The sequence below is a fragment of the Urocitellus parryii genome, chromosome 7, assembly GCF_045843805.1.
Source record: "Urocitellus parryii isolate mUroPar1 chromosome 7, mUroPar1.hap1, whole genome shotgun sequence".
Classification (NCBI taxonomy): domain Eukaryota; kingdom Metazoa; phylum Chordata; class Mammalia; order Rodentia; family Sciuridae; genus Urocitellus; species Urocitellus parryii.
In genome coordinates this window covers 100631109-100703197 of record NC_135537.1, presented here as the reverse complement: position 1 = coordinate 100703197, position 72089 = coordinate 100631109, and positions in this window count along the sequence as shown.

Genomic DNA, 72089 nt, shown 5'->3' with positions numbered 1-72089 from the left:
CTAACTTATGTTTATTTAATTTGAAAAAACCTGACAGGTGGCAACTTGTAATATACCGAGTCAAACTTATACATTCTAATAAGTGGGAATACATATTAAATTTAAAAGATATACTAGTAACAAATGAGAAAATGTAAATGATCTCTTGGTAATTTTATGTTTTATGTATAAATTCTACTTTAATATTGTGTTTTCCAAACTATAAAGTTGACTAAAATAATTCTTTTTTCCTTTTAAAATATGGTTTCTATAAATTTTAGGTGACACATTATAACTTTGTGAATAAGCATTTTCTATATAGTCTACTACTTGACATTAGAGAACAGAGGTGTGGTACACAGAATAACAGCTTCCCCTAAGTCCTAACCAAGGACCTTGAATAAAAAGGAACTATGCAGGTATAATAAACATTGAGGACTGAGAGATAAGTTATTATTCTACAATTATATGCAGGGTTAGAAATCTAATCATATGGGTTCTTAAAAGAAAAAGGACATAAATTAAGAACTATCTGAGAGGCTTGATGTGAACACTTGATTTGTGATTGCTGAGTGAAAACAGAGGAAGAGGGCACTCAATTTATAAACAGAACAGAACCAGGCATGGAAGTCCTGTTACAACAAGGAACAAAATTCTGCAAACAACCAAAGGGCTAGGAAGCAGTGTTTATACTAGAGGCTCCAGAAAGGACAGCTTAATTTTGTCATAAAAGATCTTATGAGCTTCTGAGTATCAGAAGTATAAAATAATATTTTAAGTGTTGTTTGAAGCTGTTAGGTATGTGATAATTTGTTACAACAGCAATAGAAAGCTAACATAAGGGATGATTTGTTAAAAGATCTTTTTAGCAATGTTCAGATATTACTATCCAATATCAGTACTGAATAATGAACTTGCAATCTAGTTATATTTTTTCAAATCAGGTTTTAAAAATTTAGCAGCCTCAAATATTCAGGTGTTAATGATTTAACCAAAATAAGGAGCAAAAGGAGAAGGAAAATATAAAGGGAGAAGAGGAAAGAGAAGAAAGAAAAAGGAACAAAAGAAAAGAATGTTTTCTTAAATTCAGACATGAATACAATGCTATCCAAACTCCAAAAGTAATTATTGTATGAAGTTTAACATATGGATTCTCAGTTTTTCCAGGACTGTTTGTTGAATAGGATATCTTTTCTCCAATATAAATTTTTGGCACTTTTGTGTAATATATAAAATAACTGTATTCATGTGGGTTTGTCTCTGTGTCCTATATTCTGTACCATTGGTCTACAAATCTATTTTGGAGCCAATACCATACTGTTTTTGTTACTGTTGCTCTGTAGTATAGATTAAGATCTTGTATAGTGATGCCACCTGCTTCACTCCTCTTGCTAAGGATTGCTTTAGCTATTCTGGGTCTCTTGTTTTTCCAAATGAATTTCATGACTGCTATTTCTATTTCAGAGAAGAATGTCATTGGGATTTTGATCAGAATTGCATTAAATGCTTTTGGTAATATGGTCATTTTGACAATACTAATTCTGCCTATTCAAGTACAAGAGAGATCTTTCCATCTTCTAATGATTTCTTTCTTTAGCTTTCTGTAGTTTTCATTGTAGAGGTCTTTCACTTCTGTCATTGATTCCAAATTTTTGAGGGTATTATAAATGGGTAATTTTCCTAGTTTCCATTTTAGAGGATTTGTCACTGATACACAGAAATGCCTTTGATTTATGGGTGTTGATTTTTATATGCTGCTACTTTGCTGAATTCATTTATTAGTTCTACAAGTTTTCTGGTGGAATTTTTTGTGTCTTGCAGATATAGAATCATCTCACTGGAAAATATTTATAGTCTGAGTTCTTCTATTCCTCTCTGGTCCCCTTTAATTTCTTTCATCTAAATGCTCTGGCTAGAGTTTTAAGAACTATGTTAAATAGAAGTGGTAAAAGACGGCATCCCTTTCTTGTTCCAGTTTTTAGAGGGAAGGATTTCAATTTTAGAGGTTCAATTATTTTTAAACCTCAAACTTTAATTCAGTTCCATTCCCCCTCAAAGTAATTGCATTATCATTGTACTTATAATATCTTCCTTGTCTGAAGTTTAAGAAGGTTTTGCATACACCCAACTAAATACTTAAATACTCTTCTCACTTAACCTGGGATGTTTTTCACCTAAAATTATCATAATAATCATCATCTTGTCTTGCCTATCCTATCACATTGTCTAAATGTTATAGGCAAAGTCTACGTTTGAATTTTTTGGTGCCTTCAATTGCAATTTATTTCAGGTGGAAAAAAGAAAAAAAATGGAATCAACTGTGTAAATGCAAACACACATATTTAATTAACCTGTGAAGTGTGTGTTATTTCCAGTATGGTATGTCCATCTTCTTAAAAGATAGCATAGCTCATTCATTAATCAACAGCAAAATGTCCTTTATGTATACAGAGTATCCAAACATCAACAGGTGAACCAATTCCATAATAACTGATAATTATTGTGCTTCTTATCCTTTTACTTATCTTTAATAATAAAAACCATAAAAATTACATAGCTTAAAATCACAAATTCCCACTTTCACTCTTGCCTTCTCTCTTGCTCTTCAAAACTGGCAAATCTTGAAACAGGAATTGGGGCAAGGGGGTTGAATTGGACTGTGATCAGTGATAACATTCCCAAATTCCTGTTGCTTAATTGGAAAAATGACAGAGAGGAAGATAGAAAAGTGAATGAAGGAAGAAGGAAGAGAAAAAGATTGTTTAATATAAGATTAGGACAGAATATGAAAACAATTTTGTTTCAAATCTGTCAATCATGATTTTACAGATAGAGACATATGTAACTCAATCCACTTTTCCTAGAAATTTCTGATTTTAACACTGAAATTTCACATATTTAAAATTACTTCAGTGCCAGCAAATCAGGATGGTAGTTCTCATGCACAAAGATTCCTCATGAACAAACATCCCGTAGCAGCCAATTCATGCTGCCATGATAATTCAATTGTTGTTTCTGATGTTTGCTGATGATATAAAGGGGCAAACCAATGAAGCTGTGTAATATAAAGGAAGAGGATGTTTCTCCCATCACCTACCTTGGACTTCTTGTGTGTGCAAGTGATTCTGCTTAGCCTGTACTTTGTTCTCTCAGAGTGACTATAACAAATTAACAAACAAAGAGTAATTTAATCTAAATGCAGTCAACTAAAAACTCAATTTTATTTTTCACTATTAAAAAGGAAATAAAATATATCAATTGTAACTGTAAACCCTATCAATTATATATTTTAAAAATATTTTAAAATATTATTTTTTGTCTCTGTATTTATCAAGCATGAACACTCATTAAGGATATAGACTAAGAACAACTAAATAATGTGAAAATAATGGTGCTGTTCAATGTGCCCATGTTTGATTTGTGAAGTTAGAGGAGGGCTACTATAGTCATTTAGTGTCTATTGTAAATGTTGATATTCCAAATGATGGAGGTGGAAAGTGCAGAAGAGCTGCAGGAAATATTGCAGAAAATGCTACAATATGTCCATAAAAAGCAGAGGATATATTGAAGATCCATTGCACAAGACAATTAATGTGGATGCTTAAAATATTATTAAAATTCCTTTAATAATAAGGAACAAAGCCATTTTCAATTGCTTATTAGACCATAATGTGTTATGTTACATTAAAAAAAAAAAGCATGACTTAACATCACTGGTGAAACTAAATTTGTTAATCATATCCTCTTATAAAGGGGTTATCCTGGATTACCCAGGCAGGCCCAAAGTAATTTAAAAACCCGTAAAGTAAAGAGTAGGAGTCAGTGACCGATTTGAAGCTGTTTCTGTTTGATTGAATCTGAAGGGAGGAGCTGTAAGCAAGGAAGGTAGGAGGTCTCTAGGAGCTGAAAGAGAGTGCTGAAAAAAGAAAGGGATCTTCCCTTAATGCAGCCAGAAGGAATGCAGTCCTGAGGACGCCTTGATTTTAAGCCACTGAGATACATTTTGTATTGGGGTCTTCAGAGGTATGAAATAATAAATTTGTGTTGGTTTAAAATTATAGTAAACTGTTAAACCAGCATTAGGAAATTGTTCCCTATTAGTATAAGAAGAAAGAGGATATATGATGACCAGAGCAATACTTTGGTTTCAAAGAATAAAGTCCAGTGTTAACCATTATCATGTAAACGGGTGCCAGGGAACTACACTAAGTAGATCCTATGAATTTCTATCTCTGATATTTAAGTAGAACATCATAAGAAACATCACTCATAAACTAATTAAATAAGAGGAAGAAAGCAGAGATAGAGTACTCACTGTTCTCTTTCAGACTTCATTAACCTTAGGATTAATCAGCTGTTTAGAAGTTCAGTTCATCACATTAAGAGTATGAGCTGATACTGATGCACTCACAAGAGACAGATCTTCATTTCCCATAGGTCCAAAAAAGGCTGCAGGATTTGTTAAAAAACATGAATTTTTTTTATCAATTATGTGTTTATATTATATTATTTATATTAGGATAAAAACATAAAATAGAATTTTAAACACATTTTTAAAAATGGATAATGCAAGATATATATTGAAGAGAGGCCAAAATATGTGCCTTGATTAATACCATAGACATTTAAAGGGCAGCAATATTGCTGGAGGCTCAGCACAGAAAGGCAAGACACCAGAGGAAAATAGTCCTGAGAGTATATTGTACCTTGATTAGATTTATTTTAATGTCAGTCAAAGGAAGGTAAGATCCCTTCCACAACTTTTATTTTTCCACAAATGGGCAATGAGATGGGATTTAAATATAAATGGTTTATTTGGGAGATGACAGGGGAAGGAAGAAAGAAATTGAAAAAAAAAAAAGAAGAGAGAAGAATTCCAACAAAGAATGTTTTTCGAGTAGATTACTGCTAGCAAATGTCTGGATTTCAGGTCTGCTAGGGAATTCTAGAAAATATTTTGACTATGCCTCAAGAGTTTCCTCACTCTCAGATAGAGGATGCTACGTGATTTATCAAACTTCTCATTCTATAAAGAATGGAATAATTTTCCCCAACAAATCAGGCTTGCACTGCTTACAGGCTGAGCAAATTCTTAAAGCTCTGGCTTTATCTTGTGATCACACTAAGAATCCATAAGGCAGAGTCTATATCAGTGTCATGTAGATATGGCCCAGAATGGTTCCATTGACTTCCACTGCTGTGTATTTATGCATCCACTCATATTCATCCTTCAATGCCACTGGTCCTTCAAAATGAGTGGGGTCATAGTTTCTTAGAAGGAAAAGAACTTTTGACAGGAAAATTAATGGGTTGAATGACAGCACTGATTTCTGAAGTGTTCAGGGTCCTTATTTAGGTGATGGCTACTGTTAGTGCAGGTCCTTTTCCAGAGGGCCAGCCAAGACTTCATTAGAGAGAATTTTGAACTCGTGTTTTCTGTGCCTTTGTGAGACTATATTTACTTCAATTGTTGATTCACAAATAACATTGGATAATGAAGCACCCATAGGTACCCCATGTACTATGTGGACATGAGTTCAATATCAGACACCTTATGAACATGTAGTAATTCTGTTGGCCATGGATTTGTGGGTGGTTAATATCAATACCTGAAGTATGCATCCATCTCCATAAGGACATGATGCTTCCCTCTAGGGTATAAGGTATCCAATTGAGTCAGTAACATTGTAACTTGCTCTCAGTAACAGCTTGGATTCCTAAAGCATTGGTAACATACTAATGGTCAGTATATGAACAGCAGATTAGCTCAGTGTTGCTGATTCAGACCTTATATCTTGCTTTCAGATTTGTTATGCTTTATATCTGGAATGTCCCTCAAAGTCTGGTGTGCTGAATTTCGCAAGGCTGCAACATTCAGAAATGACACTTTTGAAAATGATTGGATTATGATGACTATAACCTCATCAGTGAAGTAATCTATGTGATGGATTAATACTTTGAATTGATTTTATGAAAGTGGTGTAAACTGCAGAAGGTGGGGAGCTATCAGAGGAAGTGGGCCACTAAGGGAATACCTTCAATGCCACTGGTCCTTGTTCATGGCACCTTTGTCTTTCTCTTTCTCTGTCTCTGGGTGTGATGAACCTTTGCCACACCCTTCTACCATGATATTTCTGTTTTGGAGCCAGTTGATCATAGACTGAAATCTCAAAAACCATTAGTTAAAATAACCTTTCCTTTAAGTTTGTGTCAGGTATTTAGGTCACAGTAATAAAACAACTAACAAACACAGATTCCTTCATCCATGGATCTAAAATGATAGCACTAATGTGACAGAAAACAACAGTTGTTGTCCACTGGATAGTCATTCTTTCCTCTTGGTGGCTTAGTATCTTCTATGTGAAGATTCATTCTGGTGGGGAATTTACATAAGACACAAATACACACTTTGTACTCATTCTCAGGAGCCAACTGATGTGCCCCTTCTAAGACCACATGCTATTCAATATTCCAATTCTACTCAGTATGTCCCACAGTTACTTGTATATTTCTACATTTTCTTACTTTTCTTACTGTATAGTTACTGTAATATATGACCCTAGGCTCTTTTGGCAAAGAATTATAAGAATACCTACTATATATTTTCCCTGATATATCACAAAAAATAATGTGGAAAGGGATTAATCTCTTCCATTCCTCTCAGATACTAGGTGACTGAGAGCTGGCTTAGGCTTAAAAATTCAGTTCTGGATTCTGGCATTTTTCTGTATGGGTGGTTGAAATCCTGGATATTTGTTTTTGATATTTTTCAGTTATACAGGGTAATAACCTCATTGCTTGTCCATGTCAGAGTCCCCTTTTGACACTCCAATCTTTCTGTATATTATGGTAATTATGTTCACTTTATCTCTGGCAATCAAGTTCCACCATCAGCTTCAATTGCCCTGGAATTCTATGTCCCCTTATGATTTGGAGTGAAGTTTCATAGTACATATGCTGCTATCAATCCAATCTCTGGAAAAGGCCTCCTTAATATTGATAGTACCTTCATTGTTTTAGGTTTTCTGTGTTAGTTTTTCATTGCTGTGAAGAAAATACTTGACAAGAAAAACTTAGAGGAAGAAAATTACTTTTTGGTTCACAATATCAGAGATCTCAGTCCGTGGTTGGCTGACTTCATTGTAGAAACATCATGAGGCAATTGAGCAAATTACAGTAGAAGGGGATGGTGAAGAAGAGCTGCTCGGCTGATGGCAAATGGCAAGGGGAGAAAGAGAGAAAGAGAGAGAAGGCAGTAACAAGGTAGCGCTCCCATAGCCTTCAGAACCTATTTCCTAAGGGAAATACAATAATACATGATACATACCCTACCTGCATATAGTTAGCATCTAGTTGTCCCTTCAAATTGTTAATATATCAAGAGGTTTTATCCACCAATGAGGTTATAGACCTCAAGATCCAATCATTTTCTAAAAGCTGAACCACTTGAACTTTGCTGCATTCAGGACCATACTTTCATCACAGAAGTTTTTGGGGGAACATTTCAGAACCAAATCATAACATCCTCATTGGGAACAGTAATCTTGCAAGTCATATGGTCTTGCACAGTAAATTACAATATCAGATGACAAGAGTATGTCCAATATTATGTGACCAATTCCAGCACTGCCACTTTATTTGCAAAAGACAATAGTTGCTTTCAAGCTCTAAGAAGTTGTCACAATATATTATTCAAAACAACTCTAGATATTCTTATTAAGGTATTCAATTCAAAATTATGGAAACTTCTCCAAATGAAGTCATTATCCTACATAAAATTTGAGTTCTTCTCCCTTCCCCCAATTTAGCATTCTGAGGATTCATTCTCAAGCGTATTTTACAATTTCCTCTAGAAATGCTCCAGTATGTAGCAGATGCATTAGTCAGTTTTTGGTTACATATAACAAATTATAGGAGATGATCAAATTTAAAGAAAAAAAATGTGTATTTTTCAAGGTTCCAGTTCATGATTGGTTGGCCACATCTTTTGGGGCCTGTGGTCAGAGAGTACCTCATTGTGAAAACATATGGTAGAATAAAATTCATATCCTTCTTAGGAAGAAAAAGAGATTGAGAGGAAGATAACAGGGTTGCATGATTCCCTTTAAGGTCACACCTCCCATGACTAAAACACCTTCCACTAGCTCTGCTTCTCAAAGTTTCCAACAAGTCCTAATAGCACCATGGAGGGGTTTTTAAAGCATTCGATATCCAACTATATCAGTAGCCATGCTCTGAAATTTTTGTTGAATAATATTTATCCTCCCAAGGAGAAGTAGTAGTAGCTTTTTCTGACCCTGCTGAGACTCAAAGCTACTTATTAGTCTAGAAATAATGAGTGAAATTGGTGGGAGATGCTAAGAACATCAAGTATCATCTACAAGGCATATGTCTCAGCTGAAGTGTCTCTATAGTTTTTAGTAAGGCAAGGTGATTCTTTAGCAAAGGAAAAATGGAGTGTTTCTCTAGAAAATACCCTGGAGGTTCAAATTTCTCAAACTTATAGAATATCTTCTTTCTTTCTAGATCTCAGAACCTTGGCTTTATTATATATATATATATATATATATATATATATATATATATATATATATATATATATATTGTAATGTGAAAGGGATTAACATCACTCCACTTACCAAGAGCAATAGGTAATAACCTTGGTACTTTTGGACTGCTATATCAAAATACAATAGACTTTGTATCTTGGAGAAGTCCCAGATGAAAGTGCCATCAGATTTGGTGTCTGGTGAAACCCATTTTCTTGTAGGTAGTCTTCTTACTCTAACCTTATGTAGTGGAAGAGATGGGTGATTCTCATACCTCTTTTGTAAGGACAAACTCTATTAGTCCATTATTTGTTTAACAAAACACCTGAGACTGGATAATTTATTTAAAGAGATCATAAGCTTATTTTCTCACTGTTTCAGAAATTGGAAGGTGACAGCACATTTGGTATCTGGTGAGGGCTGTTTCTGCTTCTATCATAGTGTCACTTACTGCATCTGCATCTAGTAGAAGAAACAAATAGCTACCTTTTAACTTTTGTACAAGGGAGAGGTCTGCCTTCATAATTCAGTTGCCATTTAATACCCTCTCTTAATTCCTACCTCTTAATACTGTCACATTGGTGATTAAATTTCAACTTAGGAATATCAGGGAACCATATTCAAAAATATCAGCAATAATTTCATTCATGACAGCTTTTTCCACATGACCTAATCACCCCTCAAAGGTTCCAGATCTTATGGCAATCACCTTAGTGAGGATTTCAACATAAGGACATAGGCGACTCAAAAGCATTCAAATCATAGCAATCATTGCTGCCTTCTGTCCAGTGAATGAACAACTTCAGAATCTCATAAGGAATGCTTGACTCCATGAAAATTTACTAAGTACTAAATATCTTTAGTTTGGTATTCCTAGAGCTGTGTGCTGAGAAAATGGGTGTGAAGAAAAGTAGTTTCTTTGAATAAGGTAGGTGATCTCAAGAGTAAAAGGTCTATAACTAAGCCAATAAAATGTATAATATTGAGCATAATGTTACTGTGAATAACTGGATCTCAAACTTGCTGCTAAGCTGCAGAAGATATTGAAGAACATATCACAAATATGTTTGCAAACAGAGCAACAAAACTAGATATTTTCACTATTCATCATTAGTTCAAAGTTGCTTCTGAGCATACTCACTTCCCAGATTTTCTTATTCATTGGAATAAACTTGGCATGTACCCTTGCCTAAAACAGAAAGTTCGTAGTCAGTAGCTTATGGGCATTTTTCATAAGAAGCTATTGTATAAAGGTATATAAAAAAGTCATCAATAGCATAGTTTAGGGTCAAAGAAAGAAATGCTGGTTATTTATTGTATACAATTGAGAGTTTGTCTTTGTTAGTGTTAAATTTTTTGATTTGATAATCATGTGACATTAAATCATGCAGTTTTAGGATGTAGAATTTTATGGTAATAAGAAGGTATCTACAATAAAACTAATAGTAGAAATAGTAGATGACATGCAGAGTGGGTGGTGGTAATGAGTGTTGAGAAGCAGTTAAGAAATTAATATAGTCATCCATTCTCCCACTGTTCAGGCATTTTACTACAGATGATTTATAGCTTTGTAGGAAAGGTTTAAGAAAATAAACAGTTTGCACATGCATTTTATTTTCTCTATATTCATAATTCTTGATGATTGAGTACATAATGAGGTAAATTAGCCAGAAACAAACTATAATAATATAAAATTAGACTTAACAATATAATTTGGTTCTACGTCATAATTTTAGAACTGAAAACAATGGGAGATTATCCTAAATGAATATCTCATTTTATAACTTTAAGAGCTGAGTAACAGAAATATAATTTACACAAAATAACACATTTTCAGAGTAACAATTCTGTTTTCCTTCTTCCCAAATCATAAATGTTGTCTCTACCCCGCTCCATGGTGACAGATGCAATGGTAAAATCCAAGAAGAAAACAAAAAGTACATGCCATCTTGTACTGAACATATTATGTTCAGAAGGAAACAATAATGTGACATTCTAAATTTAAAGAATAAATAGCAGAATATGCTAGTCAATTTGCTAGTTGATATTTCTGTCAAGATTTTAATACAGACTGAAAATCTTAACAACTCTGATAAAATTTAAACATTAATTTGACAGAAGTTGAATGTTAGATAGCAATATAAAGTGGATTCAAGTGATACTATAAAAAATTAACAGAAATTTATGCCATATGAATTTGCAAACATAACTTATGAGTGTGGACAAAATAGCTGAGAGATGGTATAAATAAATGAAATATTTATCTCATGTGGTCAAAATCAAATAAAAATATTTAAAGTGTATTAACCAAGAACTAAACAAGAGAATTTTATGAAGAGAAGTTGATAACAATTAAAGAAATAAAAGTTGTTCATAAGGAAATTGGTGTAGGGCAGGGTCTATTGATTCTCTTTGTATGCTCTCCCATGTCATTTATTTTCAAGTTAGGTGATTCACAGTTTCTCTGATCTCTCATTTTCTCATCTTGTGGGTTAAAGAGAGATGAGGCTCTAAGGTTCCTGTCAATATTTTAATGGCTATGTTTTTATGGTAGTCTTTGGAACATGTGTAGAATTTCTCTTCTATGTATTCCCAGATACCAGGGACTGATTTAGCTGTCTGAATCAGATAGTTATAGGAACATATTTAATCCAAAGTATTCTCTAAGAGCTAGGCTTAGGTTTATGGTGGATATAAGTCCTTCTAGGTCTGTTTACTTTGTCATTATATTGCTAAGGTATGGGCTAAGGACAGGGTAGAAATCTAGGAGTTGCCTGCTTTCTAAACTGTATGATTTGACAAAAACTCATGGAAGAGAGGAAGTGACTTAAATCTACTGGGATTCCTTACACTGTAGAAGCAGATCAGCGCTGTGCTTAGAAGTATTCTCCTCAATGCTTGAAGTAAAATCTTTGTGGCAACAGCCCTGACTGTTTCCCACTATTCTCTGAAAGGAAGCTTGCTGGGTTTGTATGCATCAGAGCTATCACATCTTATCAGGTGTTGGGAATTAGTCACAAAAGTTCACTTTTTACGTCTCTCCAGAATTTTTCTGGTGCATTTATTTGTCCAAAAAGTATAGTAACTCTCAGCATTAATCTTCAAATCAATGCTTCATTCAAAGTTCTCTAAGTAGTAGGTTTATACTGTTTTCAAATCTATTTCCTAATTTCTTTACAGTGATTACTAAAAGTAAAGTGAAGGACCTTTTTTAATTTCTATAACCATTGCATGATCTATACCAAAGAAGTATCATACATGAGAAATACACAAATAATGACTTACTAAGATTTCATGGATATGCTAATTTCCCCCCTCTTTATCTTGTTAAATTTTCTAAAAAAATGTATGCCACTGCTATGGATTCCTGGGCAAACAGTTATTACTGTTTTGCAAAAATGATAAGCTGATAAACCATATAACTGGAAAGATAAACATAGCTTAGAATTTAAAATTTATATATCACTGACTGGACTTAAGGTAATGGTTGCAAGAAGAATTAAGTGTTCCTGGGCGAGGGATGTGGCTCAGTCATGGAACACATCCCTGGAATATGTGAGCAACTGGGTTTCATCCAGAGCATTGCTAATTAGGGGTTTCTTCACTGAACAACTGAATGACTAAAATGATTATTAGGGAAAAACACAAAATTAACCAAATGAATTTTCATTTTTTAAACAAGTTCATATTAAAATTTTCCTTCACTGATTTTGGAATAATATCCTCTTTATGAAATGTGTAATAAGATTTTTGCCTGAAACAAATTTCAAACAGAGGTCACTTTAAATAGAGAAATAATTTAAAGTAAATTTCCAAGTAAATTGGAATGAAGAAGTTTTAAAAGTAATTAATCTCTAGAATTCACTCCTTTAATTCTTTGTGTGATATAAAAAAGTTAGTATAGATGAAATAAATAAGAGCCTTCTTTTAAAATAGTATTCCTGATGGAAACTTAGGTTAATTCACAGCTAGGTGTTGTTGATAAAATAAAGTCATTACCCAAAGGTAGAATTAAGAAAGGAGGCATGATTTATTTTTTGATAGTATTTTAGAGACAGTGTAGTTTTGGAGAATTAAATCCTGGCATTTTGTGTACATAGAATTTTGCTAAGTGTGAAAAGAAGGAAAAAAAATCAAATGATCTATGGTCCAAGCCAAAGCATTGGCATTATCAAGTTAAACTTTCTATAGAAAAATAACGTCTTGGGCATAAGAAATTTCTTATTTGCCTTTCTATTCTCACTGACACCCCACAAATAAATGTTTCATTTGAATCCTAAATGTTTATCCCTAAAATACACATTATATATATATATATATATATATATATATATATATATATATACAGTTAAGTAATAAACACTCCAATTTGAAAGCAAAGGATTTTAGACATAATAAAAGAGACATATTTTAGTTATATAGATAAAATGTTTCAAATTAAAAGACAGAAAATGTTATATAGAGTAACCAACTATATGAACTAGAGGGGCTGTCCTACTATCAGACAAAATAGAAAATAAATATTACTAAAATAATAAAAAATGAAAGTTATAACAGAATGATAAATTTGCTATAAGTGTGTATACCCTTAAAAAATCAAATATGTATAAAAGAAAGTGTCTATGTGAATGAATGATACCTAGTCTAAACTCCAGTTTCTGCTGTTTTTTTCCATAGTGCTCTTTTACTATAGTTTGATCTTCTTCCTTGAACATGCAGCATGACTTTAATCTATACAGATGTAATATTGTTTAATAAAAACTTTACTTCTTAAGAAAAATCGTCACTAAGCATTTTTTAATCTAGAGAGTCAACTAAATTAGTCAACTAATTTCTATGATATATTGTACTTCTTAGCAAAATGATATTTAATGTTTATTGAGTGTGTATGTACTCTGTGATAAAAGCTCAATTGTCTTTCAAACGTGTATATCATACCTGTGTAGTTTAAATATAATTATCTCCATTTGTCATCGAAGCACATGAGTTTCATATAGGTTAAATGACACAATTGGTGTTCTATAGCTAGTTCATAGTGAAATCAGTATGTAGAACCAATGTTGAGATTGCACGCTATATTAATTTTCTGTGTTGCATAAATCACTTGTCATAAAATTAACAGTGAAAATAAGACCTATATGTTGTCTCATGGTTGTGTAGTTGAGAAGCTCAGATGGATCAACTGGGTGGGTTCTATGCTTGGAAATCAAGATTGTGGCATGGAACTGCAAGTACATTTTTAATCGAGTGGCTGTGGGAAGAAATCCATTACTAAGCTTACATGATTTTAGGAGAGTTTATTTCATTCTAGTTGTGGAGTGGAGATCCCTGTTTTCTTTCTGACTGTCATCTTCTGGGGGGCTTTTCTGCTCTTTCTGGCCACCAACATTCTTTCCCATTTAGTACTCTCAATCTTCAAAGGCTCTTACCCTTAAAATCTCTGACTTCCTCTCCTGGTAATATAAAAAAAAAAAACTTCGCTATTTTTAAGATATCATGCCATATTGCATTAGGCATGGTTGGAAAACTTTGCTTTCTTAAGGGGAATTGTAACACAATCAAGATGGATATTGTTCAATCATTCTCTGCCTTGGCACTAAGTTCCCTGCCAGCTTTAGTTATATTGCTTGATGATGGTTTCATCTTTTTCTGTCTTGGTTGGTACTTAGGAAGATACTGGGGAAACATGGGAGACAACTTGCCAGATAACTTCTTTAAACTGGAAATCTGAATCATGTCATGAGATCATATGAATAAAGAACATTAATCACCAGTTTGGAATTATGTAATGGTACCTAAGTGCCCACCATAATAAATATAGTATAAACCACATAAAGAAACATCATTGTGAAATTTCACAGCATTAGAAATATAAATAAGAAAGTTAACACACACACACACACACACACACACACACACACACAAATAACCAAATCAATAAATGGACAAAGGGTAAAAGAACTGAACAGATACTTCACAGCAGAAGTACAATTATATATAAAAAAGTCCAAATTTCTAGTAATTAGCAAAATGCAAATTAAACCACATTTAGATAATATCACATACCAGTTAGAATGGCAATTATCAAGGATATAAGCAAAGATAAATGTTGGTGAGGATGTGGGGGAAAAGGTTCTCTCATACATTGATAGTGGGTCTGCAAATTGGTATAACCACTCTGGAAAGCAGTATGCAGATTCCTTAGAAAACTTGAAATGGAACCCCAATTTGACTCCATTATCCCACTCCTCAGTATACATCTAAAGACTTAAAATCAGCATACTACAGTGACATAGGGATATAAATGTTTATAGCAACTCAATTCACAATAGCTAATATATGGAACCAACCTAGGAGCCAGCCAGTCAACAGATATATGGATAAATAAATGATATATATATATATATATGATATATATATTAATGCTAATATATATATATATATATATATATATATATATATATACATATATACATATATACTGAGTAATGCTATATTTAGCATTACTCTGCCATAAAGAAGACTGACTTTATGACCTTTGCCAGCAAATGAATAGATCTGGAATCTATCATACTAAGTAAGCCAGTTCCCAAACAATCAAAGGTCAAATGTTTTCACTGATTGTGGAAGCTAACCCACAATATGTGTGGTGGAGGGTATGGAGAAGAATAGAAGTTTAACAGATTAGACAATGGGGAATGGAGGGTAGGGAGAGGGGATAATCAAAGGAAAGACAATGAATTGAATCTGATGTAATATGAAAACATATGAAACAATGTGAAAACAACACACTGAATTCCACCATCATGTTCGTCCATAAGAATGGGACTCTAACTAGAATAAGATATATTCCATGATTGTATAATTATATTAAAGTATATAATTATATTAAATTAAAATTATATTAAAATTGTATAATTATAGAATTATATTAAAATTATATATGTGTATATATATATATATATGTATTTATATAAACATAAAGACATTTTGAAGGCAAATCCAGAGAAGGATGAAAAAAAAGTAATGAAGGAAGGATAAATGAAGAAAGAGAGTTAGGGAGTGAAGCCAACATTCCAGGAAAGATAACTGAAAATGATTGCTTCTGGTGAGGGGGAACTGGTGGTGGGAAATGAACTCTTGTTATTTCTAATGAGTCTTTATTCACTACCCGATAAAGAACAAAAACAAAAAAATAAACTACCATTTACATAATTTGCCTTGATAAAACAGTAAGAGTCCTATAAATACAAGAGCCCACATAGCACTGTGAGAGTATAAACTTTGGAATTAGAGTCCTAACTTGATGTTGGTCCAGAACTGGTGCCAGCATGGTGTATAAACTTACATAGGTCACTGAGGCTCTGCACAACTCAGCCGTGTTATCTGAAGATGGGGGTAATGAAACTGCTTATCTCAAAGAGTTCTGTTCAGGAAAAAAAATGATAATGTAATGTATTTTTCTTGGTAAAAAAGAGTTTATAAAACTAAAATGTAGTAGAAAAATACTTTTGAGTGTTGGACAAAGACATTGCTATCTTTCTTGTAATATAACATTGACATTTTTCTTAGATAATCCTTTAAAATATGTATTTAAAGATATGCAGCTATTTAATGAAATGTAATTTCTTTGATTATATTTAATTTGCCTTCACAATTTTTATTCATTCAACTTTTAAGTTTAAAATAACCATGATAAGTTCCTATTTATTCCTTCTATATTTGGCCATAATTTCCTTTACCTGGTCACATGTTTAACCTCTTTTTGACCAACTGATTTTTCATACTTTTTCTATTAACTCATAAACAACAATAGCAAAAAAGATGTTATTTTCCAAAAAAATTAGAAAATTTTTATCCAAAGTATATTATGAGAAATTCTTTTTTATTATTCATCATAAGGGAAAGATTCATTTTCCCATAATTTTTAATATATTTGAGTTAATCACTACTCAAATATTGCTATGGTTTTAAATGTTATTCTGAATAATTAATAGGAACTAAATTCTCTGATCCAAGAATTAAACTATCATGCAAAATAGCAATCTATCCAAAATAATTTATTTTAAATAGCTGGGATTACATACACATACACATTGTTGTGAAAGTGAAGTACTAAAATTCTTGACTACTTCTTAAGATAATAGAAATTTGATAACTACATCATACCTAAATAGTTAAAAATTACGTAAATTGACCAGTTTATTATCTGTTGTCAGTTTAAGAATGAATAAAGACTTCAAAGGAAAGGAGTTTGAAATGTTTTATACATTAATATAAGCTTTTCCTTTTTGTTAAAAAAAAAAGAATATATATATATATATATATATATATATATATATATACACATATATACAGTGCAAAATCATACATTACAGCTAGAGATACCATCATAAATTACTATTACAAATTGAGTGTTTTTCACAAATTCTTATTCTTATATGATTGTAAAATAAAATCACTTTATATTTGCTTATAGACAATGGATTTTATAATTAAATTTGACCAAAAACTGTATTTCTGTAGACCCAAAAAGGTTCATTTACTTTTTATTAGAATGTTCTCTTGATGCAGAAATTAAAGTTGAAGTCCTTGATCCCTAGGTACCATGACCTTTATACTGAATAATACAGGATAAATAATTTATAAAATAAAAATATGCTACTGAGAGAATATATTTTTCATGTCTGTAATATGCATTTATAAATTTTAAATGTACAAACAACATAACTACAGAAAAAAACAATAATTATAAGTGACATTTTCTATTTAGAACATGATAATAAATTGAGAATATATGCACTGTGATTAAGGAAATTTGTTAACACAGATTGATACTCAAGCTTTTTCTATCTATATAAAAAGACTAAGAATAAAAGTCTAGTTCTGCCATATGTGCACACAGGGTCTATTGTCTTCACCAAAATGCTGCAAAATAATGTAATTCTTTCGTATCAGAGGAATATCTGTTGTGGTATGAATATCTTTTGTCAGGAGGAAACTCAAAACAATTATTTTGGGTAGACCATGAACATGAGTCAAATATCTCTGTTGACCAAAAAAGTGAAAAACTAAGAAGAAAAGGAAAACAACAACAACTGTGTCCTTGAATTAAAAGTGAGGGATTCTGTAGTTTGGAACCACTATCCCCAAAGTATAGCTTCTATTACTTTTTACATTGATAGACTCTTGTATCTATTTTCCCCTCAAGACTGTTTGTTTACATCATCTACAGTAACTGTCAAGATAAATTGAAAATTCCAGAACATATGATATCTAAATACAATGGGCTCCATATTTATGCTATCTTCTTTAGCATATCATATGATAAACTTATTCACTCATGAATGGAATTCTTTACTGGTAAGGGCAGAAAAGTATAAAACTCAGTATATATATATATATATATATATATATATATATATATATATATTAACTTTGGCATTCTCTTAATTATATATTCATCAAACTACGTCAGATGGAATGTTTTCAGTTTTGTGTGATAACAGATAAATGCATGTATCCTTGGAAAAAATCCATGGATGTGGCATAGCTTTTAAATAATAAAGATTTAATTTTAACTAAAATATGTCTGTACTTAAATATTTAAACATTTTAAATACATAAATTGATTTGAAAGTATCAGCATTTCTATACATAGCAGTTAATATGACGGTCAAAGGTGACCTTTTAAAGGGCTATGAAATTTAATACTCTATTCATAGAAATTTGACATAATTGAACTTGGTATGGAACAAATCCTTAGAAATGGTTAGTTGAAATGTCTCTGCTATTAATAACTGTTACAAAATTAGATTATTAATGACCCAGTATCTTAATCCTTAAAGAGGAAGAAAATTGACAACCACATTAGGCCTCCATGTCTATAATAGCATGCATTTAATGGTTGAGATTATATAGTAGAATTTGGGGTCTTGGGTTTACATCTATATTAAATAATTGGTATCCTGTGTAAAAACAGTATAGTCATTTTTATATTTTCAAATCCATTTTATATTAGTCCTCTGTTCTGGTCTATTATTCATTCTATCTTTACCTGAATCCATTCTCCAAATTTTCTTAGAGATGTAAAAAAAAAAATTTGTTTTCCTTAGAGATGTAAAAAGTTAGTTCCTTGATGAAAAAGATGAGATATGTCAGTATCTAGCTCTCTGGCTAGTGCATAGTACATGTTTAAGGATTTTATTGCATGTAAAGAAAGAAGTGTGTTATGCCACAATAGAATAAAAGAGAAAGAATAAGCACTAGTTTTGAGAATGAACAATTTCCCCTCAGTGGCAAGCTTATATGAAACTGAGCTTTTTTTTTTTTTTGTAATATCACAATACAGATTTTTATGTATGCTGAATATATATAGTAATCTTCAATTTCAATTTCTTTTACTCTTACAGTATAAATGAAGATTTATGCCCATAGAGGATTTATAATCTGGTTGGAGATGAGATGAACCATAAACACTTGAAAAATTAAATGAAAGCAAAAAAATAATTACATAATAATCCTGGCTTAATGAGATTAATTATATAAAGTGTTTAACAGAGTGCCTAATACATGGTAAATACTTTGAAGTGCTTATTTTCTTCCGTTTTGACTAAACACTAAAAGTTCCATAAAATAATATTTACATGTAGAGATTTGTTTTGTTTTTAAATGATAATAAATGTGCTTGAGTTTCAGAGAGATTTCTATGAGCTGAGTGGGCTCAAATTTGAATATTGGTAGAATATGAAAAGAAAAGATGTTTGGGGAGGTTAGCAGGAGAAGGGAAAGGCAAACAGCAAGGCATGGACCTGGAAAAGTTCAGTTCTATCTGAAGATTCATTGCTTCAGTTGAAGCCCAGAGTGTGTGAGCAGGGATTATGAAAAGTGAAGCTAGAAAGAGTAGTCTGGGACAGATTGTGGATATCCTTATTCTGCTTGGAAGAGGCTGCCGAAATCTGAATGGGCACAAATAACCAAGCCTTCACAAAGCCTTGTAGATTCAAACAGCCACTCTTTATTTCCTAACTCTCACCGGCACTGCACACACCACACGGGAACACACTCCCTCCACCGGGCTCTGTCCAATCTCCCCAACACCCCCCCAAGAACTCACAGGAACTCCAAAGTAGCAGGCGCCCGAGGCAGCAAGCGCTGCCCCATTGCCCAACAGTAAAGGTCAAATATGCAATTCAATCAATCCAGCATCACAACAATTATATACAGCTTAACTCAAATCATCATCTCAATGGTTCGCTGGCATCACCTTTCATCCATTCCCTCTGGCAAATGCCAGGCATCATTCTGACTGGGCTGTGGCTCTCAACAGGCTGGACTTTATATGCCACATGAAATTTGTAGGTTTATACTTTATACATAGAGAATGAATGCTTTAAATATAGAAAAGTAGGCCCCTTGAAGAATGCTACTTTAAGGATGAATGTACATATCAAATGAATTTTATTGGTTTAAAATGTGTTTAGAACCCCTTTGGAGCAATAAACATCATACAGTATAGAAGATTTGCCATTTGCATGACATGCTTTCTGAGACTATTTCAAATCCTCAGATTTTAACATTGTAAGATTTTTGTACAAATCTTTACTTGCTCTGAATGTATTTCTATTGAGTCTTATGTTTCTTGTATATACTACTATTCTACATGTTAATATTCATTTCAACTTTAGTGAATGTTTTATTTTACTTTATGAATTATTTTTGATCAGGTTGGAGTATTTGGAGAATCAGTTCAATGATTTTTTTTTAATCTCAAACATTTGGTGGACTTGTTCACATTCATAGCTACAAGTTATTACCAAATTTGACAATCTGTTCCTTTTCAGGTTAAGAGCTATAATTTCCTTAGTCTTTACATTTCCCCTTCTTCCAATATTGTTATTAACAGTTTGGCTTTCTTTGGTGGTGATGAGGAAGACATTCTTTACGAAGAAACTTTGTGGGCTGGGGTTGTGGCCCACTGGTAGAGTGCTTGCCTAGCATGTGCAAGCACTGGGTTTGGTCCTCAGCACCACATAAAGATAAAGATAAATAAATAAAATAAAGATAATGTGTCTAACTACAACTAAAAAAAATATTTAACAAAAGAAACTCAGGGTTTTAAAAAATAACATTTTTTTTTATTAGTTGCTCAAGACAATACAATGATCTTGACATATCATACATTTGATTCAAGTAGGGTATGAAATCTCATTTTTCCACATGTACAAATTGCAGGAGCACATTGTTTATACATCCATGTGTATACATACAGCAAGCCTAGTGTCAGTTGTATTCTGCTACCCTCCCTATCCACCCTCTCCCCGCTCCTCCCCTCCCATCACCTCTCTCTACCCATTCTACTGTGACACTTATTTCTCTCTCTCTCTCTTTTTTCTTCCCTTCCCCCTCACACCTTCGTATATGTATTTTGTGTAACCATGAGGGTCTCCTTCCATCTTCCGTGCAATTCCCCTTCTTCCTCCCATTCCCTCCCACCTCTTTTCCTTGTTTTGTGGTAATCTTCTTCTCATGCTCTTCCTCCCTACACTGTTTTGAGTCACCTCCCTTATATCAGAGAAGACATTCGGCATTTGTTTTTTAGGGATTGTCTAACTTCGCTTAGCATAATCTGCTCTAATGCCATCCATTTTCCTGCAAATGCCATGATTTTGTTATTTTTTAGTGCTGAGTAATATTCCATTGTGTATAAATGCCACATTTTTTATCCATTCATCTGTTGAAGGGCATCAAGTTTGGTTCCACAATCTAGCTATGGTGAATTGTGCCACTATGAACATTGATGTAGCTGTGTCCCTGTAGTATGCTCTTAGGTACACTTGTACATTGCTGGTGGGACTGCAAATTGGTGCAGTCAATTTGGAGGGCAGTATGGAGATTCCTTGGAAAGCTGAGAATGGAACCACCGTTTGACCCAGCTATTCCCCTTCTCGAACTATACCAAAAAAATAACACTTTTTAGTAATTGCCTTTGAACTTTGAGATATAAATTAAAAACATTAGGCTAAACTCAAGCATTTTTAGTCTTTGAATTAGGCCTTAACCTCTCCATTGCCTTCACAAAGTATCTTCTGCATGGGTAACCATGAGCGTCATAGTCTGATATATTGAAAAAGTTTGTAGAATACTTCCCTTGATCGATATCTTCTTTTCTCACACTTCTTTGTGTGCCTGTATCTGTGTGTATGTGTAGATATGTATACCATATGCATCTGGTTTTGTGTTTTTTTCAGTGAACTTTCTAGCCCCTTGAGCAAACATCAGGAACATTTGTAAAGATTTAATATTTAAGAGAGTAAAATGTGCTGTGGTAACTGATTGGTTGGGAACCCAAGTGAACCTTTATGAGATTGTAGAAACCTACTGCTGGGTGGTTACTTATAAACTGAAATAAGGCAATGATATGGATATAATTAATTTAGTGGTTTGGGTAGTTGAGGGTTTTCTGTATGGAAAAACCAGTATTTGTTATCAGACATTTGGAGATGGCTTTGTGAAAGAATGCACCACTCTTTCCTATAGCATTTCAGAGGTAATATGTCATCTAAAAACTTCCTAATCTTTTTTTGAAAAGGAATGATAGACAAATAAATGTAAATAGTACAGGAATTTTTTTATGCTAGTTACAGAATAAATACCAGGTCAAAAGTTTTTGAAAAGAGCAACAATTCTATATTTGTCTCCAAAATTAAATAGATGTCCCATTGTATTTTATTTGTGTTTGTTTTTATATTCACTGCTTTTGCCTGTAACTGTTTCTATTGTAAGTACATATATCATATGTTATTTGTACTCATGGTGTATATGACATGTTACATCTACTGGACTGTGAATACTGTTTTATTTCTATTGTTAGTCTTTTAATCCAGTAACTGTGCCTAGTACAGAGTAGGTGCTCGATTAATATTTTGAGTTGAATGAATATGAATATTTGACTGTATCATTTGAATTATCATTTATTAGAAGACTGAACTATCTTATCTTAGCTTTTCTTGTGGACTGGTCATGTACCCTAACTAGATTGGAATGTGTTATGAGTAGGAACTTGATTTTGTCTTTCTTAAATTCTTCTTTATAACACTTTGGGCTGTAGTGGGTAATAGGTATTCTCAAACATGTGATTGAACTGAAATATGTTGGTAGTTTTTATTTACTTATCAGGAGATTCCTAAAAACACAGCCATTAATAAGAAATTTGGAAGAGATTCAAAATGCCAGTGTATATACTTGTCTGTCAGCTTGTGGGCTTATGTAAGAATCCATACTTTCATGGAGTAAAGAGTTGTGGTTCTGGGTCCTTGCTTTTGAGTGGCCTACATGCTGTATTTTGGCCTTCTACCTGTATTACAGATGATGTAAGTCAGTGTCTCTTCAAATGTGGTCTCAGATTAGAACATCACATAGGTACTTGCTAAAAATGCAGATTCTTCTGCCCCCTCCAGATCTGCTAAATCAGAAACTCTGAGGGTGGAGCCCAATCTGTGTTTTAATTTGTCCTCTAGGTAATTTTGAAGGTGAATTTTGATGTCACCATGTGATGTAACTATCTTTGAGACAGAGGGCTAAAGGCAATGCTTATGTGCTAGAGAAAACCCAACTAGCAGCCTAGATTAATGTGAATAAGAAGAGTTTCTCAGCAAATCATAGGGGTGAGTTAGCATGTGTGAACCCTTAGAACAGTGCCCAACATGTGGCAAATACTTACTTCAAAACTACGATTTTATTTCTTATGAGGTCGATTGCAGTTGCCCAGCATGCATTTGGTGTATAAGCCCATAACAATGATATGACTTTAATTCTTCATGTGGTTTCCTGCCAGGCTATGAATTCCTCAAAGGCATTGGTTGAATAAATACCTTTTCCCAAAACAATTGATATCATGCTTTCAGTTGTATTTCCTGTTTACTATATTTATTTACTGTAATCTAAGGGGAGCTCTTCTTTTAGTATTTTGACTAGAAAACAACATTGTTCTTTGGAAATTCTTCCTTGAGGCTGAAACATCCTTGGACACAAGAAGATTTCTTTAAACCTACACAGGCCCTTGAGGCGGCTGCCGGGAAAGTTATCTTATGAAGGTGCTGTTCAAAAGAATTAAAAAGCCCAAGAAAACAAGAAATATCTGGACCTTGTCATTTTGGCCAGAAATTTTTAGCAGAGCCTAGCCTTATTGCAAAACTTTGACACTTGCAGGCATGGTAGCACACACCTACCTGTAATCCCAGTGACTCGGAGGCTGAGGAAGGAGGATCACCAAGTTCCAGGACAGCTTTGGCAACTAAGTGATTTAAGCTAAGTGATTTAAACTTTGGAAACTAAGTGATTTAAAAATAAAAAGGGCTAGGGATGTGACTTATTGGTAAAAGATCCCTGGGTTCAGTCTCCAATACCGCAAGCAAACATTGAACCTTAGCAAAAAACAAACAGCAAAAAAGGTTTTTTTCCAAAGACCCTAATTCCTGAGAAAAATCAAGTCTAATGGAGTTTTAGACATCACATATACCCAGACACTGAGTGAGCCCTTTTTAGGATTCTTTTGAATGTCTCCCCATTATACATGTATCTCACATCTTGACAGATATGTTCTTGGCAGAACATGGAAGTAAAAAGGAAAGTTGAACCAGATTTCTCCCAGCTTATTGTAATGCAAAAACATCAACAATAACATCTAGCTCTCAGCCTTCTGTTGTGGCGCATGCCTATAATAACCAGCAGCTCCGGAGGCTGAGGCAGGAGGATCTTGAGTTCAAAGCCAGCCTCAGCAAAATTGAGGCACTAAGCAATTCAGTGACTCTGTCTGTAAATAAAATACAAAATAGGGCTGGGGATATTGCTCAATGGTTGAGTTCCCCTGGGTTTAATCCCTGGTACAAATAAATAATTAATTAAATAAATAAGAAACCTAGCTATCATTGAAAAATACAGGACAAATGCTAAACTAGATGGATCCCTTAGGACAAGAGGCATGGAAACTTGTAGGAAATGACTGTAACACTGATCCCTCTGAGGTAGTGCAGTGGTTCTCAATCCTAGCAACCTCTAAGCATCACTGGGGAGCTCTTAAAACATTCCAATACTTGTTTTGGATTCCAGTTATTCCCAGAGACTCAGAATTCACTGGTATTAAGATGGAACCTGAGAATCAGGATTTGGGTAGCACCACTTTCAAGCAAGATCTACCTGTTCCTTAAGGGCCAGTGTTCCAAAAGCAGCGTGATGCAGGCATTCAGTGATTCAGACAATAGGAACAACAGGGACCTTACCACGTTCTCCGTACCAGTGGGTATGTTGTTACCTTGGGCTGGAAGAGTGGAGGGTGGCCCACATCACAGAACTCCCACCTCATGACACGTGACACAGTGAGAAAGAGTGCACGTGATCCTTTTAAACATTTAATTAAGCAACTCCTACACTGTCATGACAAAATGAAACTTGTTGAGGGTTACAGAGTTTAATGAGAAATAAAAATAAAAAATTCTCACAAAAGCTCCATTTAAGCCTATTATAAGTGCTGCACTCTCTTCTGTATACAGAGCTACTGTCATCCTGTAGTGTTGCGACTTGCTTGGTAAAGTTCCTTTGGCTTTATTACAGAAAAGGTAGGGATGAGTGATTCATGCAGTTTCTCTGATAACTCACCGTGAGCATGTCTAAAGGCAATATATAAGAATTAAAAGGAAATTCAGAATATATTAAATATATAAATTCCAAGTTTACATAAGTGGTTTTTGAGTCCTAATTGAATAAATATAATATCCTTATTATTTTTTTAAAAAATGTATTACTGAGACTAATTAAATATGAGGTAGAAGCATAAAACAGTTGAAATAAATTAAAAAGCATGTTTTTAAAAAACTGTTTAAGCATTACCAGTAAAAACTAATAATAATAAATCAATCCTCTACTAATTGATAAAAGTCTTGATGCAATTGAATTTATTAAGTCTAGCTTTGTGGGCATATCACAAAAATAATGTGGAAAGAATAAAAAGAAGTTTCTGAAATAGAAGTGGAAAACAGTATCTCACACACCTCCCATTTCCTCATTTCCCTCCCTAGCAGATTAGATGTCTTGCTTTACCATCAAAATCACCGTTCTTGCACAATCTTCTCTATCTTCTCCCTCTCTCTCTCTCTGTCCTGTTGGGGGAAAATCCCATGCCTAGTTAATACCAGCTCACCCTATCTGGCACCAAGACTAGAATCCCTGAATGTGCTTAGAGGATTACATCTCTGAACACTGGTACCATTTTTAACTCAGGAGCCCTAATCTCAAGAGGGTAGTGCTAGTCAATAGTCTACTACAGGTCCCTAATGCAGTCATTCTCTTACTTTCTTAACTATTTTACATCTTTTTCTTGCTCCCAATTCCTCCAGTAGCTCCCTCCCATTTAGCTTTGTTGATAACTTGTTTCCTATTCATAAGAAAATGGAATAAATCAGAATGTAGCATTCATACTCTGCCCCACCCTGTCTGCTAATTCACTGAGATTCGTGCCCTCCTTCCCTCCTGTTGCCAGGCATGGACTGTCCTTTCACTCATGCAGTGGTCCAGTCCCCTCTGCTTTGCTCAAGATCATTGCTTTTCAATTGCCCTCCTGTTGTATCATCAATTTTCCCTCTCTTTTGGATAACTCCATTAGCATAAAATTATGCCACCATATTTTCCATCTTAAAAACATCATAAAGCATAAGCTTCCTTGACCCCACCTCTTTCTCCCTGCACTGTCCTAGTTATTTGTCACATCCATTCATTCCCTCCCCCTTATAACCAAACTCCTAGAAAGAATTGTCCATATTTCTCAGATGCTATTTTCCTATTCTCTTCTTTTAAAGTATGCATCTCTATACCACTCTGCTGGAACTTTCTTTTCAGGATCACCGGTTATCTTCAGCATGATAAACTTAGTGATCAGGGTTCAGATCAAATTTTTCAGGGCTACATTTGACCAGTTGATTGATTTCTTCTTGAAATACATTGCTTGCTCTTCTCTTCTCTGGGTCTCACTCTCTCAGGGTCCTCCTCCTGACTCGCTCACCACTTGTCAGCCTGCCTTGCTAGCTGATTGTATTTCTTCAGTATAGACTCTGAATGATGGGACGTTTAAGGGCTCAGTCCTTGGATCTTTCTCCTGCTTTACATTCCCTTGCTAGGTGACCTTCTATTGTGACTTTAAATATTATCTGTATTCCAAAGGCTCCCTTGTGCATAGCTCAGCCCAGACGACTTCTCTGAACTCTGGACTTGTATATCCAACTGTCAATTCAAGACCTTCACGTGAATATCTCATTTATATCTCAATTTCAATGTGTCTAAACTGAATTCTGGAATTTCCACCTCTATTCTTCAAAGCTGTTTCTCTTACAGTCTTCTGCATACCCATAAAGGATAAAGGGCATCACATTCCTTTAATTGCTCCAGTCAACCCTTGGGATCATTCCCATCTCTCCTTTCATTTTTCCTCACACCCCACATTCAATCTATCTTCAAAATTTTCTCCAGAATCTGCTTTTAACCTCCTCCACTGCTACTATGCGGGCATAGCCATCATTTATCTTTCATTGGGAATGTTAGAGGAACCTCCTGACTTCTCTTCATAGGTCCACCATTTCCTCCTGCAGCTTTTTCTTCAGAGTGACCATGATCCTTTTCAAACACCTCAGATTGTGTTGCTTCCTCATGTAAAACCCCTCCTTTGACTTCCTGCCTCTTCCAGATTCAAGTCAAGTCATCATCATGACCTGCATAGTCCATGGGGCCTGGCCACTTCCCTTCTATGACTTGACTCCTCACCCTTTCCTGTCACTCCAGGTTGGACATGCCATCAGTTACTAGAGTATGTTACAGCCCTCTCCACCTTACAGGGCATGTCCTCTTGCTCTTTCCTTTGTCTCTTCTCCTCTGTTCTGAGTCTTCCCGTGACCACCCTGTAAAAGAGCACCCTCCTTCTGGATTCTCTGGCCTCTGTATCCTCTGATATTTTTCTGCATCACCATGAACACCTTATTTATAAACCTTTCTCTTAATGTTTGCCTCTCCTGCCAGAGGGATAGCAGGGACTTTATTTACTCTGTATGTCTGGCATGCAGTAGGTGTTTAACGTATATTAGGTGAATACATAAATAAGCTGTCAAGCTTATTCTTCCCACTCCCAACAGACTTCTACCTCAGAGTCCCTTGAGTTTTGGGGCATGGAATATTTCCACTTCTGTCTCTCTACATGTAAGTTTGCGTCTTCAGTTTCTTCTCGTCTCAGGTAAAGTGCTGTCCATTCTCCTAATCTTCATTTTCCTGCTCTACTTCCTTTTGTGTTCTCCTACATACTATTTTTGCTCCTCAAGCCATTTCTGTTCTCCCAATGGAACAGTTTTCTGTCAGTTTAGAGACATTTATAATTACCTGGCACCTTACCACAGGATCAAAGAAGCACTTTTCCCCAACTCTACGTCTCCTTTCTTTTCTTCCCTTTACACAGTTACTAAATTAACTACTCAGGTTAGCAAGTGTTGGCACACATCCCTTCCACATCTCCTTTCCACTTTTTACCTTCTGTAGATATTGCTGATTAATTCCAGCACTCTTTTCCTAAACTCAGCTTTCTTAATACATTATTCCAGGCAACCAATCAGAATTGGCACTTTGCAGGACACCTGCTTGACATCTGTGGAGCTTGTTCTTGTCTTAATTTCCTTGACTCACTGCTCCATCAATTACAGTAAAACTTCTGGAATCCTTGCAGTCCTAAAATAATCATCTCTCTCTTCTCTCTCTTTCTTCTCTCTCTCTCTCTCTCTCTCTCTCTCTCTCTCTCTCTCTCTCTCTCACACACACACACACACACACACACACACATCCATCTTGATTTCTGGGACTCTCTTTTTTGTTGTTATTTGTTTTAAATGCTGTTCCTTCTTAGTTTCCTTTTCAGATACTCTTCTCTTACCCCTCAAGTGTTTCTATTTCTCTATTTAGGAATTCTTTTTTTTTTTAAATAACTTTCTATTTATTTATTTATTTATTTTTATCTGGTGCTGAGGATTGAACTCATTGTCTCACCCATGCTAGGCAAGCACTCTACCACTGAGCCACAACCCCAGCCCTATTTAGGGATTCTTAACCTAAAGAGAATGATTTCCTAGGGAATCTGCAGATGAACTTAAGGGTGTGTGTGTGTGTGTGTGTGTGTGTGTGTGTGTGTGTAACATTTTAAAGTGTTTCATAGCTAACCAGAGCAACTGTAGCATTTATCCAACTCAAAAGAGGACTGAGAATCCCAGGTACTTTCTTACCCTGGGTAATCTCACCTAGGCCCTGGCTTCAGCCATCAGCATGATGCAAGTGAGACACACAAGGGTTCCAGTCACCCATGTTCATGGTATAGCTTCCTCTGTTAGAAGCTGACTCAGGGAACATTACCTAGCCTCTTTGAAACTTGGTTTGTCTAACTACAAAATGGCCAGAAATGATTTCCCCTGTGCAGGATTATTGTTAACAAAGAGAGATGTCATTTGTCATTTGTACAACTCTTGGAGACTTATAGTAGTCAATAAGTGGTAGTTGTCATGGGTAGATGACCCATATCATCTGGGTCCCTAAAGCACATATTCTTGTCTACTTGCTTCTCCCTAATTTTAAAATATATTTTCAGTTTTAGGGTTCTGCCTCACTGGAGCAATAAACATTGCGTGACTCATGCATTATGAATTAATTGACTCTGGGTGTTAGAAATTTGCTAACATGCACTTATTAATGCAAAACATCTAAGACAGCTGCCAAAGTATTGTAAGTCCATTTTTTTAGCACAATATTTGAAAAATTGGAATTGGGCATTTATATAAATTTAATCAGTCTGAGAGATGTTTATAAATTGGCTTTCAGTATTTGGAACAATAAAAATAGCACACTTTGAAGGATGTTATTAAACATAGCAGAAACCAAGTCATTCAATATGTACAATGTAATGAAAATTGATGGGTCAGAAAAAAATGGCTTTTTAAAGCTATGGAAGCTGAGCAGGTGTCTACCCTCCCATGTATTCCTTATGTTTATTGTATCCCACTAAACATATATCTGTTAAGCTGATCATTTATTTTTATCTTGGAAGCCAATCTTGATTCCATGCCAGATTTTGAAAAGGCTTATGTTTTTAGAAGTATGGTACATATTTATTATCAAAAGCAAAAGTTCTTTTATATAAAGAACTGTAAAATAACATAGCTAAATTCCAACCCAAATATTTTTGTTTGGAAAATAGCAAGGGTTCCAAAAAATTCTGTGGCCTAGCAGGCTTATCATAAGTCTATATGGAGCCACCACATTCTATCATTGTAATCAATAAGTCTCCTCTTCCTTCCCTCCCAATTTACTCCTAAAGTGATGGTGGGGCATCTACAAGGTAAATTTAAAAGCTTCACTGTATTATGGAGAATATATTTGAAGAATTTTGCAGGACTTTTCTAAAGTCATTAAAAACACCATGAATTGGGAAAAAGTTAGAAACCAGAGGTCAAAGTCATTGCCTAGATCTTCCACTAAACAACTCTAATATGGAAAAAATTTAGCAACTTAATAATTAAGGTTCTTTTAATTTTTTTTCTGTAATGAATTAGTTATCATGTGATAATGTATTTTTCTAATCAAGAAAAGACCTAAAGCCAGATATGGTGGTCCATACCTGTAATCCCAGGTACTTGAGATAAAGAGGAAGATAACAAGTTTGAAGGAACCTGGACACTTAGACCCTATATCAAAATAAAAAATAAAAAGGGCTGGAGATGTGACTTAGTGGTATAGCTCCCCTGGGTTGAGTCCTTAGTACCAAAAAAAAATTTTTTTTAATAAATAATAGACCTAAAGTCTGGGAAAGCACAGAGAACTGCAAAGATAAAGCAATTATCCAAAATTCCACCACCCAGAAATAACCAGTTTTTGTACACTTTATTTTCACCTACATCCTCCCTTCTCTTCTTTTGATTTCCCTTCTTTCCTCCTTTCCTTTCTCTCTCTTGCTTGCTTTTTTCTTTTCTTTCTCTTTTTAGATTTAGAATTACATGTCTAAATAAATATACTTGTGTACACTTATTAAATGATATCTTAGAAATTATGTGTGAATTTCATATACGACAATATGAATAAATATCTACATAAATGTAAATAGTTAATAATTGGAATGAACTATTTAAATTAAACTATTTAATTTAAAAATTAAGTAAATTCTAATGCTCCTCATATGAATACACAAGAGAAAAAAGTAAATGTAGTATTAGAAAATGCAACCTTTGGGTTCATGTGGGAAAGACATGTGAATCCATCTAAATGTGAGTACATCTTTAAATACATTTTTTTAATTTATGAAAGGAAAGTGCTATATAAGAAATTTTCCTAGTTTTGAATCAATTTTTATTGTCTTTACATCAATCCTAATAAAACCATCTCCATGTTCATTCTGGCTCACTTTATTGCTCAAATTGTTAAAGAGAAATATGAAGCAAGTTTGATACTAGCTATTTATTTTCCTCTAGAGTAGAATATGGCTTTTTCCTTTTCTGCATTAAAATCATTAAGGATTAAGTATTTTTCAGAAGAAAACTTTAAATTGAAGGACTCTTATCTAAGTAATATTATGTGACTGCAGCTAAGGTAAGAATTATTAATATCTATCCTGTAGGGCAGCACAATAGGTAATATAAATTATGAATTATGTTTATTTCAACCAACTATATGAGTCCTTGAAAGCCTGAGTCACTTGGAGATACTGAGAGATTATGCAAGCCTTGCAAATCCATTTTTTAATTAACACACATAATCGATAATGCTTTATTTCTTCAATTGCTTCTTTATCTAGTTTATTATTTGCATGTTAATTAGCTTTAAAAATTAATAGACACTTTTTATGTCAATTTGAATTGAATAAATTGTTGGTATTGACCATGTAGCCTGTTTAAAATCTCTCTGCTCTTTTGTACAGCATAGCATACAAAGTACTGTAACTGTGTATTCTCTTATTAATTGGGTATGGAGTCTTAATCAAACTTGGCACTATTTCTTGAAGACAGAACTTTCATGCTCCAGTTTGGTGGCACATGTGTCAGTAGGAATGCACTCCACCACACACATACCCCTGAAGACTCTGCTGCCTGCAGCTGCCTGAGTTCCAGCTTTATTATGTGAACAAGATTCCATAGGTGGCAGACTTTCTCTTGACACGGATGTGTTTGGATTCTGCCATGAACAGAAGCCAAGAGAACTCTTTCTGAAATATTAGATTGAGAACCTTTATTTTGAAAATGTGACCCTGTAATGTAGCAACAGAAACCCCTCTAATGGTTCTTTAAAATATCTTTGGCAAACCTTGAGCCAGTCAAAATATTTTCAGCTTATAGCATTTCAGCAATTGTTTTGGAAGCATCTTCTAGCTTGAGCACTGGTGTGTTAGAGATTGAAATTCACAGTGCAGGGAGGCTGGGAAAAATTCCTGCTTTCTGGTGCTGCCAAGTGCAGAGTACATCTGTTCTACTTGTTGGCACAGAGTGAAGGTCAAACTGCTGGAGACTCTTGAGAGGCTAAGGGGTCCCATTGGTTCCATGATAGGATTCCTGTTGGTCCTTGAGAGACCTCCTGCCACTAGGATAGTCTTGCTGCCATTCTGAGTTCCTTTGCTGTGGTTCTAGAGCTTTATCCAGATGCTTGCTTGCTACAGGTGCTTTTTTTTTACCGGGGGGGTGGGGTGGGATATTGACATCCACATGTGTGAATTTTTAAGAAATAATGAATTTATAGGATATCTATTCAAATGACATTTTTTAGACAGTAAGTTTTCCAAATGCAAAACAGAAATGATTTCCTCAGTTCAGGAGACTGAAATACATCTGACTCTGAGAGTGCTAAAATAACAGCAATAGTCAAGCTTGGTTTTCTCAATGATGAGATTCTGAGTTATTGAGGCAATTTTCTTCTCATTATTTTGAAGTAGAAGTAGCATCTTTTTGAGTTGCGTGAATAATGCTAATATTCCCTCATGATTTTGTAATTGAAAGAGTTTTTATTTGAAACTGAGCACAGTAAAGATACATGTGAATCTGCTATCTCAATCAAATTTTAAATAACATTTTGAAGTTACAACCTTTGTGTCTCTGTCTATGCATATGTTAAGTGAAAACAAACAAACAACAACAACAACAACAACAAACCCACATTGGTCCCATCTGAAAAAAATGATACAGATTTACCATCCATTAAAAAAAAAGTAATATGTAGTGAAACTAATTATCTTAGTCACAAATCCAAATGACTTTGTCGATTGAGCAAAGTGTGTTAGCAATTTCTGGCAACTCTAATTGTGAAAACAGCCCCCCAAAGGATATTACTATTGCTCTTTAATTGCCTCAAGTAACAGTACATATTCCAGTGATGGGTCATCTCATTTATCATGTTCCTTTGTGGATTACTTGCCTCACAGTGTTCAGCCTCCTTGGAACTCTTTCCAGTCAAGCCTTAGCTACTGGCTGATGGTTTTCCCCACACTGTTCTGATTAACACTTTTAAAGCAGCTCTTCGGATGCTTCTCTTACTTCCGCTAGAGCCTGAGCTGCCCTGGGGGTACTGCTTTAGCTGTTGAGGGCTGTAAATCAGCCACTTGAGAGGCCCAGAGTTCTCCACTGGATGCCCCTGACATGTGTGATTCTGAATCTCTGTGACTTAACCCTTGCTTAACATGGCCCTAGATTATACTAGATTTGGATTATTATTTATGTGAAACATTCTAGTGATTTGCTTGGGGTGCGGGAGACCTATTCAGTAAGTTTGCTTTTAAAAAAATATCTCAAGTTGTGATTTGTGAGGGTTCATCATATTTGTAAGTACTCCTTTAGGGTGTATTTTAGGAAGAATTTTTTAAAAGTTAATTTTCATGGTTTATTATTAATAATATTCACTACAATAAATGAGAATAACCTAGAAAAGTATGCACTATGAATGAATGAAAATGCTTCCATTCCTCAGTAAATGACTCAGAAGCAGTGTAAGGACATTCTGAAATATCTCTTCTGGCAATTAGTCTGTGGCAATTCACCTAGGGCCCTTGTTCAGGAGGGGGTTTCTGAAATTCTCTGGTGGGCTCTGCTGTCTTTCTGTCTGCACGCTAAGAAGCAGACCCTGCCACACACCAGAATCCTCTTGATATCAGCCCTATTTGGGTCACGTGGCTTTGTTCTGATGATGAGCCTCCAGACTATCTCCTTAGGTGTATTGTAGGTTTGCACTGGTGAATAGACTCTGATGTCGTATGGAGAGGACATGGTGCAGGCATGATTTGTAAGGCTTGTATTGTGTGATCTGTGACTTTGGGCAGTTACCAAATTTGTACTATTTTATGCTTGTTTCTCGGGGAAACCTCTCTACCAACCATATCTATTCTTTTTCATGTTCCCCATCCTCTGCACACACACATACCCATACACACCTGCTACATAGACCTGAAATATCCTTTAAAATGATCTTAGTTCTCTGGTGCTACTTTTCAATGCCTAGATAGAAGTCAGCTTCTTAAAATTTCACTGTCATTTACTCCTAGTTATTCTCCCTAACATGAAGTCCATAGAACAATTGATATTTGTATATGATGATATAAATGTGCATGCTATGCTAAATAATTTGTTTGGCATAATACAGAAGTGCCACATTTTAAAGATGAACAGGAAAAGTTTGTAGAACAACCATAAGAATCAGAAAATCTCAGCAACTGTGCTAAATTGATTCTTTTGAAGACTAATTTTCTGATTTTAAAGAATCTTACATTTTAACTTTTCATATAATACATGTAAGAGATGTAATATATTCTAGGGTTTTAGAGATGCACATTCATATTTCTGAGTTTATATGAGTTCTAAATCTTAGAAAGGCCAGAAATTTAATGTGGAAAGAGATGAATAGGGAGAAGGAGAGCAGAAGGAAGAAGAGAGAAAAAGAGGGACAGAGAAGAATTGTACATATCAAAATTTTATTTAGTCCATGGATCTTCTAGACCTATATTTACATGTCGTTGGAGAACCTGATTTTGGAGGTTCTTGACTGAAAACTTTGTTTAGTGCTGATTTCAGAAGAAGCTCTTCCAAACTGGTGCCTGAACAGGTATCAGTTAACAGGCTATGGTGCCTATTGGTCCTGAATGTGCCTTGGAAGCAGAGGTGCATACTGTAGCAGCCTGGGAAGTGTCCATCCAATTGAAGAGTGCCATGGTACCCTAGTTATCCCAGCAAATCTAGATGTATATGTGAGGTTAAATTTCCAGAGGGAAAAGCAGAATGGCTTTGTAGGAAGTGCATGAACTTTGCTATCAGATTTGGTGTTAAGTTCTGGCTTTTCCATCTATAGACTGTGTGAACTTTTAGCTTAACTCTCTGAGCCTCAGTTTCTCTGTTTGTCAAATGTAGAACAGTTATAAGGAATAAATGAAACAACATATATCCCAAAGTGCCTCGTACTTAGTAAGAATTAATAAATGTTACTATCTTTCTCTTTTTCCACCACTGAAGAGTATAGTAATGAAGTGGATAACATCCTCAGCAACTTAGTTTTGCTCTTCTTCCTGGTTTGACTAGATAAAATCTGTTCCATCACATTTTTAATCAAAACTCTTGCATTTTATCTGGTCTATCCCCAGTGAGTTAGAGAAGAAATTCCTAGAGAAATTCTAATCCTAGAGAGAGGCTGAGAGAGAGTGTGTACCCAGGCATATTACCCGATGATATACAGCTAATACAATGAAACTGCACATCATTTTTTTAGATTCCCTAACTTAGAGGGAACTTATTCTTTAATCTCCTCTGACATAAAACTCAATTAGGGATTAAGAAGGTGATGTGTAATCAATATTTTTATTCAAAAGTGATTTTTCTTTATCTAGAAGCATATACAGTTACACTGCTCTGAAATCTTTAACAGCTTAGACAACAAGAGAGTGACATTCAACACGTATTAGATCGCCTAGAGGTCACATAATCTGTTGTGGGTGGTGTTCAGTTGTACTGTAAAGATCTAGAGACCTTGCAGACTCCTAAAATGCCCTTAAGTTTGATTGTGTAAAGTAAAAGAGAGCTGTTAATAAAAAAATTCACTCAAGATATTATTGAAACAATGAGAAATTCAAAGACACAGGGAGTTCTAAAACTAAACTTTCTACCTTGTATTCTCATTCATATTCTCTCTCTCTCTCTCTCTCTCTCTCTCTCTCTCTCTCTCTCTCTCTCTCTCTCTCTCTCTCTCTCCCACCCCCCTTTCTCCTCCATGTCATGTTTGAATCAGTATCTTAGTAACACCCATGCTGGAAGACCTCCCTCTAGTAGCCTGTTGATGGGATGCTATGAGATGTGATACTCCTGTGACTTCTCTTTCCTCAGTTAAATTCTAGAGCATGCTACAACCTAGGCATCATTTTTGAATTATACATAACAGATTGTAATAACAAAATTTTAGAACAATAGTGTAGAGTAAAAATATCAAGATACAATTTAATTGGGGAAGCCAGAAAGCAAAGTTTGTCAGTAGTTAGTTATTATTATCTTTGATAGATTACATATTATAATGTACGTATTCGAAGCTTCTATATTTAGGTTTTCAGGGCTAATTTAAGTGTTAGTAGTGAAAAATATTTATATAACAATCTTATTTCTCTTCTTATCAATTTCAGGGTCAGCCTGGTCCTCAGGTAAGTGATCTCTTTTGTAATAAATTGGCACCAACTTAGGATTTTCTCAAGTTTTTCTTCAATTCCTTTTCAAAGAATATAAGAAAGCTATGAGATGGTAATTATGACACCACATTGTTGACCAAATATTTCCCAGGAGTAAACCCCTGGGGCCTCTGTAGGGTTGTGTGAGCCACATCAGCTGTTAGGCCAGATGGCAAATTGAGCTGAGTGCCATCATATAAAGCAAAACTCCTCACTGACCTCGACCAGGGCCACACGACTGTCATGGAAGGCAGAATGACTTAGTTAAGGTTGGGAGTGAACTGATTTGAATTAGGTACTGGTTAATTATGGACTAATAATATTGTAGACCCACACAGTCTCTGATAATTTAAACTGCAATTCTGCTAGCTTCTCTCGATTCAATATAGACAGATACTGACTTTGTTGTACATTTTCAGTATAGACTAACTGCAGCTGACATGAATTGTAATTGAGCATGAATACAGTCAACAGAAAATTTTTGAGCCTTAAATCATATTGAAGAAAATAACAAAATTTTAGGGTGGGGAAAAATTTGTATAAAGCTAAAAACAAAAGAAAAGGATTTCTAGAAATAGTCAATGCGACAAACTTAAACTGAACAAACCCAGTGTCCGTGCTAATGATAATCTGAGAGGTGCTCTTGGGAAGGAAGTACAATTATTAATGCTTTACCTACAACACCGTAATAACCTGTAAACAATGTGATTATTTATTGAGTGCCATTCTCTCTTTTGCCCTGATCTTCTGAATTCTATTTTGGTCCTAGATTTTTTTTTTATGAATAAGTCATTTCATGATAGTTTTGCAGTCAATATTATGAATTACCTATCATGTGATAATCCTCACAGTAGACCACAAGAATATTTTTTCATAGTTTTTGTGAGCTCTGTGTATAAGAATAATAATCCAAAAAAAAAAAAAAATCTCACTGCGACAGTCAGTTCTTTTCATACTAAGCTCAGGAGAAAAAAATTATCTTTAATTAGTTTATGTTGCTATCAAAGAATACTCTCATTATTTGTAACATTCACTCTTGCATTCCAGGTGAGATCAAGGTAGTTATTAGAGGAAGAAAAACCTACAGAAGGGAATTATGGTTTGTTTTCTAAATTTGAGCTAAATTATAATGGGATAAAGACAAAGTATAAGGAGCTTAGCATGCTTTATTTTAATGAATGCTTACAGAAGCCCTGGACAGGTTATACTAGAATGTAGTTTTATATGTACATATATAAATATAAACATATTCATGTATTTATAATTGCCTATATAAATATGTAAAATATACTTATATATAGATATATAAATTCATAAGAGATAAACTACTTGCCTGGGTGATACCATAGAGCTGGAAGCAGAGGTCATTCTGACTCCAAACCCTCATATTCTAATACTCAGCCTTTGAGGGAAAAGAAGATGAAACAGCATATGGTAAAGTTGGAGTGTTAGTTGTGAAAGAAGATTGTAATCTTTAACACATTTGAAGTTTATATAGAACCTCTGTTTTAGCCAGCCATCTCCAACCATGGCCAAGTAATTCTTAAGAATTTGGGCATAAGTAGTTCAAGATAGGATCCCAGGAGACATTGTAGGGGAAAAATGATTCTGGGAAAACAGAATAACAAAAAAAAAGCTGATACATTAATGAAGAGGTTATTGCTGTGGACAGCTGAGGTTCAATCCAGCTGAAAAACCTGTGAGAGACAATGTAGAACATGCCTCAGAAACATCCCGCTGAGGGGCAAGGAAGTTGATGTATTTATCCACTAATTTCCCTTTCTTCTTTCTTGAAAGTCCCGTCCAGATTTTCATTCTGTGTTACTTCTGGCCTGCACCAGAAGGTCTGAATACTCCAGCTGCTAGAGAAATATGGGAAGCTGTAGGGACATGCAGAATGGGTATTCCAGCACTGTCTTTGGGCACGGTTGTGGTGTGGGTGGGCAACTACATCCATTCCCACATCCAAGTGCAAGCATCTTACATAAAACAGGATGGAAAATTTACATATGAAATATAGAGACTTGGATATTGGACATAAAGACAGGATTAAAAGTATATTATTTAAGAAAGTGCTAAAGAAAATAACTACAAATAGCAAAGTACAGTCATAATAGGTCTTGAGTATTAGCCGTAGTTGATGAATAGAAGAAAGAGAGTAAGCCAGATGACAAGCCAAGAATGGACAGAACCAGGAGCATCATGGATCATTATAGCTAAGACTTGAACATGTATCATGGTACTTCAGAGGACCTTGATTCCAGGTCTTATATTTACTGTGAAAAAAACACAAAGTCTATCTAATTTTCATGTGTATTTGACAATTCTGGAAATTTAGAGTGAAAATGGAACTGGAATTGTCAAATGGTGCCCTGCTCTTGTTTTTCCTTTGTTTTGGCCTGTAGGGACCAAGACAATCACATGAGAATTGAATTCAAAACATCTTCCTCAGATCACAGCAAGAGGAGTGCAATGAATTTAGGGAGAATAGGTGTGAGAGGGAAGTGAAAAACCAACTCATACTCTCACATTGTATTTCTGGAGCACAAAAGAAAAAGTCTAGCCTACCTCTAAGACTCCATTATTCTCATAATAGTTTTCCAAAGAAACTTCCATTTTTGTGTATTAAATAGTTCTTAGTGAAGTTTTCAATTAAATACATGATCATTAGCTGTTTTGAGGATCTTTATAAATCATAGGTGAATTTTATATAGAGGCTCCTATCCATCTTTATGTTTAATTTTCACCACTACCTGTTTTAATGTGTTAATTTCTCAGGCCCTAATCTGTTCTTGGGAAATTTATTTTGCAAAGAAAGTAGACTTTCAACAGGATTTTAACTCAAGAAATAAAATTCATCTATCAAAAATCTGAACATTTAGAAATGACTCCTGTAATAGATGTGATTATCAATTAGTGCAGCAGTTATTACATTTTATACAATTATATCTTACATTCACACTTTAGAATGCATCTACTTTTTTCTTGAGTAAATTCATGTAAACTATACATTAAATCTGTTTAACACAGGTTCATAAGGTGCATTCAGTGAATAAGTAAGCAATATACACCTAAAACCCAAAGTTGGGAAATTTTATGGATTTTTAAATGGTTAAAAGGTTTATTTTATGTGATCAAATTTATCTTAAAATTTTCTTATTCTGTTATTTAGCCACTGCAAACGACTAGTCACATAGAATGTATTTCTAGTACCAGGAACTTGTAATTTGGGGTATGTCTTCCTCTTTTTTTTTTAATGACTTAAAACAATCTTTTCTTTTTCCTTAAAATGTCAATGTTTTTAGTTTCCCTCACTTGCTTCTTTTTGTGTGGGTGTAAAATTCAATATAATTTACCTACACTTCCTCCCTGCTGATCCTCTTCCTTCTTAACCTTTGCACATGCATTAACTATGGGAAAGGGAAGGGCATGAACATTGAAAAACTTCCTTCTTACCTTCTCTCCCATCTCCTTCTGCAACTACTTTAGGGAGGTGGAAAAAAAAGAAGAGAATTTGCCATGTAAATAAAGGACAACTCATTTCCAAGTTTCCTTCCCCTCCCTGAGTCATAGCCATATCACCTGTGGCCTCTGTTTTCTAGCCTGCCTACTCCATTGAATATCCACTCCTGTTGAGCAGTATTCTGAATGATACATTTCTAAATGTCAAATTCCGATTTTTGATGGATTTTTCATTAAGATACAAGTACCAAATAATGGTTTGTTTCTATAATAAGAATATTTGGGGAGATTGGGAATTACCTGTGGATTATTATAATAATTATATCATAATCCCCATGGGAAGACAAAATAAGATTTCCAAACAATTAACTTCCAAAGAGAATCAGAAATGTTTGAATTGTGATTTTTGAACACTTTTAACTTTTAAAAAAGATTTGAACAGAATTGCAGCTAGGCACTTGTTATTCTTGTGCAAAATTTTATGTTTATGATTTTTTTGCATTGTTTTAAACCATTACACATCATCTTATTCACAATATTAAAAGGTGTAGAACTCTTCTTTAATAATTTTTTCCATATCACGTGTTCTTTCATAAGGGCTTCCAGATGAATAAGGTTGTATTTTGAAGACTGTTGGTTATGAGGGAGTTATTCAGTGAGTCGTTCTGATCATTTTCCTAAAGTTGAATACAGCTTAGATGGACTTAAGCTGAGATCCTTAAGACATTGTGAAGAAGACTGAGAAGTAAATGGCAGTGAACCCTGTTATAGTTGTAGTATAAAGCTGATAGGAAAGGAGAGCTTAGGGAAGACAGGTGCGTGTTAGCATTTACCTGGGGGGTGGAGTGGGGGGAAGGTTCCTGACATGGAAAACAAAATAATTAAAGGATATTAGAAAGAAAGGAAAAAAGCAATTCTAGCACCTAGGGTTAAGGTAAAAAATAAATAAAAAATAAAGAGGCAGGACGTGAATGGAGAGGATGTTGCCGTGACTCTACTGAATCAAAGGACATTAAATTTTTGGAGGGGGAAGACGACACACTAGAGTAAATAATGTCACAGTGACTTGAAAAACATGAGTTTAAAGAGGAAAAATAAGTGACAACAGAGGACAAGTAAGGCAGAAGGAAGGAAAGGAAGTTAGAAAAAAGGCAGATGAGTGTTTGAGTATTTTGCATTGTCTCTAGTTTGAAATACAATCTATTGAAATGAAAGTGACCCTGATATTTGTTCAGTAACTCATATTAACATAATTAAATTCAATCACTCAACAAGTATTTATTTAACCCCTGCTAAGGCACAGGAAGACTGGAATTATGGTGAATAAAACAGATTCAGCTTCTGTTCTTACAATGACTCTGTTTTATTTTTATTTTGAAAAATTATATATTTTAATTTAAATATTTAATTGAATGTATTGAAGGTGAACAGTGATGACTTCATATATATTTACATCAATGATGGTTACAACAAAAGAATTATCATCCACCTCTACCCATGCAAGAAAATGTTACCTCCTCACAAGTGGTTCCTCTATTCACTGAAAGTTTGTAACTTTTTGCCAAAATCTCCCCATTTCTGCCACCTATAGTCCTGACTCTATGTTTCTATGAATTCAGCTTGTTTTAAATTTGACATATGAGTGAGATCATACAGTATTTGTCTTTCTGACTCTGGTTTACTTCACTTTGTAGAATGTCCTCCAGGTTAATCTATGTTATCAAAACTGCTGGGATTTCCTTCTCACTCATAGCTAATAATATTCTGTTGTCATTATGTATATGTATACACACATACACAGACACACACACATATGTGTGTGTGTGTGTATGTATGTATATATATATATATATATATATACACCTCCATTCATCCATCAATGGACACTTATCCTGATTCTATATGTTGACTATTATGGATAGATTTCACATAGATGTGATATTAGGAAGTATTTGTCTTTCTGTGCCTGGCTCATTTAAATTAATATAATGTCCTCCAGGTTCATCCATATTTTTGCAAATGGCAGGATTTATTCTTTTATGTGGCAGAATAGTATTCCATTGTGTATATATACCATATTTTTCTTACTCATCTGAGAAAGGAAAATGGACACTTAGGTTGATTCCATATTGTGGGTGCTGTGAAAAGTACTTCAGTAATTATGGGCTTACAGAGATCTCTTTAATATCCTGATTTCATTTCTCTTTGAATATATTCCTAGAAGTGAGATTGCTGAACAAATGGTGATTCTGTTTTTAATTTTTAAGGTAATTGTATGCTGTTTTCCATAATGACGGTGATTCTTCACTTTCCTACCAATAATGAACAGGGCTCTATTTTCTCCATACTCTCACTTATATCTTGTATCTTGTTTTTTGGAAAATAGCCATCTTAAGAGGTGTGAGATTATATCTCTCTAGAGATTTTATTGCATTTCCCTGACAATGTGCTAAGCATGCTTACATGTCCTGTTGGCCATTTGTATGTTTAATTTAGAAAAAGAATTCACATTTCTTGTGATAGTTAGATAGCTTAATAAAATAAAGTGTGGAAGTCAATAAAGTGTGGAAGTTCTCAAATCTCCAGACCTATTACTTCCAAGGAAGGCTTTAACCTTGCCTGCATTTCTGCACTGTATCTGCATATCTGAGTAATCCTCAGGCTCAATCTGGACCTTAAACATAAGACACTTAAGGAGGTCTTTTGTCTGTATGCAGGTGACTCAGGATCAGTACCTTGTTCTAAGCATAGTCCTGGTATCATGTCTTAGTTTTAATAATTGGATTTCTGTCCAGATCCAGGTAACTCTGTTCTGGTACTGAGATATCCTCTAACTCCCCAACCCTATATGCCCTTTCTACCTTACACTGTTCCTCCAGGTCCTCCTTTTCCTTTCCTCTTTCCAACTAAGTGAGAGAGTCATAGTTCTATGCAGCCATGCTAACGGTGGGTTGAATGATTAAATGCCCCAGCTCACCGACTACTTGCCAGGATTCTGGATTTCCATTTCTTTTGGCCCTGACTTCCCCATTTCCATTCCTCACGCTGTGAAGACATGCCTGTTACCTGGCCATTTTTTTGCAGCAATAAGAAAAGCAGAGAAAAGCAAATATTTGGCATTTTCCTGCCTCTATTGTGAAAGCATTGAGAGTTGGAATGGAGTATTCTATCAACCTTGTTCTGTGTATCTTGGCCAGGTAACATTCTCTGCTATGGTTCTGATTATGTCACTCTTGTGATCCCCCCGAAGCTTTGAGTCTCAATATGTTTACCACTTAGACTAGAATCTAGTTCCTTACCTGACATTCACATCCTCTGACTTGGTTGGTTTTCCAGACTTATCTTCCATTAACTTCTCAATAATGCTCTTTCTAGACTGTATGCGTCACCCAAATGAAATGAAAACATTTAATTTTTTTCTCATCAAAAACATTTTTTGCCTTTTCTCATAAACAGCTTCCCTTTTAACCCTCAGTTTTCACGTGTCCATACATGATCACCTTTTACAGTGAAATGCTGCTGCTTTAACAAGATGTCTTTACTCTCCCTTACCCAAACGTGACTTCTGCTTTTTTTCTGGATTCCCACATCACTTTATCTGTTCATCTTTTTATAATATTATACTCTTGAAGAAAAGGGGCATCGATGTTCAAGTCAGACAGATCATAAGTCAAATCCTAGCTCTACCACTTGCAAGCACTACCATCTTGGGTGAATTCCTCAGTCACTCTGAGGGTCATTTTCCCCATCTGTAAAGCAGAGATAATACTATCTTATCTCAACAGATGGCGAGAGGATTAAAATAATATGCTGAATGTAGAATGTCTAATGTAGTGCCTCAAACATGGCAAGCACTCAGTAAATATTAATACCCTTTCTCCCTCTTCCTCTTTCAGTTGTATCATAGTTATTTATAAACATCTTTTTTCCACTTTCTTAACAGCTTTTATGATCTTCAGGGGGCAAGATCTATTCTCCACAACATCTAACTTAGTTCTTTGCACATAACAACAGTTCAACAAATAGAAGAGCATAAGGAAACAGAATCTGGGGGAAAGAGAAAATGATCAATTTTTTTTGTACTTTATCTAAATGCCCCAGCCCGTAACATCATGTCATAAATAATGACATGCAAAACAAGTCTTTGAGGTTTCTGAAGGCTGAGACTTTATTCACCATTTATCAGTTTCAGTATCATGATTCCATATGGCTTGTAGACTTTAGATACCTTTGTTTTCTTTAATTGTAAGAGTTTATTTATATTGATATCTTACCTTTGGGGAAAATAAACAGCACTAACCCAGGGTCATACTTCTGATATTTTATTTCTTAACAATTTATTTGTGAGGTTCAAGAGTTGGCTTTGATTTTTAACAAGCAAATCTTGGAGAAAGTAGTTTATAGTGATTGTGTATTAAATAGTTTATAGTATTTAAGTAGTTTATAGTGATTGTGGCATAATACACAATTAATATTTTCCCACTAATAAATCATTACAATAATAGAAAATGTAGAAGCTAGTTGTTTTTTAAAAGGTTCACAGAATTCCATCATACACTTTTCTCAAAAATACATTTTCTGTGGTCCATATAATCCTGTATGTACCTTCAATAGAGGATATGAAGTAGTGGGATCATTGTCTTAGGTGGGGTACCCTTCCATATCAAGATTTTTTTTCTTTTTTTTTTACATAAAGTTTTTACAGTTTCTAATCCCTCTTGTAACTTGGACTTGGAGTTGCATGTGAACATGAAGGAGCTATGATTCCCTTAGGAATTCGGAGCACTGAAGTGGTGTGTGTTGTAATTCTGTATTACCCAGTGAGAAAGAAATGTAAGAGAAAACCACAAGCAAATACCATCAGACAACTGCACATGGAGGCATGTGGCTTCCATTTGTGTTTTCTCAGATACACTTGAAAAGAAGTAGAAGATGTCACATTGCCTTTTCACCCAATCCCTTTTGTTTCTTTTTTTCTGATATTGTCATTGCCATTTCACAATATTTTGCTAAAATTTATAAAATCCAAGCTGTGTATACCTTGTAAGGAATTGTTCCTGGATAAAGTATTATATTTTGGGGGCAGTATTTAAGTTTCTATTCATATGTTTTAAATTATATACTAAGCTCCTTCTAACCTAACACTTTAGCAATTCCCATATTTCATGTTTGTGTTCCCATCTAGCCTTTTCCAGATTCGCATAGTCTGACTTGGGGGCAGAGGGAGGACATACACATTCTTTGAGAAATATGTGCATGCGTGTGCACACATGTGGGGAAAAAGTCTTGATTTTACTCAAATGACAATAGAACTGTCATGTTAAGCTGGTAATGGAGCCCATATTGAATAAATCATGCTAAACTTGCAAAATATTATCATCCCCCATACATTTTATCTATATTTTATATGACAAAGATGGTAATAATACAAATATTAATGCTTTACTAGTTTTTTGATATTTTAAGTACATGGTTAATATGTATGAGGGGGCTGAGGCTGTAGCTCAGTGGTAGAGTGCTTGCCTCCCATGTGTGAGGCACTGGTTCAATCCTCAGCACCACATAAAAATAAAGATACTGTGTGTTCATCTACAACTAAATAAATATTTTGGGCTGGGGATGTGGCTCAACTGGTAGCGCACTCGCCTGGTGTGCGTGCGGCCCGGGTTTGATCCTCAGCACCACATACCAACAAAGATGTTGTGTCTGCCGAGAACTAAAAAATAAATATTAAAAATAAAATTTTCTCTCTCTCTCTCTCTCTCTGTCTCTCTCTCTTTAAAAAAAATAATATGTATGAAAGCCTCTATTGTACTCCAGATGATTTATAGTATTAAGAATGCACATAATATAAGTTTGTTTATCTTACTAGAATCCATATTATGTTTTTACATTATCATTTGTGTATTTAAATGGTATAATATTATCTCAAAGTTTAATTTCGTTTACAGAAAAAAAATTCAGCCCTTGACAATCTGAATCTGGTTTATTTTACTTAGCATGACATTCTCTAATTCTATCCATTTCAGCATATGCCATGATTTTATTCTTCTTTATATAAATGGAATAAAACTGCATTGTGTATGTATATTACATTTTCTTTATCCATTATATATTGATGAGGACCTAGGTTATTTTCATAACTTGGACATTGTGAATTGAGCTGCTATAAACATTGGTATGCACATATCACTATAATATGCTTATTATAGTTCTTTTGGATAAAAAAAGGAGTAGGAAAGCTGGATTGTGTGGTGGTTCTATTCCCAGTCTTTTGAGGAATCTCTATGCTGTTTTCCGAAGTGTTTGTACTAATTTTCAGTCCCATCAGCCATATATAAGTGTACATTTTAGCCCACATCCTTACAGCATTATCATTATTTGTATTTTCAATGATTGGCATTCTAACTAGGGTAAGATGCAATCTCAGTATACTCTTGATTTGCATCTCCCTGATTGCTATGGATGTTGAACTTTTTTTATGTATTTGCTGACTATTTATATTTCCTCTTTTGAGAAATGTTTCTTTATATTTTTGGCCCATCTATTGAGTGAGTGAGGTTTTCTGGTGTTAAAGTTTTTTTTCAGTTCTTTATATATTCTGATTATTAATCCCTGTTGGAAGAGTAGCTAGCAAAGAATTTCCCTCAGTCTTTAGACTCTGTCTCTGCAGTCTTATTTCCTTTGCTGTGCAGAGGCTTTTTAATTTAATGCTGTCCCATTTTCTGATTCTTAGTTTTATTTCATGAGCATTAAGAGTCTTATTAAGGAAGTTAGTGACTGCATCAATGTTTTGGTGTGTTACCTCTATATTTTCTTCCAGCAATTTGGCTGTTTCTGGTCTAATTCCTAGGTCTTTGATTTATTTTTAGTTGCAGGATGAGAGATGGGGATTTAGTTTTACTCTCTATGTATGGATATCGAGTTTTCCCAGCACCATTTGCTCAAAAGGCTGTCTTTTCTCCAGTGTATATTTTTGGCACCTTTCCTTAAGGATCAGGTGACTATTTATGTGGATTTGTATCTGTTTCTTCCATTCTATTCCATTCATCTTTGTTTCTGTTTTTATGCCAATACCATGCAGTTTTTGTTATGATAGCTCTGTAGTGTAATTTAAGATCAGGTATTGTGATACCCCAAGCCTTGCTCCTGTTACTCAGGATTAGAAGTCTATCTATCTATCTATCTATCTATCTATCTATCTATTTATTTATTTTGTTCTTTTTAGATATACGTGACAGTAGAGTATATTTTGACTTATTATACATACATGGAGTATAACTTCCCATTCTTGTGGTTGTACATGATGTGGAGTTACACTGGTTGTGTATTCATAATGAACATAGGAAAGTTGTGTCTAATCCATTCTACTGTCTTTCCTATTAGCATTCCCCTTTCCTTTCTTTTTCCTTTGTCTAATCCCGTGAACTAGAAGTCTATTTTAAGGTAGCATGTGACACACACACATGGAATTGAGGGTGTGGGCTCTGGATGTAGACTCCTGGGTTTAAATTCTGTCTACCACTTACAACTTAGATGAGTTGGGGCAGGTTATCTAACTTTTATCTTTCAATTTTTCAATGTAAAATGAGGATGATTGGTTTGACTTGATACCTAACTTAATGAAGCACTTAAATCAGCGTTGTTAAAGCCTATTTGTGTATAAACACTCACATATGTACTTCTCTTATGAATACTTACTGAAACAGTCATAAAGAATTAATCTTACAATTGTTCAAAATATTTGATGTTTTAGATAATTAATTCAATCTGAAAGTTAGGAAATTCATGAAAAGTGATTATTGCTGTTGGATATGGTTAGAGAATAGGACCTTCTGTAAAACGAACAGTTATGTACACATTTGTGTGACTGATTCTTCTTTTTTTTAACTTTTTAGATGTCAATGGACCTTTATTTTATTCATTTATTTATATGTGGTGCTGAGAATTGAACCTAGTGCCTCACTGCCTCACACATGCTAGGCAAGTGCTCTACCCCTGAGCCACAACCCTAGCCCATGACTCTTCTTTTTTTAATATCTATTTTTTAATTGTAGTTGGACACAATACCTTTATTTTATTTATTTTTTTATGTGGTGCTGAGGATTGAACCCAGGACCTTGCCTGTGCTTGGCGAGTACTCTACTGCTGAGCCACAACCCCAGCCCCATGACTCTTCTTAATGATAGTGTTTTAATTCAAAATTTTGAATTAAATAATGTAATTCTCCTTAATTATAGCGTTTTAATTCAAAGAATTTTAGTGACAGAGTTTAAATTCAAAATTTTGTTCTTTATTGAAATAAAATCAATGTACTTTGATCCATCTCAGACTTTTAAAAGGACTTCTTTTTGTTGGATACATTTAAACCTAGTTAACATAAAGAATAAGACTTTTCTCCCTCTGTAAGTGAAATTTATGGCTTCAGGTATTTTTCCCCCTACCCAAATGACCAGTATATTTGCATATTTGTGCTAATTATTTAAGATCTTAAGTCATGTAGAAATCTACTTTAATAATTTACATTTAGAAAAAAATTCTTTTAATAAGAAATACATGGAATTGAGTGTAATTCAAAGATGATACATCCTCAATTGACATACTCGAATAAATATTGGTTATCATGTTGAGGCACCTTTCTTGAAGCATCATACCTGGCAACGTGAGTTATGGAGAATTTTAGAAAAGGCACAGTAGGGTTTTGAGTTTTTGAAAGAAATATTATACTTGCCATAAACTCACCACCATGCCTGCCACTTAACATCTGTGTAAGTTGTGCACTGTACAAGGGGGCTCAGCCAAGGGCAGGGTACTCTCTAAAATCACTTCATGCTCTACTTGCCAAGTCATGAACCTTGGCCTGGGGCTACCACCATCCAGAGAAAAATCCTCCTTATCTAACTAATACAAAGCCTCAATATGGGCCAGTAGAGCCCTGAAGAAAGTGTATGCAATTTCAGAAGAGAACTAGCTGGTCTTAATGGTGGACATAGTGATCTAAGATGAGAACATGCTATCTGGGAGAAGATGTAGGGTGGACACAAGTAGAGTCCTGGAGAGAAGCCACAGCTGGGAATAGAGTTGGCAAGTAGTAGCTGAAAGTGTGGAAGTGAATGTAGAGGGGAAAAAAAAGCTAGGGGTGAGATTAGTTATGAAATGTAGAAAGGAAGAGGATTGAGGAAGGAGACCAAGGAAGCACCATCAGATGGAAGCCCCAGAGGAAAGCATTGTCAACAAAGCTAAGGAAGGCACCCAGGCTTGTGAAATACCTTCACTAGGTTTGCAAGTAGGAGGTCATTTAGTCATTTCAGTAGCATTGTGTTTTTTTTTAAAGCAGCATTGATGTGATTTTAGGAGTGACTTTGTATTGAATGAGGGGAAGATTGAAAAATACCACATTTTTTCTCAAAGTCTGGAGTCATAGGGAAAAGAAAGACAGGAGCCAAAACTATCTGCCTAGGTTTATGAGAATTTTTTTTTCCTATTGAACTCATTGAATTCTGTTTATTTCACCCCCTAAAGACAATGCAAGGTTGATTGATTGATTGATTTGTAATGGGAATTGAACCCATGGGTGCTGTACCATTAAGCCGTATCTGCAGGCATTTTTATTTTTTATTTTGAGACAGGGTCTGGCTGAGTTGCCCAGGCTGACCTTGAACTTGCTATCCTTCTGCCTCAGCCTCCCAAGTGGCTGGGATCACTGGCATGCACTACTGTGCCTTTTTGCTATTAGTCTTACTTCTTCTGAACTAGTGTCATGAGTCAACAGATGAGAAATCATAGTGATCCCCAAAGATTGAATTTCTAGCTGAATTGTCATGTATTCACTAGCAGTCCTTAGAAGCAAGTTGAGCACACAGGTATCGGTCACTTTTTGATTGCCAACAGGCTGTTAAGAGAATACTAATTTTGGCCCTGGTGAGTAACATTGCAGGAAACCTGATAATGTATTTATTAAATATTTACCATGTAGAAGGAACAAAACTACACATTAGAATTAAAGCAGATGTGAAAGGAAGTAACTTTTTTAGAAAACCCTGGTCTTTTAATTGCTTCCTTGAGCTCCCATTGGAGGTAATTATCTTCACTCCATCTTACAGATGAAGAAACTGAGGCTTAAAGAATTTAGATGACCTGCCAGAGGTCATGTGCTAGTACATATAAAACTCCAAGGTCAGTGTTTTTCTTCCCCAGCAAAGAGGATAGACTGTCCTTCTCCTGCCTAGGAGGTAGTATTTTAGGGTGAACAAACCTTCCTTCCAGCAGGGTGAGCCAACTTGCATGAAAGAGGAGCTTGTGCTTCAGGAGTTGAAACACAGGAAAGGGCATATCGAAAGGAGTATGAGGTGATACTAAGGAAATTGAGATCTATAACCAAAGTGGGGTGGGCCACTTTGGTTATAGAAAGGATAGAAATTTCCTTCAGAAACTCAAAAGTGTCCTGTTTATTTTGACTCTAAGTAGCACCATAGTTGAGCTGCCAGGTAAGAGGTGTTATGAAAGATGTGCTCTAATCATTCCAAACTATATGATGATTTTTGATGTTTATTTGACAGAAAATGGCAGGAACAAAGGTCACTCTGGGAACAGCAGGTATTAAAGGCTGGCTGGAGGAGAGGAGAAATAAGTCAAAAAGGAAATTTAACTGCAGGTTATAAAGGAATTGGACACAGGCACAGTCACTCTTGATTTGCGAGGAATCAGAAGACCTTTTTAAATGAATTTAAAAATAGGTAACTACTTATGGAAATTTTTCAAACACACTAAAAAAGAAAACAGTATTGTAAACTCACCTAGACACGTCACCTGTCACTCAGCTTTAAGAAATACAAATTCTAATCTTATTTCACACATCCTTTCCACTTGTTTATTTTGTTTTGTTTTTTTGTGCTAGAGATTGTATCCAGACCTTCACGCATGCTAAGCACACACTCTTATCATTTTTTTTAAATTGGTGTATTTTAACATCATCAACAGTCTTAGAAAAATTCCTTAATATCATCATACCCAGTCTGAATTCAAGTTCCCCCCATTTGTTGACAAAATGTCTTTGTACAAATGCTTTGTTTGAATCAACACCCAAAGCCTACACTGAGCCCTTAATTATTAAAATCCTTGAGTCTCTGGTATTCTATAGTAGTTTCCCTTTTTAAATAATTTTTCTAAGACATTTGTCCTGTGTGTGTGTGTGTGTGTGTGTGTGTGTGTTCTCACATTCTGTATTGGTCTAATTATTTCCTCATGGTGTTGTTTAACTCATTCCCCTATTTTCTGTATTTTTTTATAAGCGACAAGTTACATTTAGAGGTTTTATTAAGTTTGTTCCAATATTTAGGAAACATGTTTTAAAGGCACAGTCTACTTCCTAGTGTACATCAGGAAGCACATACTGTTTGATCAGTTAGTTGATTCTGTCAGCAGTGCTGTCAAATGGCTTTTACACCCATTCATGATTGTTGCCCAGGGCTGCTTCTGCTCGGTGGGTTTTCAAATGGGCCCCTGAAGTTTTTTGAGCTGAGGAATGATATGTTCAGAAATGTGCTTTAGAAATGTTCTCCCTGTGTTGGTCTCACTCTGTTGCCTAGGCTGGCCCCAAACTCCTGTACTTAAGTGATCCTCCCACCCAACCTTCCAAGTAGCTGGCACTATGGGTATGTGCCACCATGCCCAGCGAGAAAACCAAGCTTCACCAAAGCATGTAGGGTGGAGTAGAGTCAGGAAACGTCAAGAGGGGCTTATGGACAAGGATGCTGGCAGCCAGCATGGGCCGATGGGGATAGATTCAAGGGATTTTATGGGAAATAAAACTTACAGGACTTGACTTAGATCAAATTTGCTGAATCAAATATGAAACTCAGCTTTTAGGCCTGGAGGAATGGTTGTGTATTTAACAAAAGTGGGAAAGTCTGTAATCATGATCCTCTTTCAGCAGAAATGGAGAAGTTTGGTTTGAGAAGGTTGAGTTTGAGCTAACAATGGTCTATCTCGGCTTCAACATCTGGCGAGTAGTTGAAAATACAGAACCGTAGCTTGAAAAAGCGTTGAGGACATAAGTCAAGTTGAAGCCTGGGGGTGTATTTGATAGCTAACAAAGGGAAGTTGAGTGAAAAGAAAAAAGTTGAGGCACAAATTATAGCAATCAGAACATTTATGGGTTTTGTCAGCCCTTTCTCCCAAAGCTCCAGTTTATTTGGCTTAGCCCAGGATCGATCCTTGCCAGGTCCTACAGGACTAGAAGAGCAGTTTCCCTTCCATATCTCAGCTTTCCTTTCCTGATGGAGAGCAGTGCCCCTGGGAGCAGTATGTATTTTGCCTCATATTCCTTTATTTCTCCCAAAACCAGACTATAAAAATAGGATTTCTCTGCTCCCTCTTCATTCTTCCCACAAATCTAATTTCTTTTTTTTCTCTAACCTATTTATTATATTGGGAAGTTGGTGGAATTCCTAGGAGAGAAGATAGTACATTTAAAGGAGGGAATGGTGCTCTTGTCTTTGAGAGTCAGTGAATGTGTTGGGAGATTCTGGGGGGAAGTCAAAGGGAATGGTCATGTTGTTTTGAGGAAAAGGACAAGTAGGGCCAAGTTGGGGAGCAGACAAGCAGGTGGGTAGGTGCAATGTTATGTTCACTCCACAGAGAGAGAGGAGGAAAATAATGAAGAATCCAAACATGCAGGGTGTGGTTGTTGTTGAAGCTTCTAGTAAGAGCTTCTGATCATCTTAGCCACCAGCCAAAATTAGGAAGATCCAGTGTACATTGGAAATTTGAGAAGCATATTCATGTCCTGAGATTCAGATTCTCTTAAACTCACCTGACAGGTGTAAGGGATTTTTTTTTTCATTCCTTCTGAATATCTCCTTGGGCTTTAAAGGACATCTTGCCTTTGTCCTTGTGTTGTGCACAACTGCATTTCACAAAATGCATACTGCTCAATAAGATATTAGAAATGAAGCAAAAAAAAAAATCAAATTGACCTTCAAATCATCTTAACCTTTGTAAGAAGCCTGGACAAAATTATGTTGGACTGGTGTATTAGGAAACATGTTGAAATAGATTATAAATTAAACCTGAGGTTTAATGATGGATGTATCTCTGAATACATTTGAATCATATCAAGACATAAGAGTGTTGCGGATAGCTTATGCCATGAGTTGTAAAATCACAGGGGCTACTATGGCCACATGGAGATCAAGATGATACTTTCTTTCCACAAAAGGAATGTTTAGAATTCCAAGTCTTTCACCATGGAGTTCATTTTGTTTGACCTCTTAAAAATAAGTATAAAAAATTCAAAGTTAATCAAAGAAAAATTTTGCAATCTCTTAAAACATTTAGAGCAAATAATGATGCTAGGAAGAATAGACCCTTTAGTTTTGATTGGCAGGAGAAGCAATGTGACTGTATTTAATTTGTATTGTGTTAGAAAAGAAAGCCAGAGTGAGTGTCCCTGATCCCCACTGTTTTATAAGCCCTTCACTCCATAACATCAGTCTTACTTTTCAGAGTTCTTTTTTAATGTTTGGATTTTCTAAATTTTCTTCTAGTGCTAGACCCACTAATTGCTTCCTTGTGGCAGCTGCTTACGATTTAAGATTGACCATGGCCACATATAGTCCCTCATTCAGGGTGCAAGCAGACGTCACAAAAGAACTTTGAGTTACTGTTTCACTCCAGAAAATGTCCAGAAAATAATAGCTATAAAAATTAGTTTTCTAGTAAGTAGAGCTGTTTTTGATATTCTGAATTTTGCTTTATATCTACCCCCTTCTGCTTGGTCACTTTTAATCTTCAATGTAAAATGAAAAGTGTAAGGTCTGAAGCTATAAATCTGTTTATAGCTATAATTTCCTTCCCTGGCTTAGCAGAGTTTGACACTATAATAAACATCTAATCTGGTTCTTCTATTATTCTTTATATGTTTCTGCTTTGAACAGCAGAAAGTTTTATTACGTTCTTTCTGTTTCGATTCAGCAAGAATTAATTGAGCACCTACTTTAAGGTAGAGGTAACTAGGTATTTCTAGGACTTGAAATTCAGTCTTGTTTTATTCATTAAAGTAATGTGGTGAAAACTACAATGAAGTTTTTGTTTTGTTTTCTTTGGCAATGATTCCTGAACAAAGGAGGTAAACTATATTAAACTTGCATGGTCTGTTTCCAACCAACCATCACTCGGGACATATTCCAAGACTCCTTTGGATTTAAGGACATCAGTATGTTTACTCTCTTCATCATTAGATATTGTATTTTTCAAACAAAACACTAAATTTTCAATCATTAATACTATTTGTAGTATAGTTTTCTGCACATTCAGATACCTGTTAAAAATTAGCGACTCAAATTCAATTTCTTTATAAGTATATGGTTTGAGTGCACATCTCCTTATACCCCTGGCCAAGTCAGTAACAGATCTAAGGAGAAGGCAGAAGTCTTACAATCAGTAGAATTAGTTCTTATATTTTAGTTAATGCAAGAGAAAAATTGGATATTCCATGTTTCTGCCTCCCTGGGACACTGTGAATATTTATAAAATGATGTTTGCAAGGGTGCCTGAGCCCTTCAGAAAGAAGACCAACATCAGACCAAGGCGTTGCCCTGTGTTCTCAGAGAACTGCTGGGGTGGGAGATCCTGTTTTATTACTTTTTGAAAGAATAGGAAAAATATTCTTTTAAAATATGGGAATTTTATAGTCTGTTTGGAAATGCAATAAAGATGTCCTCTTTGCAGAAATTAAGGAAGAATAATGGCGTCAGAGTGGTGGTGGCACAGTGGCTGTAATGTATCATCTGTGCACCTCTTACTTGGTAGTGATGACAGTTCTCTATCTCTGTGTCTCCTTCTCTGTCTCTGTCTCTCTCTCTCTCTCCTATTTTCAATTAGACCATCCGAAGCTACCAACAGTTTGGATTTGAAATACAACCCTAAACACGGATATTAAACCTTATATGATTCATTTCGCTCTGAACTGCTGCATTGGTCTAGATTGAACTGACTTAGGCCAATGCTCTTCTGCAAGTTCACAGAACTGTAACTGTTCCAATGAGCAGGACCTATTCAAGCCATGTTGATCTGCCAGTGGCCTCCCTGTCCAATCAGTTAGATGGTCTCATTGGTTCTGCCTCAGAAATGTCTCCCAAATCTAGAACTTGCCACGTGTCCTCACCACCATAACTTAATTCAGACCTTTACCATCTCTCTCCTGGACTAAAGTTACAACTTCCTAGGGAGCCCTAACACTCCCTGCTCTGAGTGCCACAAAGCAAAGCAGGCTTCATTTCATCTCATCTCCTCTTATTAAATTGAAGACAGAATCGGACCAGACACCTGGGTGTAGTTGATCAGCTTTTCTCTTTTCCACTATTCCCTATCTCCAGTCCCCACTCCACTTCTGTTCTTACTGTCCCAACCTCTTTGTCTTTCTCTGATAACACGGTATCCTTCTCACCCTTAGACATACCTCCCCATCTGTCTGAGCACTCCTCCCAGGCTCCCTTAACTCTGGACAACATCACAGTAGCACCTTCCAACTCCAGCTCTCCTACCTCTTCTTCTCCATTCTCCCACAACACGGTGTTTATCCCATAGACTAAGACTTGACTTATATGTCCCTCCTCCAGATTCCTGTATGAAAGCCATAAATGCTTAGAGAATCTGACTTGCTTGTCCTCATAATTCTACAGTAATGAAAAGATTAACCAGAAAAAATTGTTAGATTTCTAGCCCAGAAAAATAAACTTATCTACATTTTTCTCGGCTAGAAATCATAACATCACTTCTATCCCATCAGCCCTGGCTGCCAAGAATTCCTAGGATTTTGCTCCTATTTCTCTTTTTTTCTAGCTTTAGCAGAACTAGCAGAATTTGTTTTCATGATTGTTATCTTAAAAATTAGTCCCTCTTTACTTTTTCCAGTTGAAAGTAAGTAAAATTTAACAAATAAAAAAAAGAAAAGAAGTAAAATGTATGGTTCTAATGAATACAAGACCATTTTGGGGGATGCTCAAGCCATATGAATCTCTCTGTCTGCCAGTTGCATTTCAGTTTCTGTAATGTAGATTAAAATCCAATATTTTCCTGAGTGTTATTCATTGTACTTCTTTATGCTTTTAGTTTAGTTTTCCCATTTAATTGAAATAGACAATAGAGAATGGAAAAATAGCTAAAACCTTAGCTGTTGGGCAAGAAATAGATTTGGGAGACTAGAATCAATATAGGCCAAGACCTACATCAACAACTTGGAACAAACAGAAAGGTGCACTATAATTGCTGAATTTAAAGTCATTTGAACAAGAGCTACTTTGAAGCTTGCCTCCAAAATTTATAAAGAGTGTGTCAGCAAACCAGTTAACTGAGTGCCACATTGTTAACACTAACAGTGCTCTAAAAGAAATGTTCCAACTACTATCAACACTAATAAATATAAATGTTACTAGTACCTTTTAGAATTTATGTAATGAGACCTAATTTATGCATAAATCTATCTAGAAAAATCATTTCAAATTTTTTTATTTATTAAAGTGTGCTTTTATAGATCAAATTCCAACATTCTAGAGAAGACAAGAAAGTGGGGAATCCCCAAAGAAACCTGATATAAATCTGTGACTCACAGCCTAGTTAGTTACGATACTAATTTTGCCTTATTTCATCTTTTCATTGATCTCAACTTCGTTTTACCAATAGTTAACCATCCAGACATTGACATTGTTACCCAAACAACAAATACATCTTAGATTGATAAACTTGGTTTTGTTGGAAACAACAAAATGCCATTTACTGATACACTGTAAATCAATTAGAGTTATTAATTTGTATTGGTCTCTATCCTTTAATAAATAGTAATGAGGTTTTTTTAAAATTAAAGACAAAGCAAAACTGAAATCATCATCTAACTAAAGTTAATAATCAAAGAACTCTCTCTTTTTTTAGAAATTTGTAATGTTTTGGATTAGAAAACAACCACAGCTCCCAAATTTTGAAATGCTGTTTACAAAGGTGGCCCACTCTGGTCTTCAGATTAAATACAGGTTTCAGTGAAGAAATTCAACTCAGAAAGAAAAGTGGGATTTCAGTCAGAACAGAAGAAAACACCTGCTGTTAATCCCACACACAAGTGGGGGCTGAGTGTCCCAAGCAGCCACCACAGCTGTGAGTGGAGGTTGACCTCGGCTTGGCTTCTGTCTTGAGCTGGCAGGTGTCAGGACGCCATGCTGTCTGGTCAGAAACACCCGCCCTTGAAGTAGCAGTATTTATTGCTCAATTTTGAGTGCAAGATTTCATGTGTTCATGAATTAAGCGTCCTTGTTCCAGGCCCTCCAGCTACAGAGCACTAGTTGATACGCGAGGCTTTGGTCTTGGTCATTGGACTTTAAGAAAAAGGAGTTGCTTCTGTTCCCTACTGTAAAAAAAAAATTTACAGAAAAGCCTGAGAACATGCCTTAGAATCTCACAGAGTGCCTTTGGAAGGCTTGGCCTCTGAAATCTTATTAGCAAAAGCAGGCAGGGGAAGAGGGGAAAAACCTGGGTATAGTCTATATTAAAAGCTGACCTTAAAGTTGTTGGACTTAACTAGGAGTCATTTTTCCTGAAGGCCAGTAAATTGTGCTAAACCAGTTGTTTTTTAAGGACAGGGACAGACCACATCTTTCTAAATCAGCCTCTCCCACTATATGCTCTATCAGTACTCAGAACATTGGTGAACTCTTTAGAAACATCCAACAGATGTATGTAAAAGTCAAAATGGAGTTCAATGACATGCAACTTAAATCAAGACTAGAGTCTTCATTCTATTGCATAAATATGATGGTAGGATTCCCCTCACTATTCTTTTCCTTTGGTCTATCAAAAATAGAATTTGACTTAAACAGAATTAATGAACATTTGTATGTGTTAAAATTTCCAAGTAAATTCCTTAGTTTTACAGACAGTAGGTAGACTATAATTTTTACTTACAACTTGATTTATTGAAAATATTAATAAGGATATTAAAATTTTACTGAAAACATTAAGAAAAATAATTTTCTCTTTTAAGAAAGAATAATTTTCTCACTTCCCTTTTTTCAGTGATAAAATAATTTGCAGATAAGAGAGAAAGGTTTTTATGTTTTTTCCCCATGTTTTTTTTATTGGTGCATTATGTTTGTACATAATGGTGGGATTTATTGTTACATACTCATACATGCATGCAATAATGACCAATATCAGTCCCTAGCACTGCTCCCCTCCCTCCCCCCTACCACTCCCAGGTCCCTCTCCTCTACTGATCTGAGTGAAAGGTTTTTATCAAGGTCATCGCATGGTCTAGCTTCCTGTCTCCCTCCGGCTCTCCTTGTTTTCTCTCATTTAGACTCTCAAGGTTTGGGGACCAATGTCCATGGCAGTGGGGAATGTGCAGTTGGGAGGCATTTCAGAAGGCACAATGCTGAGGGCAGGTACCAGATACCTTACATGACTCTGAGAATGCAGTTCTAGATCTGTGTTCAAGAGCTTTAATATCAAAACCCCAGCATTTGAAGTCATGAAGACTGGATTAGAAGCCTGACAGACTCATAAGAGGCCTAACATAGATAAGATTTGAGTTTCATTTGGGACATTTATGTAAGGATTATCATAATAAGTTCTGCCTTGCATTGTGGGAAAGATTAAGCAATAACAGGTGAAAGTTCTTTGTCAATGTAAAATAAACAAAACATGAGACCTGATCTGTTACTTTTAATTTCATGATAACCTCTCAGCTCTAGCTAGAGTAGTTCCTCTGTGACTGGCTCTTAGCAGAAGAAAGTATTTAGATGGAATATTGCTATGTGCCCACCTGCAGAGGAACAGCAAGGGAAACTTAAGATAGGGGTTAGTAACCTTGACTTTACTTCCTATCTGAGCTTGACCTTGTCTCCCAATCCTGCTACAAACAGCTGAGAGATTAAAGGTGACTTAGAAATGCTCCAGTTCCTTAGGTTGGGCTGAACCACAAAACATGACTTCATATTTAAGAACTAGAGAAGACAGCATAATTAATACCACTAGAATGAGTATTTCCCATTAATGCTTTTGTTCAAAGGCAGAGAAAATCTCAAAGTGCCTAAAGAATAGACAGCTGCCCACCAAAGAAGAAATTTCTGAAAAGAGACATACATGTATGGTCGCCTGATTGATGACAAAGGTAACCTAGTACCTCAATGGGGAAAAGAGGCCTTTTCCTTACATGGTGTTTGGTTAATTTGATATCCACTTAGAGAAAAAAGCATCCTAACTTTATCACCTATCATTTACAAAATCAGTTCCCAATGAGTTCAAATCCAAATATGGAAGATAAAATAATGAAGCTTTTGGTTTTTAGACTACATGTAGAAGAATCTCTTCTTGATATTGGAGTAGGCAATGATTTCTTAAGTGAAATACAAAAAAGAAAAAGACAACTATAAAGAAAAAAGTTATATAGAATTTATTTAAAATTCATTTAAAAAACCCTTTAGAAAATATAAAAGCATTACACAGAATGGGAAAATATGTTTGCATTAACATAGCTGATGAATGACTCATTCAGAGTATGTAAAGAGCTCTACTATATATCCTTACCGATCTACATACAAATGCATGGCATATAATATGTAATGTGTAATGAACTATAGAAAAGCAGTAGAACAATTCAATGGAACAAGAGAAAAAGTTGTGGATAGTTTATAAAAGAGGATGTAAAATGGCCAATAAATGTATAAAAAGTGGTTCAACTTACTGAACCCAGAAGAAATACAAATTTTTTAAAAACCTGAAATTATTACACCCCCATCAGAACATATAATGTGAAAAAGATAGAAAATACCAAGTATTGATGATGATGTGGAACAACTGAAGCTCTCATACATTGCAGATGAGGGTGTACATTGTAGAAGCCACTTGGGAAAGCTATTTGACAGGACCTACTAAAATTAAACAAGTTTACTCCTATTACCAAACAGTTCCACTCCTAGCTATATACCCAACAGAAATGAATACAACTTTTCACCAAAAGACTTGTATGAGGCTGTTTGTTGTAGCACTATTTTTAGCCCAGCACCTCTAACCTTCTGGAAACAAATGGGCATCAACAGGAGGATGAATGAATGAATTATGCTATATTCATACAGTGGAATGTTAGAAAGCAGTAATAGCCATCTACAACTATTCACAAATTATGAATAAACTGCATACACTTTGATCAAAAACAAGCAGACACTTACTGTGTGATTTCACTTATATAAAGTTGTCAGTGGTCAGAATAGCAGTTAACAAGTGGTACAGAGTAATGACAAGGACATGTGACAACCAGAGCTTCTGACTTGCTGATAGTGTTGTTTCTTTAACTGAGATCTTGCATAGGTGTATTCAGTTTGTGAAAATCCATTCAACATACCACATTCTGATGATGAAACATAACTGCATGAATGTCTACATACACACACGTATTGCCATTTTCATATTCCAATTATAATACAATTATAGTTAAGAAACCAAAATTTATTGAGAAATGTCATTGACATCTGTATCTTCATGCCCTTTGTATATATCTTCTACTGACCTGATGGATCTATTCAAGCTGCAATTGTTTTTTCTAAATTACACTTTTTTTTCTCCTCTCTCTGTTTTTTTTTCAGGGCCCCCCTGGTACAAAAGGTGATAAGGTAAGAAAATTCATGACAAAAACTAATTTAGTGGAAATTCATATTGGCATGACCCTGTACTGTGTTATATTTTGACCTTTTTAAGAAGTATCACATATGGATTTTGGCTAAAGCTGTCATCTTATCTTCCAATTATACAGGGAGAACAGGGTGATCAGGGACCTCGGGTAAGTTGTACTTTTCCTGTTCTGGGCAGAAAATTAGTTTCCTGCTCCAAACTTAATGAAAGTACCCCACTGTCATAACTGCCCTCGTGCTGCATGATTTAGTAATGACTGACACAAATACCACAGTGCTTGTAAGTGAAAAAGCTTAATAATGACTAATGTATATATCTTGTGCATTATCTTAACCTGATGCCCATGAATAAAACATTCTGCAATAATTAGACCACTGATTAAGGGGCAGCATCACTTCTAGCTGTCCTCAGCAGCCACCTTCCCAATGACTGTTGGGTCCTTTGGGTTTGCATGCATTGTTTTGCAACATAAAGGCCATGTGGTCTTTTTCTTAAGTTAAACTTTATGTGTTATTGCATAAATGTGCTTTAATAGATAAAAATATTAATGTATTCTACATATTTATTCTTTATCCTGTGTTGGAATAATACTTATTTGTCTGATTTTCTGCATATTTTTAGGCAGATAAAAGGTGTAACATGATTTAGCATAGTGGGAGGAAGGGCAATCTTTTATTCTTTTCAAATATGGACCTTTAAACCATTATAACCAATGGTGAATGCTTTGTTGTTACCTTGGTAGTGCCAAGTCCTCTGTTTTACATCTGTGCCTTATTATCCAAATGTTCAGAAATACTGTTCCAATGATGTAGTGGCTCTGTTCAGACATACCTTTCAATTTTCTCATGTCACTATGCACAACAGCAAGTAATTGGTTGAAGAGAGTATTTTTTTTTCCAGTGGAAAGCACATTTGAAACTTTCAGGTTGAAAACAGAAACTATGTAGTCTTTCTGTAAAGTGTACTGTGTTTAGTTAATTATTGGATTCATTTATACTGCATAGAGCTTTCAGGGGTTCATTGGTTTGTTTTTTGCAAAAACTGCAGTGGATGCAAACCTGAAAGTTTTTTGTATTCTTATCTCCTTGTGTTTCTTGAACAAGATAGAGGTTACGTTCTGATTTATTTTTCTTTTTATCCTTCATTCTTCATATAGAAATAATGATTACGAGTTGGAGAGTTTTCAGAGTACTTATTCTAGCCAGTGATCTTAATGGTCAAGAGAGTAAACATCATGCTTATCTACTGCATAGAAGGGAATGGAATAAATCTCCCATCACTTGAACTGATTAGACATTAGCCACTTGCTCTGTAGGTGATGATCATTTCACAAGGCGTGTCTCCACGTATTGATTATCATTTCTTTCTACACCCAATGCCAAAATCACTCAACTTGCCTTTCCAGGTAAGAGGGAAACTGTTTCCATTCTGAGAACTCTTCTTTGGCAAAAGAAGTGAAGGGGTGGTTCGCAGCTTAGCTGTCATCAGTCTGCATGCAGTTCTCGTTTTCAAAAAGGTGTGTTAGCTTTCATCGTGACCAAGAGTGATGATTGATTATAAAGCTAGGCCAAATTTTCAGGATGAAACTTGAAACCTTCTGAAATTCACCTGGTTTCATGTTGTATTACAAACTAAGACTTGGACTCGGTTCCCTGAAAGTTTGTTCAAAGTTCATGAACTACTTTGACAAACCCAGACTGCCTTTCATACAGATTTCAGCCAGTTTTCACACCGACTGGGGCCAAGTTTCACACGATTCAGGGGCCATTAGCATTTCGGGTGAAAAAGTGGCAAAAAATCATCCTATTTTCTCCAGGATTTTACTTTGTATTGAAGGAATTTGGATTTAATTCATAATACAGGATGAATCTTCATAGGCAATATCCTAAATGTCCTGGAAGGCATATGTGAAAGAGAATGAGAACCCACTGAATTTACTCATCTTTCCCCAGATTCCTAATTTAGAAACAAAGCAGGTCACATTCAGTGCTCTTAGAATTTTATAAACATTCCTTTCTAGTAAGATAATATTTAAGGTAGTGTTAGCTTACTTATCAGGAAATTTATCATGTAAAGATAGTAATGTGAAGATTTCATATTTTTAGAGAAGCAAGAGTAAGTTAGAACTGGAGAATCTTCAATTTCAATGAAACTTAATTATCCTATCAATCATTAAGGCACACTGTTGCAATTAGTGTTAACTGGAGACTCTTTTTTATTTTAATGCAGTCTTTGTATTTGAATACCCCATCCATTTTCATCCTATCACAGATTTTGAATTCTACTTTTTGTTTTGAAGTATTTATTTCTTTAAATTAGCAATATGACCCTCCAAACTCCAGCTTTTCAGGTTTTTGTTAAGTGACTTTCGGTAGTAGATCTCTATTTCCTTAAATTTATATAAGGGTTTTTTTTTTTTTTTGTATGTTTCTCTTTGGCTCTTCAAATGCCAAACAGGGGTATATTAAGCCATAATGTGTGATCCAAACCAGAAAAACTCAAAGGTATGATAGAAACGAAGAATGAGAAACTATTTGGAAGTAGATACATATTAAGGCATATATGTGTTGAACGCTATATTTCAACTTACCGTGCATAATGTCATGGAGACTGTGAGTCTATTTTTTCTTTCCTCTTCTATAACCACCAAATCTAACCTGCTATTATCTCATACCCTTGATTACTGCAGAAGTCTTCCAATTAATCTTCCTGCTTCCACTCTTGACCCTATATAATCCGTTTTCTCCACAGCCGCCAGAGAGATCATTTTACATTGTAAATTAGATCGTGTTACTCCCTTTTTAAAACCTTAGAATGAAATCCAAGCCACTGTGCTTGGCCCCCACAGACCTTCAGGGTCAGCCCTTGCCACCTCTGCAACCTCATGTCACTCTAGCCTTCCCTGTCCCTCCCCCACCTGCCCACCATCCTCCATCCACTTGCCCTCCCTGTGTTCTCCAGGCACATCATAGTCAGACCCAACTCAGCAACTTCCCACTTGCTCTTCAGTCTTCTTGCAATTGGTTCTTCTTATCATTTGAGGTTTCATCTCAAATATCACCTCCTTGGGGAGAACTTCTCTCACTGCCCAATCTGAATCTGAGATGATCCTATTTTGTTTATTTAATCCCTTACTTGTTGTCTGTAAAATTTGCCCCTCCATCCCGAGAACATAAACTACAGAAGAAGGACCTTATCTCTCTTGTTCGCATCACCTTCACATAGAAAAAAGACTTCATGAATATTTATTGAACATATGTATAAAATATTATTAAATCATTTCTGCTCTCAAGAAGCTGCTAATCTCAGGAGTGCCTCAGTAAAACTATGTGATTATGTTGTGTGCCTTAAGTAGCTATTCCAAGAGATGCTAGAAAAGTGAAAATTTTTCCAAATTAAGTTATTATGCTGTGGAAGAGAAGACGCTTGAGCTAAGACTTGATAAATTGGTTATCTTTAGAGGACAAAATGAAGAACAAGACATTACACATTCTAGGGGGAGGAAATAGTTTAAACAAAATTATAGAAGTAGAAGATCGAAGGATCCATTTAAAGAACAAGAACATTCTATTTTCTAAGAAAATAGGTTAAATATTGAAAAATTGTAATCAGGCTGATTAAATAAAGTGATATTATAGGGGTATTTGAATATCTAGTTAAGCAGGCAGTACGGGACCACTGAAGATATTTTAGTACATCATTTGATGTGTATTACCATTGGGTTTTATTACCAAATATTCTTTATAAAAATCTAATTGTGGTGGTATCTACTGTAAAATGAAATTGGGAAAGATTGAAAGTAGGGTGACCAAATAGACCAGGAAACTATATCAGTCATCCAGGACAAGGTCTGAAGAATCCAGGCTAGAAGAATACTGTCTGGTTTTTAGCATGGAGGTCACTTGAAGGGATAAGCTGGTTCATCATGGAACATCAAGCATCCCTGGAGACAAGGGGGCATGCTGAGCTGAAAACTTAGTATCAAAGTGAGAAGTTCAGCAATGGGGAGGGGCCAAGTTGGACAAACAAGCAAGAGATTCTGAATGGGTCACCAAAATATGGAAGAAAACTCCACTTTCCCCACAGGAGCGAGGGTTTGAGTTTATTTTTTCTCACATAATAACAAATATGGAGAAGACAACTGGTGATGTTAGTTATATAATTCACAATGTTACTGTGAAAGTCTCTGTGAATCTCTTTGCCTTTCTCTCACAATTGCAGGAAGAAGGCTGCTTCAAGTCCACTCATCATATCTGTGTCTATATTAGCAGGGTGGATAAAAGAAAGCAAGCAGAAATTCCCCCATGAATTTCATAGCAGACTTCAGCTTATGTCTCATTGGTCACACTGTCACAAAGTTATCCCAAAATGGAAGGGACAAGGAGAATGAGATTTGAAAAGGAAAGCCAGATCATCTCACTGATACAGTTTTCTGTAAGTGCCAAGCTAAGGCCTAGACACACAAATAAGGAAAATCCAGGGATGGCATTTGTAGAAGAAACTTGACAAGAGAGAGATCTTAAAGCAAAAGGTGGGAGATGGGTTCATTCTCTATTAGATTTTCACCCAGAACCAGTGACCCTGGGTGAAGGTTAAATATTTTTTTAAAAAAGTAATCTCAGGGAGAAAAATTGAAAGATTCCATTTTAAAATGTGAAAATTCATACTGGAACTTGGAGCTAACTGGATGGAATAGCTGAAGTTAAAAAAGAAGATAAAGATAGGTTTGAAGTTTCCAGCTTTCTTACTTCATAAAATCAATCAGAAGAAAATCCAGAGGACAAATGATATGTTGGTTGAATTTTTAGTTATATTTAATTTGTGATCTCAGTGAGATAGTTCACTGTGATATTATAGCAAAGAGAAACATGATACTGGGTTTCTGAGGTGGCACTATCACTGGAGATGACAGTTACAGAACTGAGATGTCCCTGAGTGAGAAGTGAAAGGCTAGGGTCAGAAAAATGGTGGGAGGAAGAGTGAGGGGAGGAATTACTCTGCCTAGGATGGATCCCTTGGAAATATCCATATTTGGGGAGTGGGACTAGGACAGGTTGTCAGCAAAGACAGGGAACATTCAGAGGTAGAACCAGGACAGTGAAGAGTGTGAATACTGAAGGAAGAACTAGTTTAAAGACACGTGGCCAACAGAATAGTCTTTATAATTTTTAAAAATTATTATAGATAGGGGTAAATCTATAGCCCCAGGAATGAGGTCCATAAAAAGCTTCTAGGTTGGTGTTTGGAGTCCTGGGATATGCTTTGTTAAGTACTGAGAGTAGAGAAGTCAGATGACCTGAAGTTAAAAGGTAAATGGGAGGCAAGTTAACCATCTTTGAACACGGTTGATGGCATATGATTTAATGTGGAAGAAAGTAGGCTAAGGCTTTGGGCATCAGCTTTCTATCAGTCTCCTCTGAGGTAGTTTCAAGCTTACAGTTGTAGGTACAGCATAGCAATCATAAATATCAATTGGTTTTATTCAAGACTATAAAATTGCAGTATTAGATTTCTGCAGATGAATGAATTATGGCATTAGAATTGCACTTCCCTGCTCAGTTCCTAGGGAGATGTCATTACAGATTTTTTCCATTAAACTTTGATTCATTTTTTTTGCACACATCACACTTCTGCAGGTAGGTTTTAAGCCTGGAGGATGAAGATGGTGCTTTATCTGTGCCATCGTCACCAGCCCAGGCTTGATTGCCTTCATCTCATCCTCACAGCTTTGCAACATCAAGTTTAGAAGACTATGATGTGGTCCTATAGTGACTCGTAGGGGCTGAATGAGCTGCTGTCAGGAGTTGTAGGGGATTCCTAGACTGAATGGAAGGTGGGCCTAGTAAAGAATACCTTATCTAATAATTGTAATTTCTTATTACTTAGTCTTACCGCTTGGTGACTACCTTTGTTGACAAGTTTTAGACTTCATCTCTATGCCTTCAGTAAGATGGGATAACAGGAGAAAATTAGGAAGTGTAGATGCTGTGAGTGAAATGACTGCCTCCATGGGTTGGAGTCAGGCTGGACAGGGATCAAATTCTAACTTTACTATTCCCTGTCATTATGGTTATGATAAAGATTAATAAAATGATGTGTGAAAAATCTATAATGGGCCCTTGCCAAATCTTGACTGATTATTCTTCCAGGATGTCATGTGAGGAATCTGGGGTGAAGTAACTTGCCCAATTTGACACAGTTTGTAAGTGGTAGCAATGGAATTCAAATCCAGTTCTGTTACCCTCTAGTTTTTACTATTTCTGGTGTACCAGACTGCTTCCCTGTCAATAAGATAGTCATCAACATCAATGTGAAGTAACAGAGGTTATAGAAGTATCTATGGAGGATGGGAGATGTAGCACAGTGGCAGAGCAGTTCCCAGGCAAGTGCAAGGCCCTGAATTCAATCCTCAGTACTGAAAAAAATAAAATAAAAAGCATGTATGGATAAAATAAAAATAGTGATGATATGTAATTTTTCTTCTTAAATGATGTTAATAACTGAACTGTATGAAAGATATAGCTTACTTCAACACCCCTATGAAATAGTTATTTTTAGATTCCCATTTCATAAATGAGGAAATCTAGACTTAGAAAACTTAACTATTTTGTCCAAGATAACTGAAGTGAGTGGCCAAACCAGAATTTGAACCTAAATACTTACAAGATCACATTTTATATACACTTCTCTCACTTATCCTCAAAAGAAATTCTGTGAGTTAGTGGAACAAATGAATATGAATTTTTTTTTTCTGATGAGGATTGGCATCAAGCAGGGACGTGACTTATTTAAGACAATGCTGGGACCCAAATTGAAATTTCAAAGTCTGCTCTTTCCACAATGCCAGACTGCCTCCAGATGGTGGCCAGGTCCCTTTCTGACTTTGAGATTCCATGCTTCTGTGAGTTACATTGAAAAAATCGGAGAATACTACACAAATATGTAGCTTTTATTTATTTGCAATTATGATATGCACTGTCCATAAAACCCATGGAGTGCCAGCCCTGCAAAAAGTAATGAATGAATATCACATAGTAATCTTCTAGAACCTCTCTAGGTAGAACATAGGTAAGCAGGGCAACATTGACTCTTATCCAAGAATGCAAGATCATCCAATTACATTCTTATAATACAGTTTTGACTTCTCAACTCAATGGCACTGTTGGAAAATTATATACCAAGATCCTGGTTATACATGCAAATAGTATTTTTTTTTCTCCAGGAAAATCTGATGAATGAAGTCTGTTTTCTACTGTTCTTAAAGCTATTTGTATGTTCTATGGGCTATTTTGTTGATTCTGCTTTTATTCTGAGCTTCTCTGCAAAAATCAAATTACATTTTTCAATCAATAACAGGACCTCATTGTCAAGTAGAAAACAATGAAGACTCTTCAGGCTTTTCTCATTTTCATCTGCATCCACTACTGCTACCACTATCTCTCTTCATTAAGTGAAATTTTTGTTTGCTCAGTTCATAAAGTTATCTGCCCTCATCATGAACCACAGCCCTTGGAATCACAGTTCGACCCAAACTTTGATGATAATGGCTCATATTTCTTTGGTCTGTTTTAGTGACTTGAAAATATAGCCTTAACAATAAGCAAAGCTGTTTTAATATTTAATACTGTCTTTTAAAATTGGGAAATGGTCCTGTAAATGTGGCAAATTTATTCATCAAACTGAGGCAATAAAATTAAAAAACACTGTAAGTTATCTTTTCACTGTATATTAGTTTCCTAATCATTTGGTTATCATTACATTGCCAAATAACCCAGAGCCCTGATAAATAAGAGATTTAGTGGTTATTGGTTTTAAATTATCAGCCAACAGCTGGTTTTAAATGAGTCCTAAGCTCTCACAGTTTCAATAAGCCACCCAGGAGCTCTGCTTAGCTATTTTCATAAAATTCCATTCTCTTCTTAGTACATTCAAAGTAAATTTTCATAACAGCTGGGACTATGCAAAGCTGATAGCATCTTTTAAAACATCTTCAGCAAGACAGATTAAGTCCCAGAAAAGGAAAGCATTTAGAAGTTTATTTTATTATCTTAACCTTTGTTGACTTAAATGATTAAACAGATTTTTTGGCCCTGCTAAAATGTTTAGGCCTGGATATTAATTTGATGTTCTTATTTATTTAACCCTTGCCTTCCTCTTTAGAATCAATGAATACACTACTCATTGGGTCCTGAATGTATTGCCTATAAAAGGGAATGAATATAACATAATGAAAGAAATAAATTGTGAGAAAATTATTTTAATGCTCCCAGTTTCAGCACAGTTGGCATGGATGCAGCAAGCTCATTATAATGTGCAAATATTCTTCTTATATTATCCAATTAGAGTTCTCCTTTTAAGTGTTCTCTTTCACCCTTTAAACCGTTAATAGTTGATATTTTGAATTAAACCCATGTACTTTTTAAAATTTCTCCTGATGTGGGTCAATTTGGAAAATAAATTATTTTTACAAGGAATGGTGGATATGTGGACAATATTTCCCTTGGAATTCAGTGTTGTAAATTATGTGTCAGGGTTACTGATTGAATGGGTATACTTATGGAATAAGAAAAAAAGAGGTATTTTGAAAGGTTAAGGAATAACGACCCTGCCTACATCGTAACACTTTAAATCTTGTTTTTCTTTAATATAAAAAATTATATAAGTGAGTCTATCCCTATTGAATAAATGGAGTAATCCAATAAAGTAAACTTTCATTTAAAATATTTAGAAGTAAGAGGAAACAGTTTGAAAACCCCCTGTATTAACAGGGCAACAACACATTAGTGGAATACCTGAGCCTTTAACTGAAGATTCTGTTAATGACCACACAGATATTAAAATGAAATCTAAATCCAATCTCAGCACATCTTCTGGTGAAGAATTCTGGATAACGATGATAACCAATTTTAAATAACCATTGGACTTCCTGTCTTTTAAGCACAATAACATTCATGTCAAATAATTATTTTGTTCCATTTTACAAAGTAAAGGGAAGTTTTCCTCTGTCCACACTTTTATCCACACATCTTACTTCAACTGCAATATTCTTATTTTTACTTTTTGTGACACATACTTTACACTGTTTTAGATTAATGTGCACCATTTCACATTCTTCTTGAAATTGAGTAGAAAGATTTTAGATGAAAGAGAATATATATCTACATATATTTAATATTATTTCTATTTCTCTCACTATAAGTGGTGCCTTTTGTAATATATTAAATAAGTAATTTAAAGACTTCCTTGATAGGTAGCACATTAATGATCCTCCCTCAAATATAAAACTATACAGAAGATGTTATTCACTTTGCCTTATATTTAAGCAAGCTAGTTTTTGTTTGAATTCAGATATAAGATTCTTAGTTTTGTCATAACTATATAAATTAGAGCAATTATTTGCACTGATAACTGCAACTGAAGCATGTAATTAAATGTGGAGGGAATAGTAGATTTGGAATTGGTGACTTTCAATATTATATAAAAGAGTAAGCTTTTAGTCAGTATTCTAATTTTTGTTTGCAATAGACAAAAATTTCAATTTAAATTGTAGTTGGAAGTGTTTATTAAAATGAGCCTATTGCAAATACATAATATAGTAATTTATAAGCAATTTAACAAAATTCAACATTATTGCACCCATTCTTTTTTCCATCAAATGCAGAATTATATTGCAGCTGTAAATGTTTGAAGTGAATTAACCAAAAGAAATCAAGAAAGTATGAAATGGCAGATTCTAGTGTTGCATTGGAATTTAGAGAAGGGGCTAGCAGGCTCTTTTTGATTCTTCCTCGTAGAAGGGCTGGAACAAGGGCTTATGCATTGACAGGTCATGTTCAGGGGGAACAGTTCCTGTAGGTCTGGATGAGATGGGTCTCTGGAAAGTCATTTAATGCCAGACAGCAGCATCCTTTCATAAGCATACCTGACTAATGTGTCCAGCAGCTCCTTGTAGCAGACACAGTCTGTAAATAACAGTTGGCAAACAGGACCGGCTTTGTAGGAAGAAAGATGTCAGTTACAAGGTCCAAATTCAAATGCAGTTATGCGGTGACTTTGGAGAGAGTAAGGCAACTTGACTTTTCATCTCTAAACTTTGAAGAATGCTGGCTGATATTAAGATAAACCTTTGCTGACCACTAATGAGCTAATAGTGTTCCTTTTTCTTTTCTCTCCCCCCCCCCCCGGTTCTGGGGATTGAACCCAGGGGCACTTCACCACTGAGCCACATCCCCAGTCTTTTAATTTTTTTTTTCAGATAGAATCTCACTAAGTTGTTTAGGGTCTCATTAAGTTGCAGAGGCTGGCCTCAAACTTGTGATCCTCCTGCCTCTGTCTCTGAGCTACTGGGATTACAAATGTGTACCACCACACCACATCTGATGCTTTTTTATTTTTTAAGCACAGAGGATAATAGTAATAGTAATAATGCTAAAGTAACACTGTTGTTTTCACAATGCCACTACCATAAAAACTTGTAGGAGTTTTTCTCATGCTTTATTAGCTTGTGAATTCAGCATGAATCTGCTGATAAAGGTGTCAGTGATGAAAAGTTGGGATTACAAACCTCCAATGCAGCATCCAGAACATCAATGACCTAAATCACTGTTTCTAGTCAACTTTACAGCCTGAAATAATTTATAAGAATTAAGAATTAAGCCTGGCTTGATGTGACATGCCTGTAATCCCAGAAGGTCAGGAGGCTGAGGCAGGAGGATGGCAATTTAGCAAGGCCCTAAGCAACTTAGTGAGACTCTGTCTCAAAATAAAAAAATAAAAAAAAATAAGCTGAGGATGTGGCTCAATGATTAAGCATCCCTGGGTTCAATCCCTGGTACGATAGATAGATGATAGATAGATAGATAGATAGATAGATAGATAGATAAGATTAGAAAATTATGGTGGGTAGGTAAGAAGAAAGAAATTGCCACAGCAGAGTGACAATGCTGTTCTGGCTTAAAGCCCACGTTTGTGGTGTGCAATGGCAGAACTAACTGTAACCTTAGGAAGTACAAGGAAACAACAGGTGGCAATTCCTACCTCTTTCGCCATGTCTTCAAAAGAATGCATCAGCCTGAATAGTCTGAGTTTGTTGGCAGAGGGAAGAAAGGCTTAAAGAGATATCATCCAATTTTTAATTAAGAATAATATTCAATTGTTTTCTAGTCTATTTTTACTCTTTGGGCCTTTTGTCATGCTTCCTATTTTTAGAAGTTGAGTCGACCTGTTTATCTAGACTATTTCAGTTGTGGCCCAACCTTGAAATCTCCTTCCAGAATTTTGACCTCACCATCACAAAGAGGAGACATCACTTTGAGAGATTTTCGGGATGGCCAAAAGGAAATTCTTTCATTCATAAGATAGGACACACAGGATGAAGGCTGTGCGGAAGCGCATGTGCTAACCAACCAGGGAATCTTCTGAGACATACCTTCATTCTAAGTTACATCTGCTATGTTGTTTTGATTGTCTTCTGGGAGTTTCCCAAGTTGTTTCTCAGACTAACAATTATCAAATGGTTGCCTTTTTTTGCAACCAGTTATTTAAAATGCTGTACTATGCTTCATTCTGTGTGACTAATTCTTAGACTAACTATAGATAAATTTTATATACACATTTATTTGTATATTTACCCATAATGACTCTTGCCTGTAATATCTGTGAAACAGAGTTGTCCACAA